Source organism: Protopterus annectens, chromosome 2.part0 (genome assembly GCF_019279795.1).
Source record: "Protopterus annectens isolate FY-2018-M chromosome 2.part0, PAN1.0, whole genome shotgun sequence".
NCBI lineage: Eukaryota > Metazoa > Chordata > Ceratodontiformes > Protopteridae > Protopterus > Protopterus annectens.
The window spans coordinates 755,167,291-755,239,379 of NC_056728.1; positions in this window are offsets into that span (position 1 = coordinate 755,167,291).

Here is a 72,089-nt window from a genome sequence, read left to right on the forward strand (position 1 = left end):
GTCAGGCATTAATGGTGACAGACAGTTGTATAATGGCAACTTATGTGATTGCCTGAGTGTGCACAGAATCAAAGATAATAAATAAATTAGTTAATAAACCATGTTTCTAAAATTCGTTGAATGCCATGTCCATTTTTTTCCATTCAGTGAAACGTGATATAGTAGTTTTCAGGGAATTGTCAAGGAATCCTGCAATAATAGTCTCTTCCAAATTTTCAGAAAACAACTGGACAACAAGAACTAGGACTTATGTTTTTATATATTATTTTACTCATTTTGTCTATATAAACAAAGGAGATATATTTGCATGTTTTTTTATTATCCACTCCTTTTATTTATTTAATTTACAAAGGTGTTAAATATGTGAGAATGTAACATTTTCCCATGGGGACTGATTATCTGTTTAGGAGGAAAGACTGTATTTTGAGATGAACTGATGAATTACTTTTCAACTGGCTTGTGCTCATTTTATGGCTGTCTTGCTTATCATGGCTCAGTACATGTAGTATTTATGAAGACTGAGAACACTGTTATTATGTTGGCAAAAGTCTGAGGTTGAATTTTGTGTGTAACCAAAGAAACACAAAGCCTAACTAGGTACCAAGAACTGCGCAACCATGCAAAAAAATGCATTAAGCTGGACAAAAAATCCTACTACACGACATTACAAACTAAATTCCAACACAACGCCCCAGAATTTTGGAAAAATGTAAACCAGCTACTAAAACCCACCCAAAAGGCTACCCCCAAACCAACCACCACTGACACTAAAGTTCCCATCGAAACACAATTCAACTCCCACTTTGTGAACTCAATTCTTTCCTTAGTATCACAGGACAGTTCCAACCTCACTATCCCCCCCAACACAAATAATGCTAATAGAAGCTTTACCCTTAAAACTGTTTTCCACCACCTCAATCAAAAGCATGCTCTCCAAACTAAAAACCTTGTTAACAGCAGCCGAACTACTCCCAGCTATTACTTGAAACTCACAGCAGATGAGCAGATGCTATTATCCCAATCTCCACTCATAAACAGATTGATTGTTGAAAAGTATGTGCCCAAACTCTGGAAAATATCCTATGTTACACCCATACATAAAGGTGGGACCTCCACTGAACTTAATAACTATATACCCATTGCTATACTCTCCCCCTGGCCAAAATCCTAGAAAAATGCATCCATACCCAGGTGCTAAAATATCTCCTAGACAACAACATCCTGTCACATACTCAACATGGTTTCAGACCTGCCCATAGTACCACTACAGCCCTCCTCTGCTTCACAGACACAATAAACCGTCTCAAAAATGAAGACCTGCAGGTGTCAACACTTCTTTTGGATATGTCCAAAGCATTTGACACAGTCTCACACCAAATCCTGCTAAACAAACTAAACCAATATCACCTATCAAAGTCCCACTCTTACTTGGTTCCAAAGCTACTTAACTGACAGGTACCAGGTTGTGAAATGGGAAAATTCTCTCTCTCTTCAGCTGCCCATAACTATAGGAGTCCCACAAGGTTTTATTTTAGGACCACTACTATTCACAATTTTCACAAATGACCTCCATACCTCCACACAGCATGCATATATCATTCAGTATACAGATGATACTACCTTAATCTGTGCTGCACAAAATATTCCCACCCTTCTGCAAACAACTCAACTAGCATTCTCTGACATTGAAAACTATCTTACCAAAGCCTAACTTATCTTTAATCCAAAGAAAACTCAGCTTATGATTATAACCAGTTCTAACAAAAACACTGATAACAGTCAATTCACTATCTACTCTGCAAATGCTACTCCAGTCGCTCCAGTGGCACAGGCTAAGCTATTGGGAATAACCATAGACTCCCACCTAAAATTTGATAGTCATCTCAACTTAACTATTAAAAAAGTACATGCCAAACTGGGATCACTCTACTGTATCAAACCATTTCTTACCAACAACACAAGATTAGCCATTGCTCGCTCCCAGCTTCTATCCACCCTACTCTATGCATCTCCCATTTCGACTAATCTCAACAAAACTGAACTAAGCAAAATGGAAGCCTGCTATAACAGAATTGCCTGCTTTACTACAAATTGCTCATATAGAACTAATCACTGTACTGCTTTGAGCCAGCTCCATTGGCTTGAACTGCCCAACCTCCTAACCTACAATCAGCTCTGCCTCTGTCACTCAATCTATTACCTCCCCAATAAGTGTCCTGCCCTCAAAAACCTAGTACAACATCATTCAGCCAAAAGACCTCTTAGATTATTAAGCAAACTACTACTAGAAGTCACCAACAGCTACAATAGCTTTGGAGACACACTATATAGTAGTTCAGTGGCTAAAAAATGGAACTCTCTCCCCACTCTCTCCCCACTAGCATACAAAACACATCGTCCATAGCCTCCTTTAAAAACCTCATTAGGCAACATCTCAAGCAAAGTTGGCAGTGCAATGACTGCTCCCCAGGCTAGTGAAAGTGGATAAGGTACACATACTAAGTCTAGAGTACTTGATAACAGTTCTCACTTTTACTCACAAACTCTGGCTAATGTACAATGTATGTACTGTACCTATGTAATATGTATGTATTCTACCTATGTTCCAAATTTCCTTAAATTAATGTTTTCTTGTTTCTTCTCTCCACTATAACTGTTGATGTGCTGCATACCACTGTAAAAACACGTCTATTGTAATCTTTGTGTATACTGATCATGTCTAAATATCTAAAGGTATCTGTAATTATTTTTCTGTGTGGAGCTTTTCTCCTCGGGGCTCTGCTGAAAAAGGGCTATTTCTGCTCAGACTCCCCCGGTTATCAAATGTAAAATAAATAAATAAATGTGTGTTTTTACTTATATCTGTGCTGCACAATTCACAATAATGCTGTAAGCTGCTAGACCCCTTCTGTCTAAAACTGAAGCAATGAAAACAGTATTACCAACAAGTTAAGTCAGATGGAGCCCTGAAGAAGTCAGTGACCTTTGTTTTGGTAATGAGAAGTTTTCTGGACAGGGATCCGATTACTAACCTATTCATAGCAGAGCAATAGCAAATGATCTTAGAGCTAAGTTTAGATATACATCATTTAGATATGTCTCTGCAGTGGTGTTTAATACACACCTGTAGTAACTTTAAGAGAAAAAAAAACTGAAGCCTCTAGGCAGGTTTCCAGTGTAAGGTGTACACTACACAAGCAGGTAAAAGTTGGTATAGGTTCTGTTTATGCACTCTAAGGGTTGGCTAATGGAAACTGAACAGAGCCATAACCAACTGCAGTGGGTAGCAACTGGCAGCCCAGAGAGAATTTAAAGTAAGGCCAGGTAGCATAACCATTAGTGGAATGGTAATCTTTGGAAGGTGATGGGTGCACTATTGGAGCATATAGAGGTTAAGAGGTTAATGATCTAATATTGTAGTAAAACACAGTCTTACACACAGATACACAGATCCTGGTAAACCCATACCCATATGCACTGCATATCTATTCCCAAAGACCAACAGGGATATTAGTGGCATTATTATCACAAATAAGGACATTTTCCCAATGTTGTTTCAGACCACGATGCCAGTATTTGTAGCATATAAAGTTGCATCACTCTTAAGTAGAAGTATTCATAAGGCTAACATGATTCCTGGGCATCACAGGGTTTTTTCTTCTTCAGACATTGCTACCATAAACAAGTAGTAGAAATGTATCCAGACTGGCTGCATTGTGTCTTTACTGCAATGCCTGTTGTGTTGCGTTGGCTAGCACTGAAGGAACCAAGATATTATGGTGTCAGAGCAGGATTAAGTAACACTTGTGGATACAATGTTTACCAGAAAGGAAAACAGAGCTGAAAAACTGCTTCAGTAAAACATCAGTAAGGCACATCCATACTACCCCCAGTGGTTAAACAAATGAACAAATGGCATAGACAAAGATACAGCTACCACTGGACAAAGAGATGAAATTCATATGTTTAAACAAGAAGACCCCCTTGGTGAAGTGAGCAAAAAACTACTAAATAAAGTGAAAATGGCAAAACAAACAGAAAATAGCACCAAATCACAGAGAAGCACAAAATGAACAATAAAAAGTACAACACAAAGGTGCACCACAATAAAATGACCAAAAACAAACCTTCTTAGGTGATGTAGCCATTTGCCGTTCAAAGTCAGTGGCACGTTTTGGGATTTTATAACTAATATGCTTCAACCAAAATTATTATTTCTGCTACAGTGATATTTTTCACCATGGCATTCATTCATCCATTTATCTTTGGTTTTACAGGGTAATTTGGCCAAGACCTGGAAGCAGTGGGATAAAAAGAAATGATTGGATATCAGAAAAAAGTAGAAAGTGTATATTGCAATATTTCTTCACCTTGTTGCAGATTATATCATAAAGATATTTAATAAGCAACCGTCCATCTTATCTGTTTCTAGGGATTTGGTTTAAGCAGTATTGTGACCCTAAAAGAATTTGCCTTGATATTTAGTTTTCATTAGAAATCAAGAAGCGCAAGATTCCACTGATGGCTATGTTATTGAGCTGAGATATTTCAACTATTTATTGACTGGGTTAGTCTCACTAGGCCAGTGGCCTTCTGTTATAGGAGACCTGAGTTGGTATTGTTATTGACTATGGGAAATGTGGCCAGAACACTAGAGAAATGTCCCTACTGCTTTTGATACATGCTGTGGGGTATTTCACTACCACATGAGCTACCACCAACTCAGGAAGATGAGACCTCTGTTTAACATCTTATCTGAAGGATGGCATACTCAGGAGTGGAGTACCTCATGCTTATCTGCAGTGGCAGTGATGAAAAAGTAATTCAAGCATCTGGGATGGGCAAAGAATTCACCCCGGGATTCATGAAGCTTGTGCCAGGCACAGGCATAGCATAGGCGGCATAACTCCAAATATGGCCGCCGAGTAATTCAGGTGCGATCCAATTCCACGTGCACTACTGGCGTACGCCAGATCTGCGCAGCCCTCGGCTTAGGTATGCTAATCACCCCATGCGCAATGCCGCACCATGCAAATGAAGGTACATAGCGATTCATGAAGTGGTGCAGGCGTAGCGTAAGCCCACAGAAATGTAAACCAAAAAAACACGGTTTACATTTTTCCAAACAGAACATCGGAGCTATGAAAGCAGACCAGACTCATGTATTACAAAGTTAACATATGTCAATGGCTAAATATACAGCCAATGGCATAAGAAAAGATGCACAACACCTAAAAAAACAACATTTAATGTCATGTCCACAGTAACGCAAAGTACAACCGTAGGGCATGTGTGCGCACATGGGAACACAAAGAAAATATATACAAATGTCATAAAATTGCAATGTAATACAAATCATGATTTCACCATAATACGCAATGGTATGCATGGTACACCACAACCAAGCTGCAAGGGTTGCTAAGGGTCTGTGACAGTGTTCAGCGTGGTAACTAGGAATTAGTAGTCAATGCCATGCAAATGAGGCAGGTAATAGTGAATCGCAAACGTCCCGCCGGACTAAGGATGTACCATACGGTGCAGTGCTATAACACCGAGGAGTGGTTTAGAGGTATATATGACATCAGCAGTGGGGTGTGCCACTGTAGCTGTAAGCACACTGGAGCAATGCAAATCCGGCCTGGCCATTGCTAAGCAAAGCTGCAGGACAGGGGTGGGGAGGTAGGTATAGCATCGTTTAGCTGAGAGCACATATGGTGCCCAAAAATGCATGTGTACGGGGATGAAAACGTGCCCGAAACCTGGTAAGCGGCCGCACGCGCCACACACCATAGCTCAAACAGGAAGGTCAGGGGAAGAAAATAAGGAAATGCCGCAGTAGGGTAATTGGAGTACAACTGAGCAATTAACACCTATTAACTCACAGCGGGCAATCGACGGCAGCTGACAAGTCTGCTCGCAGAAACCTGCAAAACAGGATAGGGGAGGTGACAGATTGCAAAGAAAAGAGAACTGCCATAGCAGAGCAAAGCAAACCTGCAGTAGACCGGCCATAGAACACATTATGCAAGATAAGCCAGGTTTAGGAAAGTACAAATGAAAGCAGGCTGCTGGATGCATGCCAGAAAATGGGAGGTGAAACGTGAAGAAATGTAAAGGGAAGGGCAAGAGGTAATCCACAGCAGCCAAATGTAATTCAACACCAAAGGCACCACAATAGTAGTTCCTGTGGTAAAACACATAAGATACCCTCTAGCTACGATCGTACATACACACCATATGACATCATCAGTGTTCACAGCACAATAGTATAAAGTGTGAAAGCACATCACACACCTGTGTATTCCCAAACACTGCACCATAGGTGTAAACATACGGGAAACTTTTACAATGTACATGTTGGGAGCTGCCATAGCTGTGATTCATCACCATGTGTTAGTGACTGAAGGTGTTGTGGTGGATGATGCTGACAACCACCACAGGCCCCGGAGGAGGAGAAGAGTGTTCAGACCAAGGGTAACCTACCAGGGGCTACATGATCTGGAGATAGTAGAGCATTACAGGGGGGACAGGGACATCTTACAGCAAATCGTTGAGCTGTGCCGGCCATGCCTGAGATCCAGAAACAACAGAGGGGAACTCATCCCAGTGGACACGAAGGTATGTGTACGCTTGCGAATACTAGCCACAGGTACCTTTCAAAGGCCAACTGAAGATATAATGGGGATCTCGCAGGTATCAGCATCCAGGGTACTACACCAGTTCCTGGATGCCATGTTACCACATGCCAGTGAGCATATATACTTCCCCCGAACTTAGGAGGAGTTGGACAGCAATATGCGTCCCTTCCACCATGTGGCACACTACACGGAGGTACTGGGTGCGATAGACTGCACACACATACATATCAAGTCAACACCCGGTGAGCATGGTAGGCACTACATAAACCGCAAGGGATACCACTCCATCAACTGCCAGGTCATGTGCAATGCCCAGGGCATTATCATGGATGTGTGTGCTGGCAGCCCTGGAAGCTACCATGACTCCCACATCTGGCATGCCTCACAGCTGTATCAGGTATTTGTCAGGGGGGACATCCCACATGGCTACCTTGTGGGGGATGCTGGCTATGCACTGGAGCCATGGATGATGACTCCCATCAGAAATGCACACACACCCATGCAAGAACGCCATAATGAGGCAAACGCACAAACCAGAATCATCATAGAGCGTGTGTTCGGGATGCTGAAATCATGGTTCCGTTGCTTGGACATATCTGGTGGAGCCTTGCAGTACTCTCCAGGCACGTGTGCCCACATCTTCATAGTATGTGCCATGCTACATAATATATGATCCTGCGGAAACAGCTGCAGCAGGGACATAATGGTGAAGGCCCTCACAGCCCACTGCAATTGCCAAGGCCATCACAGACACAGAGGGATTCAGTCCAGGAACACCCTGTGCCAGCCCCAGTAGGCAGACGGAGGCGTGCCCAATATGCCTATGCCTTGGCAAAGAGGGAACGTATAGCACATACTCTGACAGTGTAGGCCCCTACGGACTGACACACCTCTCCACCTCACACACAGTAAAATGGATGGCACACACACACACGACCACCTGTAAATTGTAATTTATAGGTGGCCTACTGTGTGAATCCTACATAGGCAGCCCTCAACCATTGCACACACAACAGCTATTGGAACAAGGAATGTCAACACCTGAACAGTACATGCACCTATCAGCATATGTTGGTACTGTATGTTTAGGTTCCTAGGTGCATCGGTAGGTACACGCCCGATTGTCAGAAGCCATTCATCAATCGAGGCAAACAGTGTCTGCTGTTGCCCCCACATCGAGTAACCAACTGACCCTCAGTGGAGCAGAGCCAATTGCGGGATCCATGTGTGTAATCACTGTTCCCCACACACTCTGCATGGATTCCCTGGTGTGTAAATGAGGGGCCCCATACAATGTAATCATGGATGTAGTGGCAAAGCATGGGGTGTACCCATGACAGGTATCTGTCACCCCAGCATGCTCCACCTATGGTTGTGTGAAGGTGTAGCACATTATAGTGTGTGGCTCACTGTGACATACATTCCCAATGCTGGGGCACATCCATTAAACATCACTTGGACATACCATTAATAGGTCCCATCCATATGTAAACTAACTGAGTTACCCATTTGATTGCAGTATGGAGTAACAGCCATAGTACAGTCCACATACTAAACACCATAACACGTGTACAAATCCCAGATGCCCAAGTGGTAAATGCACTGACTGTCGTGCATGTTCCCAGTACCAAGTCCTGCAAGGGACGTTACGTAATCCCGAAGGCACGAATAATGGATGGTGGATGCAGGTCATCAGATCAGGTTTAGCACATGTTAGCAGGAATATGCATTGCCCAGTGCTGGTAAGCGTTGTTTAAACATGACCATACGGATATGTGCGAAACAGGGCTAAGCTTCTCTGAATATCGTGCAGATCACGGTCAGTGATGTCCAGAACAGGTGAAACTAGCATTATTCACCCCTGTACTAATAGTGCCTGCTCTGAAGGGTAAAACTACCACTGCCAGGAGCAGAACATGCAATCATGTACAGAATCACCTAACACTAAGCTACCCAAGATGTACCAATGGCAGGTGTGTAATGTAACAGGTTCAAACATAAACGTGCGGAGTCCAGGAAACAGTATACACTGACATGTACACAATGAAAGTTGTATTCTCCCTCTCACTCTCTTATATATATATATATATATATATATATACATGCATATATATATAATAGAGATAGAAAGGAAGCTAGAGAGATATATGTTGATATATACGGATTCACCTATATCTGCAAATATATAGATAGGTCAATGACATGTACACAACCATGCAGGTAGAAATAAATAGGATACTGCCAACTATGGAATGTGTCACATACCGACACGCGTAATCACGAGGCTTAAAAACCGAAAGAACACAGTACCGGAACACTGGAACTGCGTGTAATATTATCATGATATTAAGGGACATTTAGTTATCGCTGCCGGTGTTGCGGTCCACGTAGGTACTGTGTTCAACTGTGTTTGTGATTGCTGTAGTCTGTGTATGTGTGTGTTGAGGGTGCCGTGTGCGTTTCCATGGGACTGTAATGTGTGTGTGTGTGTGTGTGTGTGTGTGTGTGTGTGTGTGTGTGTGTGTGTGTGTGTGTGTGTGTGTTTGCATCGTGTGTCTGTTAGTGCTAACTCAGAGGTAGAGCAGTACGGGTGGTGTGGTCATAGTTGGCCGTAGGCATACAGTACCACCTGTCCCACTTTAAGAGGGACAGCCCCTCCCTGGGCAGTTGTGTCCTGACAAAAAATATTAAAAAGGGCAAATGTCCGAGATTGTAGGACATAATTATGTCCCATATATTATGTAACAGTTGCATTAAATAGTTATGCCTTGTAAATGTTACATGAAACATGATAAGTAGCTAAAGTGCTACAAGAATAAGTATGTATTCAGGATAAAAGTATGTTCTATCCTGTGTACTGACCGTGGGTATGTGTCGGCCTGTAAACACCGATGTGTGTCCTGCAAATGTCTCACTATGGCCATTTGAAAAGGTGGCAACCCATGCCAAAGAGACTCAGTCACCAACACAACTGCAATGAGTGCAAATATCTGTGACAGAAATATATGAGACAGTTGTCATTTAGTAACATTCCTTTACATATCGCTGTATTTCCAGAGGTATGGAAGTATCAACCTCATCTGCATACTATATAGAAAGCAATTAACAATGGCTCAATGTATAAGCCCGTAACAACCATAGTTCAGTCTACTAAGTGATAGGTCTTCAATTAGGGAAGGAGCCCACACACATATATGGAATATGTAGGAATGCAGTCCCCACAAACCTGTATGTGCTATGTACACCCACCTACAATTGCAATACAGACTGTAATAACATCAGAAATATCCACTCACTCAATTACATCTGCAGAACCGTTAACATACCTTGTGAGAGACATATTTGTAAAGGCGCCATGTGAAATCGTAGCTGTTGTATAATGGAACAGACGGCGATGTTACAGGATTTGTTTGCAATAGTCCCTTATCAGATGGTTGAGATGACAGGTACACTCACATGTAGAACCACATACTCTAGCCATCACACACAATCCACGGGGGACATGAATTCAAAATATCCGTGTCTCTACAAATATCAGTTGCAATTCCTCACAACATACAGGCCGTCTCCCCGAAGGTAGGGCAAAAGGGCATCACCCAAGTGGAGAATTAAATTATACCCCACTGTTGCCATGTAATTGGCAAATGGAGTAGCTGCACAGCTGATGTGCATGTAGTAATTTACTCAGGAACACCAATTGGCGGCAGGCAACCACATGTTACAGGTATCGACGTATATAAGGATGACTTGCCATACATTCAAACTGTATGCTCATACCATAGAACCGTTTAAACAGTAAAGGTATAAGAGAGATATTTACGAAGATTCGGAACGCTAACAAGGTATGTAGAACACTCAGTATGTTAGTGTACGTACAGCCTGTTTTGTATTAATTAAAAGAGTATGCAATGCATAAAGTGGGAAAAGATATTCTGTAGTGATGTCTTGTTGAGCATAGCAACGCTTGTAGAAATTGTGTGTCCTGCTGTGGGCCACAAGGTAAACATCAAATACACCACAAGGGATGTTACATGAGGGCTTTAAACAGAACAATTCCACACCACCCACCGTCAGTGGTAGGGTATGTCCAACAATTACGTGCCATAGCAGGGGATAGTATATGTTGATATACCGTCACACTAGGCATGTGTATGGGCATATAATGACAATAACATGCCTAAGGTGGTCCAGCTGTGCAAGTATGCTTTGCATTATGGGATAATGTGTAAAATATGTGTAATGTACAGTATTGTAGGTAGATATGTCAGATATTCTACACAGCACAACTGTTATATCATGCAAACAAAAGGTATTGTCAATTGGCATGTACGATACACAATAACAGGATACATATGGCTTGTAGTCACGGGACACTGTAACAGCATGATAGCTAATCGAAATGGAAGAGCAACTCAATTAACCATGCACAAAGGACATGTAATAGCTTCACAGGTACATAGTGAGGTACTATGCTGTCTGGCAAGTCTATGTGTAAGCCCAACTACAGTGTTTACACCGGCAGAACCTCTCTAGGGTAGTGTCCTGTCTTTGAACAGCAGAGCCATGTGTTACCTGCACCTGTGTACAGTACAGCCACTGCAGTGATCCCTGGTGTATCAGTGTGACCGCCTACAGAGTCACCTATGACCAGTGTGTTGGGTATGTTATAACACCCTATTGGCTGTAGTTGATGGGCACACATGAGTCTGTGGGCTATAAGTAATTGTTGTTGTGTTTGGTAATGGGGACTGCCTCTTGTGCCTACACAGAGTATGGAGAGGTTCTGCAAATGTCGTATTCATACTATGTGTGGCCTATGGTGGTGGAGATCTAGTGAAACTATGTGATGAGTGGGGTGTGTTGCAAATGTTAAATGTCCCCACATGAATGTCAGGTCCAGTCTGGGTTGGTAAGAGCATTACCCCCAGCATGGCCACATATGTGCATCTCCCACAGGATGTAGTGTCGTATGTTGGGAGGTGAGCGTTGACTGTGTACATGAGACAATTGCTCTATTGCCATATTCATCATATAGACAGGCAGTAGCACTGGTACGTGACACTTGGACATGCCTGTATATTCAACCATGTCTCACAAGATATGTGAGTTACGTGTGTACAACAGCTGTTGTACTGTAAGCAAGTTGGAAATGTAAGGACAGACAGTGTATTTGTAAGACATGAGTTGGAATGGGTGCTATAGTAATCAGTAGCTCATGAAGTGCTCACATGTTCTGAACAAGTGCTGAGCATGAATATGTAATACAGATAGGGTGTTGGATAATATCAACCCACTGCAACCCACAGTCATAATTGGAGGCACTGCACTATTATCCGTCTGAGTATGGTCTGCAAGTCTATGAACCTTTATCAACGTAGATGTTAGCAGTACAGAAGTAGATGACAGTACGGATGATTTCACACTGCACAGCATACCTGTGACAGGTCATCGGACATCATCACCCATACCGTGTTCCAGCTACACTGAGTATACTAGATGTACCTTCGTATGTCACAGGAGTGTTCTAAAAGTGGCCTGTTGACAGAAGCAACACTACAAAAGGTGTCTGAGTGACATGTGCATATCACACCAGTGGCAGCTACGTAAAACAGGGTTAATGTTGTGTACTCCCCCCTCAGTGTAGTCCATACCACACAGACAAATGGGAGGCATCTGTGTATGTAAGGATGTAAATGTCCATGACCTAGGAGCAATAGCTGTCTCAGTGTTGTGGACAACATACAGAATGGGCTTTGTGGGTGAGGTGTGTGACATATGTGGACAATCTGACAGCTGATAATAGCATTGTTACCACTAGGTGAATAACCCTGTACCCATTAACTACCAACTAGGCAGCAGTCAACATTATGGACACTGTGTAAGGGATGCTGCTGTGCAGTTCACCTCCCTGAGTTGGTGATGTCTCCAGGCCTATTAGGTAGTCATACGAGGCACCCATGTCATGACAGGGTGCCATCCATGAGCATTGAGATCATTGCACAGGCATACTCAGCACTCGGGTGACCAATATCGGATCACATATCACCTTTAAGGGGTATTGGCCATGCGTGGATGGGCGATACCAGCCTTCACAATCCTCACCTCCACTATGCAGCATGCTGGCTACCTTGCATAAAGACATGTGCTACACTGTGATGTTGGACATGCTACACATACATATCCTGATCTGAAAGACATACGTCATGGACAGCCACCATTCTACTACAAGGATTGCCACATACTGGACAGATCCCTGTGCCATACATGTTACATACTCCTGCCATACCATGCAACCCTGTCCATCAAAGCTGCACATGTCATCTCTGTCATACATGGTGCGATGACCGCATGGTAGATGTATTATTAACTGTCTGGATCAGTAATGTGGCACTGATGCACCTCGCAGTGGCAAAATGGCTGTTGGATACAGCTAGAAAACCTTGCCCATACATGCCATAGTTAATAACCATCCCTGCGAATGACGTCCGGCTAGCCATTGTCCCATGTCTATCACATGTGCAACACAGGTGATACGTGGCAGGATGTTGAACTGCTGTACAGTGCTGTGTAGATGTATATGGCAAAACACATGCATGTAAAGGTTTCCGTGTGTATGTGTGCATTGTCACTGCTCATGTCCATTAAGGCAGTGTATGTGTTGATATCTGACATATACACAGCATCAAGGTCAACAACATTACTGTGGACACATCCAGGCATGTGCTGATAGGTAAGAACACCAGTACAGACAAGCCCATATCAAGACAGCATTCACAGGGAGTATGAACAATGTAATGAGGTGACACACATATATGGTGATGATATCCAATGCATAACGGGTGTTACATGTGTGTGACACAAACATGGCAGTCATGTCAGTGTCATGACGATTTGCAAAGATAACTGTTCAGATGTATTAGATTTAATACAAATGTATGTGTAGCTGTATCTCTGTACATCTCTGTGATACTGTGACCTGTCTCCATCATTATGTCTTCCAGATAATGCCTCGTTCATGCCTTCCAGCGTATAGCCGCCAGGAGGATGATGCCCTCATCCCATACCTCCATGAGAACTACGAGGTGTTGTTCAGCCATGTGCCACAGCTTGCCCAGCAGCGTGATGACCTGTGGCAGGACCTTCGCAGGAGGGTTAATGATGTGGGTGGCCATAACCACACCTACCAGCAGGTGCGCAGACACTGCATGGACCTGATACGACATGCGAAACAGTGTGCCAATGCAATCGCCAGGGAACAAGGTGGAACAGGTGGTGGCCCACCAACCCAGCCCCCACTCACACACACCGAGGAGCTACTGGCCAGCCTGGGGACACCCTCAGAACAGCATCCACAAACACTGGCTGCCATCGTGGAGGTGGGTGTCTCCCAACCAATGAGCCTGGAGTTGCCTGGTAAGTCACTACTGCACATATAACTATTATATCCCATTTAGTTGCATGTGTCACTGTACAATATGTAATGTAACATCATATGCAAGGTATGTTTACACACATGCCGCATACTACAGTATGCTATCCTGTGTATGCACACATGTGCATACTATATGCTATTGTACAAGCGAATGTGTTAACATGCACAGTGCACCCTGTGGCTGTCATACAGTCATGGACAATGTTCAAACTGCTGTGTCACCCCTATACAGGTACCTCTGGCATGCCGCACAGACATCAGTCTGTTGCAGGTGAGACAGTTATCAGTATCAGGCATGTTAATGCATATATCTTTATGCCATGTGGCCAGTTAACACATGTACACATAATGTATGGTCCAGTCATGATATACAGGTCGCATCTGTCATCATTCACACTGGCTACCCATGTGCAATATATACAAACTAAATGAAACACCGACATGAAACCACAGTACCTGTTATTGCTAGATGTGTGGACAGCTGTGCATACAACGGTGGAGGTGTTCAATGTAGGCATATGTACTACACATTGGAACAACACATGTGTGGTACACAAACAGTACCACACAGTGAGCTGGGATATGGGCAGCCCACAGGAGTCACCATTGTATAATATGCCCCTGCAATGGGTGCACACATTGTGATGTGCATCTGACATGTCCCAGACATGTAGTGTTCTGGCGGCAATATTGTCTCACTATCCCATAGTACATACCCCACATACCAAACATACAACCCATTGTCTGCATAGCCCTGTGGACAGTGACATATCTGACATCTATGGGTGTATGTCATATGGGCCAACACAGACATGTGAGATAGACGGCCATCACAAACATTTGGCCAACACATGTTCACACATGGCCATGGAGGATGGCCAGAGACATGTAACCACACAGTAGTTGTGATGTGTATACATCCTGTTGCACATTGTCCACACATGGTCCAACTATAGCCTTAGTTGACTGATTATATAGTTGATGTGGAACACTAGACATCCATAAAACGCCTGTGCACAGCTAGTGGAGGTGTCACTTAATTCGACCATATAAGATGTGTTGAACATCATGACTGTGTCATAGCATGACAGTAGCCACCTGTGCAGCTTCCACAGACATTAACACCACATCAGGCCACAGATACCGTACATTTCACTTGCTACTGTAGGACATCACCGTCAGCTGTGCACCTCGTGTGTGTGGTACATTAATGTCATGTGGGACATGGTGTATTGACAAGTCTGACATGTGTGGACATGGTTGCCAGGCAGCTAAGACTTTGTAGTAGTTGTGCAGGGGTGTCATCCATAGGTCTTCCAGTGACCTGTCATATGACACAGCATGGTTTGGTGTGTATACACCTCAGCGACGTGGGTCACAATCCACAGTTATGTAATGTGTATGCACGCAGTTATGGCTATGCACTGTGTGCATATTACACACTATATAGCACTATAGATGCCTCATGACACCATGCAATGGCACAGTGTCTGTACTTCACACTGTATAGCAATGTAGATGCCTCACACTACCCTTCAATGCTCATGCACATTTGCTAAAAGTGTATTCTATCTGTAGGGCATACAGACAACACTGCAATGTGATACCCATTACAATGCTGTACATGTGTCAGGACACCATTGTGTCAGACATGTATGCATGTCAATGCACACATCATCAGATTACATGTCAAGGTCACTTCAGCCATGTGTACTGTTAACCTGTGCTGGTCCACATGGTATATCACAGGGATGCATGCTTACTACCATGATTGTGTGAACTGCATGGCTACTGATATGTCACCTGCTTGCTGTTGTGTGCAACCCAGGGAGGTATGTTAACTACCACTATTAATGTCTGAGCTGCATGCCGTCTGCTGTATCACATGCATGCTGCATGCCATCTGCTACAGATATGACACCTGCTTGCTGTTGTGTGCAACCCAGGGGCCGTCTGCTGTATCACATGCATGCTGCATGCCGTCTGTCAAATCACATGCATGGTGTGTCTGTGTGTCTGTTGTAATGTAGAGTCTTTCTTTGCATTCACAGGTGATGTAGGTGTGTTACCCTCCTGCGGTCCATCTGATGTTAGTGTCCCCACAGATACTAGCAGTGATGAACATATGCATGAGGTACAGGCAGGGTTGTCAGGGGCTGAATCTGTGCCAATGGTTGCCATCCCAGCTATGTCCCCCTCTTCCCCGCACACAGTTCTCATGCCAACACATACCCCATCACCAGTGGCCATAGAGGAAGGACAGTCAGCGTATGTTAGCTCGGAACAGGAACATGTGGTGGCTACTGAAGGTGTGTCTCCACACCATGGTGTCAGTGTAATGACTGCAGATGTGCCACACAGGCATGTGGCCAGTGCTGCTCATAGGAGGACATCTGGCAGACATGCACCTCCAGGACAGAGCACAGCAGCTGGTGTCACCAGACGCATGTTCCAGACTGTAATGGCGGCACAGGCACGTGCTGAATGGCAGAACAGTGAAGGGCAGAGGCTTCAGAGGGCTGCTATCTGTACTCTAAATGACAACATCCAGGCATTGACAAATGCTCAACAGCAGATTGCTGATATTCTGGACAGGCGATTGGGTGATATGGTTGGAATCCTTGACCATGGCATGGCAATCTGCAAGCGTGAGCTGTCTGTGCTGGAACATCTGGTAGGAGTGAGGCGTAGGCCACGTGGACGTAGGCCAGCTACACCACTTAGTGCAGGTCAACGTGAACAAGCCACCTCACATGCCCGCTCTCATAGTGCCGGTAGCAGTAGCAGTGCAGCTGGTGCTGCGCTGTCCACACCAGGACACAGCAGGCCATGGGGACGTGGCCCTGGACATTCCCAGCGGGGACACGGTTCCAGTGGACAAGTGTCATTGGACAGTAGTAATTCTGTACCTCTGCCTGGTAGTGCCCGTGCAACCCCTGGCAGGCACAGGTCACGTGGCCATGGCTGGACACAGTGAGCTGTACATCCTGGTCTGTAGAATCTGGAGCTGTCAATAATACTCCTGTGTAGGCCTGACAAAAGGCAGAAATGTGTGCACACATACACGCACACAGCAGAAACATCTGTAGGGCACCGCAACACCCACATGCATATCGACCACACATGTCCAATCAGATCACTGGACCTTACCCACACACATGATGTCATCCACTGGTGCAGCCTATGCTCCTGGCAAACATTATCACCCTGTGCATATGATGATGCCTGTGCCGCATCCCTGTCATCCACACCATTGGTGCAGGGACATGCTCATATGGTCTGATGCACAGGGTGAACAGAATAGTGAGATAAGTGTATATGACGTGTACTGTTGACACGCACCAGACATACAATGTAGTAAGGTTTGTAATGCATTGTTATATGTTCACATTATGTGTCTTGGTAACAATGGTAACAGCATGTTGGTAATTATGCCCTGCTTCCCTCCTTAAGGTCCAATTGCATGTGCCATTACATTACAGTGTTTGCAGTTGGAGTGCATTGTTGTATGTTCACAGTATGTGTCTTGGTAACAACAGTAACAGCATGTTGGTAATGATGCTCTGCTTCCCCCCTTAAGGTCTACTTGCATGTGCCAATAAGTAGCAGTGTTTGCAGTTTCACATGTGTAAATGTGGAGCACTCACAGGCATGTATGGCAGTACCAGCATGCTATACGTCGCCTCAACCTCACTGTTAGAAAGGCTACCATTCCACAGATGTCCACACATCTACTGATCCAGAAGCATGTGGGCTGTTTAATAGGCTACAGTGGCTAGAGACGTGACATCCATACCAGGTCACATCACAGGTATGTTGACATGGTGCAGGGGTTTACACAGCAGTCTGGCCGATGATAACGTTAGAGGCCACTTGATAGCATGATGCCTCACTGTGTATCAGTAATACCCTGTCACATTACAGGATGAAGACACACACACAGACATACAAAGAAACACACAGTAACATGCCCACACTCACGAGGTCAACAACACTATAACGCACACTCGATAGTGTTGAGGTGAGGACCCCTGCCTATGTGGTAATCAACCTCACAGTACTGTGCACCCACACAATGCGACACAGAGAATGAACATGTACAGGTAGCCAGTAAGGCTGAGACCGACGGCATCAACAGGGTAGTAGACTGCATCACCATGAGGGGTTAGGGATCCTGTCTGTTCTGTATGGTAGCATACACCCTCACTCCATGCACCAGACAGCCATACACACACACACACACACACACACACACACACACACACACACACACACACACACACACACACACACTGTGGAGTCCACAAATGTCATTCACATACAGATAGCTGACATGTGTGTGATACACACACCACCCCTGCCTACGTCATGCTTTCCACATTGCAGTATGTACAGATCTTTACAACAGTGTACAGGGGTGTGTAACAATTGGGATGTATTCCCCACCATATGTGGCATATATGGTCACACAAGAAAACACACATGGCAGTACTATGAATGATACACCTGCTATATGATGATACGTCTGACAGACATGCAGCAGTATTGGCTGCATTATGTATACCAACACTACCATCGGCAATTGTGCTGCTATATGCACACGGGAGGATGTAAGTGTTACAGGTGTCAAGTGACTTAAAGTCAGTAACACCCTGACCGCTGTGTAGGTTGTATGTCTTCACCATCAAGTAACAGTAACACAGCGTACTGTTTGCATATGTAATGGTAGGATGGCTTGTGACATATCTGTGAGCTGTCTTTGGCAAACATCCATCTGCAAAGGTGGATCACCACTTTATGTACACGCATCCATCCATACCCGATGTACATCCTACCGTACTGTCAGTATTTCACCATATACAGGTGTCAATGATGGGGCTGCATTGTAACTGCATGTTGTAGTTAAGCACAGATGAATGACATACATCAGCTACTGCACATGCATGGTAGCTGCATGCACACCACTACATGTACATGTGTGTTGGTCCTACATGCCTGTCATGTAGCCATGTTTGTATGCATTGCAATTGGTGGACATGTGTGATGACATACATAACACATGGACTGTTGTATGATATGATGGCTGTCATGGGTAACCTAGTACAGAGGGAATGTTACCTTGGTCAGCATTGCTACCTTATGTACTGTTAGCATTCAACAGTCATGGACCTACCTTCCATGTGCAAGCGTGTGATTGCTGTAGCCACTTGTCTGCACGGAGGACAGCAAAAGCTATGCTATGTACATATGTGTTGTGTGTGTGTGTGTGTGTGTGTGTGTGTGTGTGTGTGTGTGTGTGTGTGGTCCATGTACATATCCACTGCAATTACATGTATGTCGTATCCAAACATGTGTGTTCTTTGGTGTACAGCGACGGTCATCTGTTACAGCTGTGTAAGACACAGGGCCCCGTTTATGTGTAGAGCCAACCTGGTTATGAACAGTGGTATCATTGCATTGCATAACACATGATGGAACCCTGTCAGTACATGTGTAGTCTGCACAGTTGCTGTAGACCTATGTACAGTCCACTGGTCATGAGTCACATGGTGTTGTGGTAATGTATGGATGTGTGTTGCTGGTCCAAGGACATTGTGATGTCTGAGGGCTAAATAGTAGAATGCGGCATTTACTTCTGTGATCTGTACCTGAGACATCTGTGATGGCTCTTGAGTGTGTACTGGTCAGTACATGTGAGTGGCCTTCATGTACGTGGGGACAGTAACACCATACTGTGCCCTTCCATGTTTAGAATCCGTGTGCATGCAAGACAGCCCTTTGCTTCTACTAAGTGTGTGAGCATGCCCAGTACGCCGTTGTATAGATGGACACACAGTAAATTCCAAACTGTGCCCGTCCGTGTTTAGAATCCATGTGCATGCAAGACAGCCCTTTGCTTCTACTAAGTGTGTGAGCATGCCCAGTACGCCATTGTATAGATGGACACACAGTAAATTCCAAACGGAAGTGTGATACTGTGTGAGCATACCCAGTGACATCTTGTGTTGGTGATGTGCCTGTGTGTATGGGCATGGCCATTGACATCCTGTATAGCGATGGTGGTCATCCAGTCAACAGATGTCCATACCCCATGTCAGGATGGATTCCTACATTGAACACACTGGTTGACTGTCTTGAAGGGTGTACTGTCTGTGGCGCATCTCGTATCTATGTAGTGCTGTAATAGTGCTCCATAGATAGGCAGTTGTCCAGCTCACACCACTGCCGTGTGTTTGTCTACGTCTACCTTGGGACAGTAATATGCTTTTAGACTGCTCACTCTCTATACATTCCCTATCTGCGTCTTTGCCTTTGCAGATGATGTCATCCACCTAGAAGTATGCCTCTGGGAGTGCTGTGTTCCAGTAATCTCGGTAGCGTGTTCTGTAACTGCATAATGCTGTAGTGTGATAAGTTAGTTAGGTATATGTTCGACTCCCAGCCCTGCCATGTGTGTGTCTGTGTGTGTGTGTTTCCAGCTGCCTGGGGACAAAGGAATGCTTTTAGACAGCTCACTCCCCATACATTCCCTATCGGCGTCTTTGCTTTTGCGGATGATGTCATCCACCTAGAAGTATGCCTCTGGGAGTGCTGTGTTCCAGTAATCTCGGTAGCGCGTTCTGTAACTGCGTAATGCTGTAGTGTGATAAGGTAGTTAGGTGTATGTTCGACTCCCAGCCCTGCCAAGTGTGTGTGTGTGTGTGTGTGTGTGTGTGTGTGTGTGTGTGTGTTTCTAGCTGCCTGGGGACAGAGTGATGCTTTTAGATGGCTCACTCCCCATACATTCCCTATCGGCGTCTTTGCCTTTGCGGATGATGTCATTCACCTAGAAGTATGCCTCTGGGAGTGCTGTGTTCCAGTAATCTCGATAGCGGGTTCTGTAACTGTGTAATGCTGTAGTGTGATAAGGTAGTTAGGTGTATGTTCGACTCCCAGCCCTGCCAAGTGTGTGTGTGTGTGTGTGTGTGTGTGTGTGTGTGTGTGTGTGTGTATGTGTGTGTGTGTTTTCAGCTGCCTGGGGACAGAGTGATGCTTTTAGACGGCTCACTCCCCATACATTCCCTATCGGCATCTTTGCCTTTGCGGATGATGTCATCCACCTAGAAGTATGCCTCTGGGAGTGCTGTGTTCCAGTAATCTCGGTAGCGCGTTCTGTAACTGTGTAATGCTGTAGTCTGATAAGGTATTTAGGTGTATGTTGCAGCTGCCTGGGGACAGAGTAATGCATTTAGACGGCTCACTCCCTATACCTTCCCTTTTGGTGTCTTTGCCTTTGCGGATGATGTCATACACCTAGATGTCTGCCTGTGGGAGTGCGGTGATGCTGGAACTCGGTAGCGCATTCTGTTACTGCATAATGCTGTAGTGTGGTAGGCTAGACAGGTGGGTGCTCGATTCCAAGGCATGGCAGGTGTGTGTGTTTGGCAGGTATACCGTATGTGTTGGTATCTGTGGGTGGCTAGCTGCGGGATGTGTTCAGTGTGTTTTGTTGCTGACCTATATAGTGTCCACAGCCTGCATATTCTGCCAAGACACTGAGTTGTCAACACATACATTCGCCAATAGGTCTGGTGAGTAACTGTCAGCAGCCCTACTCTTACCCTTGATACGGACTGACCCATGTGACGCAACAAAACACACATGCCTTGATAGTAACAACACTACATGATGCAGGTGGCACGTGTAGTTTCCTTTTCATTCCTATCTAATGCATTGCTGTCATGTGGTCCACTGTTGTGATATAAATGTCATATCTACATATGTGTGTACATGTATATGTGTGTGTGTATATATATATATATATATATATATATATATATATATATATATATATATATATTTATATATATGTCCATGTATATATGTGTACAAATAATATATATGATATATGTAGATATAGAGGTGGACATAGATGTGAACATATATGTCTGGGGACATTAGCACTATTGAATGTTTGTGCTGGATGATCTGTATGTGATAACCTGGGATCTATGTATATCTGCCATGGCGTGGTGGTAATGCACATCATCTGTAGTGTGCAGGGTCACGGGTTGTAGTCGTGTAGACACCGGATATTTTGTTGCTGGGAAGACCATGGGACATCAAATATGGTGATAGTAAGGCACCTGTTGCCAGTTGTGTATGGATCTGAGCGACACTGAGCAGTGGTTATTAATTTGGAGGTTCGGTATGGGTCATATAACTATTCATTAGAAGACTATACTATGCAGATGAGGTTGACAATAGTGTATCCCATTTATCACCAGGGTGTGATGCTGGTCCCTGGAGTGTATGTGTGTAGTCAGCCGGGTGCAGGTCTCGAATATAGTTGACAGCATGGGAGGGGGGTCAGGCATACTGTAAGTACATTGCAGAACTGTGCCTCGGGAGTGCTCCTGCCCTAGCACACCTATGCTAGGGGTGTGTCTATACCTGCCTGGTGACATTGGGAGGGATGACAGCAGTGGTGGGGTAGTCAGGGTGTACAGGCTGCACAAACAGGTGTTGAGCAGCACAATCAGCAGATGACATGGCCAGCCCGCACCTGAACAGTATGGTAATGCGAGCAAGCAGCATTCACACAGGTTTTGTTGGCACTCTACACCACCGGTGTATACCTGCAGGGACATTTCATGACACAGTCCAACCAAATGAGACGGGCTGCAGCAGGCAACATATACCAACATATGCAGGAGGCTGGGGCAGTGAGGATGTGTATGCTGCTGAACAACCCTTACTGGGGTGACATAAGACTTCATAGACCCAGGGTGACTTACCAGGGGCTACATGGGCTGGGGATGGTGGAGCACTATGGGGTGGACAGCAGCTTGTTGACCTGTGCCTGCCATACCTGACACATCAAACAGGCCGAGGGAAACACATCACAGTGGATACCACTGTATGTGTTGGCCTAGGTGTACTAGCCACAGGTACCTCACACAGCACAACTGGGGATATCATGGGTATCTCACAGGCATCTGCATCCAGAGTATTGCACCAGTTCACAGATGCCATGTCAACACATGCTAGTGAGCACGTACATGTCCTCAACACATTTGATTAGTAGACCAGCAATATGCATCTGTTCAACCACATGGATGACTACCCTGGGGAACTGGGTGCTATAGCCCACACACACATACACATCGTAGCACCACCCGGTGAGCAGGGTAGGGCCTACAATCACTGCAGGGGCATACCCTCTAACAGCTAGGCCATATGCGATGGCCAGGGCATGAGATTGCATGTGTGTGCTCTCTGCCCTGGAAGCTATGATGATTCCGATATATGGCTTCTGACACAGCTGTAGCACACCAGTGCCAATATGGACATCCCCTACAGTCTCCTAGTGGGGGATGCTGGGTAAACACTGATGTCGTGGCTGATGACACCCATCAGCAATGCACACACACATGAACACTCACACCATACTGAGGTGGATGCACAGGCAAGACATATACTTGTGCATGTGTTTGGGATGCTCAGTTCACAGTTCTGGTATCTGGACACATCCATTGGAGCTCTGCAGTATTCACAAGCTACATGCATACAAGTTGTTATGGTATTTGCTATGCTACACAATCTTATCCTGCAGTAACAGTTGCAGCAGGAACAGCATGGGGCAGGGCCACACAGCCCAACACCACTGCCAAAGCCTGTACAGGCACAGTGTGACTTAGTGAAGGAACTACCTGAGCAGGGCACAGTCGGCGAAAGCCTGTGCACAGTATGACCTGCCCTTGGCAAAGAGGCAACACAAGGCATAAGCACTAACACAGTAGGTACCCACGGATTTCCCCTCTCTGACCCGCACACAGTACAATGGATGCCAAAAATGACACTACATGTGCTCGGCCATGTATAGGAGGTGCACTGTGTGCATCCGACATAGGCAGCCCTCCAGCACCGTCCTCAAGTCCAGAACACACCCAGGGTATGTCTATTGACCTAACAAGTGGCAGTTGTATTAGAATGTGTATTTACCCAATGCTATAGTATGTATGTGAGCATACAAGTGACTGTGGTGGACAAATGTTAGGGCAGCAGACAGTACACATCCATAATGGCACCATGACCTCTGTAGCACATACGGGGGTCACAATGGTAGCCTGTAGTCCACAGGGTGTCCTAACCCACTGCAGATTATGGGCTGACCATCATGTGTGTCCATACAGCCCACACACGTTCCATGCAGCTGAACAGATGTAGACCAATACAGACAAATGATATATGATGGCCTATGGATATGCCCAATGAATGACCCCAACCCCCTAAGACACACACAGACTACAGCAGGCCAGGCAGTTTGATGTAGGTTGTGTAAGCTAGGATGTCCAACACCACTGTGCTGGTATTTAAAGCTGGGAACGGACGTACACTGGTATCCCTCCAACCAGCAATTTCGGTAGGTCCACACACTGACATGGAGTACCCGGCATACCAGTACAGTAGCAGCAGATGTGTACAACTGTTGGCTGTGCCCCCCGTCAAACCTACACATGTGAGAGTCATGTGCGCCACCCACGATGCTGTGTAGGACTGTGGTTGTGGTTGGATGTCCCCCCACATTATGCTGACATGTAGCAACTGTCAATGCCACATGACCATTAGCTACCCTGCAGACACTGCATGACACCTGTCTGTGTAGAACGGAGGGGTCAGCAACACAGTACTAACTATCTGGACATGTGACACATACGATACAGTTGACCATACTTGGCATGCTCACACACATGACGGTAAGACGGTAATGTCGGTTGACAACATGTGTAACAGTCATACTGGGCATGCTCACACACTGAAACACAGGACGGCCAGGCATGCATACACCAGTGGTCCGGACATATCTGCCAGTACATTGCTATACTGTTGGATGACTGCGCTGTATGTTGTGTGCGTGGTCAATTGTCTGTACATATGCCATGGTCTATTGTTAATTCACATGAGCTATGTGCATAGGGTACTGCTACCAACACGGTTCTTTGTTTGCAGTCAGACCGACGTCTTTGGATACGGACTGGGTAAGGCACATTCCAGCAGGTGGGAGCAGTTGTGCGTGGGTTTGCACAGTGTTAAGCACTGCTGACCTCTGGTCACAGCACCTTATACACGTTTAGACTCCACATTTCTTTGACAGTGCACTACTGGCATACTGGTAGACAAACACGCTTACAGCTACATGCTCACCGACATTTCCGCTTACATTTGTCACTCACGCTGGGTGTGTGCGATCCCTTGTGATGTGTATTACATCGGACTACATGACTACAGTATCGGTTATGTGTAACCATTTCACAACGGCAGGCGTTTGACTGTACGGACTCGGCGGCCTGTCCAGTGAAGTAATCATATTATATGCATGTTCCTCGTACGATCTGCTCCCATCTGCCTGATACATGGGAACCGATACTCTGCAATGCTGACATGTGACTTGAGTTTGTTAACGCAGCTATCCGCCGAGTCATGCTACCGCATACCTACTGCACGTTGTCCACCTTTCAGATTGCACAACGGGAGACTGTAGGAGTGACACCTTTCCCACTTTGCATGGGACAGTCCCTCATTAGGTATATCTCATGTGACAATACCAGACCTCTCCACCAATCGGGGACACATTTCTACAAAATCAGGGACAGGTCAAGAAAACATCAGGGACACTTTTACAAAAGTAGTGCTATTAACTTGAAACATTGACAGAATCAGAGCATATGACTCAATACACATATTCTGAAGTAAAAGTAGGTTATAACTCTTACTTATTGTCATTAATCAGTAAGTGTGATTCACCACCTTTCCTTTAACAGTCACTAATTTTAGGAGGGATTAAGAGGGACAGAGTTAAACTTTCAGTCAAACTCAGGGATGTACCAGAAATGCAGGGACAGTTGAGAGGTATGGACAATACTCTAGCCATTGCAACTGTCCTGATTAGGGAACATTCTCATGTTGTACATGTCTGTACTGGTTGCTTGTTACAGGTCTTGTATACCTGACACATCGATATGTCATATGTAGTAGCATAAGCAACTTTACTGCTGCTAGACTACGCTTTGATTTGTGCCGATATGTATATTTCTGTACTATGCATGGCTGTAGGTATATTCTGCCCTGGTACGTCTGACATTTCTACAGAGCAGGTTCCACTTTGGCCATTCAGAATGGTGGCGGCCCTATAGACCCTATATGTAGAGCTATCACATGTGTCAAGGCAACACATACCCACAGCCAGCAGTAAACAGACGACTTCCACGGTTTGCATATGTTAAGGTTATTCATGTAGCACTATAATTGATAATACTGTTTCCTATTACATGTAGCTGTTTCTGATACAACAAATGAATGACTGACACCACTACACACACTATATAGCCTCCATTCCTGAACTCTCAGGCCATGTGCCATAACTGTCATTTTGCAGGACACAACTGCCCAGACGAGTGTGTCCCTCGCAGGTGTACGGGTGTTGAACCACTTCTATTATGCTATCATCTACCTAAGGTGGTCAGCAAATTATGCACTTTCCGTCATTAGCAGAACTCACATACCAATGGGTGTGAATGAACACTGTATCAGGAACAATGCATAACACCCTGTGAGACACACTTAGATGATTGGTTCTATTAACCAGACACATTTACAGTCACAGAGCATATGTATTCATTCACGTTTGTCGAGGTACATGCTGTTTCTGACTCATACATGTTGTCATCTGTCATTACCTGTATTCCGCCACCTGTTCACCTGATATTACTAGTTCTGGAAGTATTTAGTTGGACTTTGTTACATTCTGATACATAACTATGGACGTCCATGCTAATCGGGTACACGGCACTGATTTGGTCTCTATGTATTCCCCCGATGGTTTACAGACTATCCGGTAGATGTGCTCTTCAGGTTTGGGAGGTGTAGGCATATGCTATGCTCACATAGGAATATTAATGAATTCCACTGGGCGGGCCTACTACATCTCTGCCAACCAGCACCTGCACACTTAAGCCCATTATTGCATATCCATGGTCCACCTACCTGGCACTCCTCTACAGAAGTCGTGACAAATACTTACTGCGAGCGCAGCTGGGGTATGAGCACACCCCTACACATTGCCCACTCTTCCCGTCTCAGGACACATGTCGTACGTTTTGTCAACCCATGTATTATCACACTTGCACAACCTACTGTTCCATGTACACCTACATCCTGCTCGTATCAGTGTCAGCAGATTCAAATCTACCCTGAATTTTTGGGGTCCCGCAAGGGACACCGTTATCCATGTTTAAAGTGTAGACCTTGCAGATCTCTCCCACTGGTACTTTCCCACCGGTGTTTTGGACAGCGGCAGTGTATTGATCTGTATTGCCTGTCTGTATGTCTGTCCGGCCTAGCTGGGCGATGTGGGGGGTACAACGTTTATTTATTGGACCTCCCAGTCACATATGCCCGGGCTGTAAATATGTTACCCCTAATTGCTGTGAAGTAACCTATTTATGTACATGTGTATATCTACACTGACATATATATTTTGTTTTGTGTGTATGTGTATATATCAATACCTGTTGTTTGTGTATATATATCTATCTATATATATCCGTAGTATATCCTTGTATGTGTATATATATATATATATATATATATATCTGTATGAATATATATGTGTATGTAAATTAATATAGATATATGTATATATACATTTTTATCTATATATACATCTGTGTGTCCGTTAACCTATACATTTCCCGGACATGGACACTTACACATGCGTATTGGGTTTTATCTCTGCTTCAACAGCATACTATTGCCTGAGTCATTATGACACCCGACACTTCACTCTGGTGAACTTGTGATCAGTATATTGCATGTTACACAGCGGACAGATGTCGCACATTTTTCATGTCTGGGGTGCCGCTGCTAACTGGGATGTGATACAGTGTCATTCGACCTATTACTCATATGCGCAGCCTATTATTCCTGCTACTGTGTTTGTTTCTGTGCACATTCATATTATTACTGTTGATAGGATGAGTGTTTGTGTTACTGTGACTGTACGTCAACATATTGTTGTCTTCATGTAGTTGTGTCTTTCTGCTTTTCCCAGTTTGGGGTTGTCACAGCAGAACTCCGTTCACCTCATGGGTGGCGTATAGGTTTTACGTGCCAGGCTGCCAGCCCTGATGCAGAACATCCGACAACGATGCACCCATTCACACATATCTCCACACAAACGACACTCAATCTGGGAATCGCACCTACATACTAGCTGACCTCCACGGGCCGCTCTCCATTGCACCTGGCGCAACATACCCTAGCACTCCTGTGTCCATAATCACATATCCATAGTTTCTCCTGCACACCCGTGTTGAGTCTCCATGCATAAAAGCCATTATACACCTGATATCACAGCCATAACACACCTTTACACATTGCCCTCTCATGAGCATTGGGGCCCTACACACATTTTGTACCACCTCGTGTATTCACAGGCTCACCATCCATTCATATTTGCACATACGTGCCTTTCCTGGTGTTATGGATTATGAATGATTTGTGAGTTGCAAGTGTAGGTGGTCGCAACATGTACTACATTCCGTCTGTTTACATTGTTGACGTAGCACTTCAATGATGTTATAGCCACTGGAATAACCCTGCCTCTGGTGTGAAGAGTGGTGCTCTACTCACACTTGTGCAGCTTTATGTGACATACACTGCAAGCACTTTATAATTCCTTACTTGCTCTGGATTCTGTTCACAACCCTTATGTTTGCTTTCGTCTTTCGGCGTTCCTTACACATATATATATATATATATATATATATATGTATATATATATATATATGTATGTGTATATATATATATATATATATATATATATATATATATATGTATATATGTATATATATATATATATATATATGTATATATATATATATATATATATATATATATATATATATATATATATATATATATATATATATATATATATATATATATATATATATATATATGTGTGTGTGTATATAGATTTTATATATATATATATATATATATATATATATATATATATATATATATATATATATATGTATATATAAATATATATGTAGATATATAATTGCATATTTCTGTTATGTCTGTGGATATTTAGCTATACACACATCTTTCTATCTATATATATAAAAGTTACAGCTGTACAAGACAACATACATTTGCTATGCTAATAGCTGTGTACACCAGCGCAGGCGCACTTGCATCTCCTTATTCTGAGTTACATATGTTTACAGGCACTTCTTTGGGATTACATGTGCCTTATTCCTTATGAAAGTACCACTTTGATGGAATCCGGTTAATGGACCCATGTGAACGCGGTCACCTTTACATGTATAAATGTTGGCTTTACAGCACAGAGGCATTCATTACACAATTAATATGTGCTATGGTCGTATTTGAACTGGGAATGCCTTTACGTTGGGCGGATGCTGTAACCATTACACTATTGTTATTCTGGCTCATTTATATGTATACCCATGCTTCATAGCTACTCTGACATATGCCTCACCACTTCCCTTACACAGCAGGCATCCATTCTCCTGCTGGGAAAACCACAGTACTACACTTAGGACATCCCCTGTTTCCTACTGCTCTGGACCTGTGCTACATGTCTACTCACTCCAAGGATATTCAGAACTCCTACGCTTATAGTCCTCGCACATACGCGTGTTTGATTGTCAGGATGTTCTTGTGCTGGTCTGGGTTTAGGCTCGGCTGACTGGTGACTAGAACTGCCCTGGTGCTGTTCAAAGATCAGATGTAGCACATGGACAGAGTTAGTCCAGATTTTAACATTCTACCTGTGTTTACAGACGCAGGTGTTTGGGCACCTCTGACAACATTATTAGGTCAGCGCTACATAATTTAGGGTGGGGAGTGGTTCCACTACATAATGCAGGGTGGGGGGTTTCCACGTGTTTCCCTTCATATTTGACTATTTCATTCATTTATAGATACAATGAATATTATTCTGGACATCAGTTATAAATTCACTACAGGTATGCAATAGTCCTGTCAACAGATGTGACAGTTGTTTGGTGTACTTATGTGTATGGACCTCTGTGATACTCGGGGACTCATTTCTACAGTGACAGGGACAAGGCTATGACAACTCAGGGACAATCATGGACACTTCTACCATATTAGCACTATTAACTTGGAACGTGTTTACAGATTCGTAATACTACTAATTTTCTGCAGTTAAATGAGTCTATTACTCTTCATTGTTGTAAGTAGTCATTCTCATTCAACACCTTTCCTCCAAAGGTCACTGGCTTTGTGAGTGGTTAAGAGGCTGGCCAGTTATTGTGTGAATGCTCTGACCATTGGTAGCATTGACATTGTCATATGTACAGGTTGGGATGTATTCTGGGGACTAGGGTTGCCACCTTTTCAAATGGCCAAGATGGGACATTTTCGGAATACACATCAGATTTTTAAGTCCGACACATACCCACAAAGGATAGAACTTATTTACCTACATAAAAGCCTATTGTTGTAGCAGTTTAGTTGCTTATTCTGTTTCTTGTAACATTTAGGTATTTTAGATACAGAAATAATTATTTTATGCAACTATTACATAACATATGGGACATAATTATGTCCTACAATCTCAGGACATTTGTCATTTTTAATATATTTTGTCAGGACACAACTGTCCAAAGAGGGACTGTCCCTCGCAATGTGGGACAGATGGTAACCCTACTGGGGACACCAGATTGTTAGGGCCAACACATAGCCACGGTCAGTGCAGGTTTAGAACAGTCATTTGTTTCCTAGCTGTGAGCCTATACCTTTGGCACTTTTATTGCTTGCCTGTTTCTTGTACAGATTACGTTTATTCTATCCTGACATGACCGCTTTAGGCAACTGTTACATGCAGTATGGTACATAGTTATTTCCTACAATCACAGGACATTTGGCATTCTATCATTGTTGGTCAGGTCACACCTACACACACATTACTTGTCCCTCACACAGTGGATCAGGGGGTATCCTGTTTACGTCAGTGCCTTCATCACCCATATACCATGTACCACTATGTGAATGTGTGCAATATATTCTCTCGCTTATTCGTGTCGGGACACGTGCGTCACGGGCAGGTGTTTGATCCTGGGTAGTAGGTTCTGCATGGCCATCTAGGGCTGGACAGTCTCGTGCACCACTACTGCACATTCCAACTTGTATCCAGATATCTACAGGACTGGACATCATGTCTTCATACCCATTCTAATGTTTACACAGGTTACTTATCCCATGAGGGATATCCCAAAAATGTAACAAGACCAATAACGAAAATTCTTCTGGCGTTACAAAAATGTGCTGGGGGTTTTACATGCAAGGGATACATAGTTTGCAATCCTGAAATTGCCTAGGGTGACACTACCTACTACATATGCATAGTGGTCACTATGTGTAGATGTGGCTGCATCAAACTAGTAGGCCAAGTATGGCTGGATTTGGTGGACATTCAGGTATGAGGGCAGGTTGTGTGCTGTGGAGGGGATGCTGGGTAGCCCATCATGCATCCAGGTGTGTTGCATTTGATATGGCCAGTTCCATCAAGACCAATCTGTGGGTATGTGCCTGTGACATGTCTGTACATTTGTATTGCACATTTTAATATTCATATGTTTGTGGGATTGTGTTCTACAGTATGGCCTGTCTGGTTGTATTGCAGATGTATATACATGTTTTTGTGTTTCTTTCTGCTTCACCTGCTGCTCCCTCATTCACCTCTGGTTCACCTGTTCTGCATACGACACAGTGTCGCCTTGGAGGATTATACCATTACCCATCCCCCCCACACACATATTCCTGACACTCCATCCATCACTGCTTTGGTTGATGGCCCATGACACGGTCAAGGTAACACATTGCATACCCTACATATGTCAGGTACCTGTATGGTTGTGTGGACTACCCTGCCATGTTTGACTTTCCACATGCTATACCTCACGCACATAGGTACACGCCCATACTTAACTTTCATGACATGGTTGGTATACCCGGGTAATACCCGTTCAACTGTGACACATCCTGACAAGTTCGGCTTGGACCGCTGATGTGCGGATTTTGGCCGACTGTTCTAATCATTGGTAGGATGCCACCTTTTCCTATGTCCAGGATGGGATATATTCCAGACACATATCTGATTGTACTGGACAACACGTACCCACAGTCAACGCTACGGATAATACTGTTCCTTTCAGCCTACATGTTGCCTTATTGTTGTAGCAGTTTATATGCTCCTTCTGTTTCGTTTACATGCTTATTCTATTTCCTGTCACATTTGGTATGTGAAATACAGACATACCTATTGTATGTGACTATTACATGCGTTGTGGGATATAATTCGGTCATACGGTCACTAGATATTTACATTTATCGTGTTTTTTGTTATGGACACTTCTGCCCAGCTGTGTACCCTCCCTCACAATATGGGTCAGCTGGTGACCCTGACCATTGGGTTGGACGTACCTATTGGCGACGCGCTAACATATGATGCGTTTCACTTACACTTGGTATAACTATCTATGCTGCGTTGGACTACGGGCACATGGTTTTCAATGTCATTTGTTCGTGGGATAGGGACCCGTTATTCCCTACCGTGCATTTGTGTTTGCTTCTTCATTTTGTGTTCACAGGAACTGTCTTGCATGCTTTGCATACGTTTCAGTATCCACGGAAACTGACAGATGTGATTACTATTGCTTGCAAATTGTTATATGCAAGCATTTTAGGTTTCACATCGACAGCTGACATTTCCACGCCTCCGTGCGGCACTTTGACATGCCCTATGCACTTGTGCTCCTTTCCTATGCACGTGGCTGTGGCGGCAGCACGCCTTCATTAATATGCATTTGGCACTACTGCGCCATCTTCACGCCGCACGGTCGGTGCAAGCCTAATGCCAGCCTTGCGCCGAGCTTCATGAATCCCGGGGTCAGTCTTTACATTCATGATTTCATCTGGGAATGGCAAAAAAATTCATGGCCTTCTGATCTTCCAGCATCAAAAGTGTATGGACTACCTGTTGAACCACTGACACTTCTCTGCTGTTTTCCTGAGTTAAAGACTGTGAGTTTGGAAAACTGATTCATTTGATGGGACATAGAAGTATCTCTGACATAAAGAACAATGATGTGTAAAGCAAATTTTTGTTAGCTTCTAAGTTAACACTTAAGGTGTGAATGTGTGTAAGAGAGCATTAATTAACATTCAGATGAAAGAGTTTGCAGAGAAAATAGCTACAAGTAAAACTAAAATAAAAAATATGCTAAAATGAGCATATGGTATTTTATTTAAAGTAAAAGCAAAGTCAGTAGGAGCTATTTTGCTGTTATTAGAGTGTGATTATGCACACCATAATGTGAGACAGACTACAACTTGCATTAATGGGGCCTAGTAAAAGGCATGGTCATGACGGTGCAGTCAAAAATAAGAGGAATTTGAACTTTCTATTTGGCAGGACACTGGTAAGACACAAGGTTTACTCTGCCCAGTACAATTTTAAATAAAATGCTATAGAATACCCCATTTTCTAAAAAAAAGGAAGCTCCTTTATATATTCCCAAAGTAACATCTCATGTGTGGAATAAAGTCATAAACAGACACAGAAAAGAAAGGTTTATGCAGGAGAACCAAAATTGTAACTCCTGACGTGGATTTAGAAATTGAGAAAAGGGTGTAAGATAAAGTGAACAATACTGCTATTAAGATCAGTCCTACACTAGAATAGAAAATAGGCAAGATATGGGCAGATGCCTTTAAGATAATCAGCTCTGAATGGTTACTTAAAAAAACCAAGAAGAAAGTAGTGGAGCTCAAGGAAATGATTAATAGCCATGACGATGAGATCCAAAGGAAGGAGAGAATGGCAGAGTCAAACTACAGCAAGAAGAAGCAAAATAACAATGTAATAAAGTTGAATGATTAATCCCAAAAGGAGAATGTAAGGTTTACAGGGATCACTGTAAAATGGAAGGCTCCAACTGTATAGACTTGATGAAGAAACAACTGGGTGAATGGACTAGAGTGGTAGTGTAAGAAATAATAGAAAGGGCACATAGAATTTATCTGCAAGAAGCACTCTTAAAGAAGATGCCACTTTGTCAATGTTATTAAAAAGTCAGTCATTTCAACAGAAAGAATGGCTACTGGAAGAGCTCTGGAGGAAGGGAAAATATCAGAAGACTGCCATGATGAAGGTATATGTGAACAATGACTATTCACAGCTAATGTGGTAGAAAAGGAATAAATATATTCTTGTCATTAGAATGTAAAAGCAGTTAGGGATCTCAGTTTCCCTTTGGCACAACCAGCTATTTTGAAGGTTTTCTACAATTCAGGAATGAAAGCGTGTGGCACCAAATGTTGTCTTAGAAGACATAGGGGCATATCAGAACAGGTCTGAAGCAGAAGACCAAGAAAACGGGGAGAGAAATAGAACTGAGAATGGAAAAGTGAAGTCAGTAGGTGCTCCTAGAACAAGGATGCCAGTGAAGCCATTCCTCATGTTTAGACAGAAAACGACGAACAAACAGAAATGGCAAATGAACAAACTGCAGATGAAATCTCAGAACGCTCTAGTCATCAAGACTAGACAACTGATAGAAACTATGAATATGGAGAGGCAAAGACAGTCTCACTTGTATTTATGAACTAAAAACTGCCTTTTGGGTAACATAAACTTTAAAAACTTGTATTTGCTGTACATCTTTTAGTGCTTTTTCCTAGGAGTAAGGGTAGATATGGTATGCAAAATTAAATGATTAGGAAATAACACATAGTGGGGTGAAGTGTCTGGGACATAACTAAAAGCTTGTTAGTACTTTATCAAAGAAATATCCCTTGAGGATTTGAAATAAATGTATTCATATGTAAGTACAAGATTAATAGCTGAGCAGTGTGAAGTTTTAGTTTCTGTTAATTATTAATATGACTGTAGTAGTTGAGCCTCCATGAATGAGAGAGGCAAGTAGATGAGGCAACTGAAGTATTTGTGTGGGTGGAAGGTTACATAAAGTGTTCTGCATTTCATAATACAGCAGCTACTTCCTAGTGAGGCTGCTGTGTTTTCTTTTATGTGACGATCTCTTGCAGCTCAAGTATAACAACTAATATAGTATCCACTGGATTGCAAAAAACTTGGTACCTTTAACATTTAATTTTTTTATCTAAGTAACTGGGACAAACGTTTTGAGATTATACCAATTTTTCCTTCTTATTTTAACCCTTAAGCCCCATTGTCTAACAAGAAATAACTTGTAAGACAGAAATTCATTTGGGAGTCTGTAAATATATTTAGTGGGCAGTATGCACAAAGAAATGGCAGGGAGTGTTGGTATATTGAAGGGAAAAGGCCTGCAATTGATTACAAGAGAAAGAGGATTTATTTCAATGATCCTTGAGTTGTATTGACTTTACAGAATGCATTAATAGGCAGATAGAAAACTGAGTAGAAATTGGGGGGAGAGATTTCAAGTAAAGGATCAAAATTTTGCAGGGACCAAATGGAATTAAAGCATGAATGGAAAGAACAATAGAAAATGCACAGAAGGTATTTCTGTATTATCATGCAGGAGGGGGGTGAAATAGGTGACAACAAACACTATAAAAGGAGGATTGATTCAGAGTAATCAAAGACAGGGGACAGTGGTGGCTTTATACATAATTCTACAGTTTTTGGGTATACTTAATACAGTGGGTGGAATTGTTGGAAGAAGGCTAGACAAAATAGAAATAATTCCACTAGGAAAACACTCCAAGGATGAAATCAGAAGGCCTTTTGGAAAATAGTGTATAAATCATTACAACAAGGAGTAAAATGACAGGCATTAAAATGTCAGTGGTCTGCTTAGTATCCAGAAACAAGAAAATGTCCCTGTCTTAGGTATGGACACAGGTCTGTTGCAAGAGCCCCTTTTAGGTCTCCTCAAAAATCAGCATTTTACTAAAAAAAAAAAAAGAGTGGGATGCTAAGCTACAGTGTGCATAAAGAAGTGGAGAAAAAGAAGAGAGTTTGGAATCTGGTGACCAAAAAGATGTAGGCTACATGGGAGCACAATGTGATAGACAAACCGGGGAGATATATAATCCTGAAAGACTGGTGGAGTGTTCAGTTGCTGACTTTGTCAAAGGGCTATATCCCCCCAAAAAAATTGAACAGAAACACTTGAAAGAAATTATGGGAGATATAATGGAAAATACTCCAGTAATAATAGCAGGGGTCTGCAATCTTATATATCACTCACACAATGTATCAGGAAGCTTAAGGGCATTGAAAAGAAGGGGAGAAACCAGATTATTGGCTAGATAATATGAAGACTTTGGGCTTTAAGGATGTAATAGATGATGGAAGACACCCCAGAGAATTTATACATTATTCTAGGCAATATAATTTGTGGACTGGGCTGGACAAAATTTACAATACTAAAGAACTTTTGCAGAATATTCTCATGGCAGAGTCACACACAATAGTTTTATGAGACCATGCACCAGTAGAAATCAAGGTTTGTAGAGAAGGTTAGCCCAAAATTTGCCCAGAATGATACATTTTGATCAGTTTGGTTTGATAAAAGACAGACAAATATTCAGCAACATTACTTGGACTGTGATGATTCAGAAAACATACACAGGATCATGATGGAATATTGTTATTAATGGAACTGAATGCTGAAAAAGCCTTCTGATGGGGTTAACTGGTCATTTATTTGGAAAGTGTTAAAAATGACTGTATGACTTATGGATGCAGTTAATACAGAATATAAAAAGAGGCATGGATGCCCAATTCAAAATTATGGGTAGACAGAAAATCTCACACTTGGCAGAGACACTAGACAAGGATGTCCCCTTCCCCTTTACTATTTGTAATTTACATAGAACCCTTAGCTCAGACAGTTAACATGCCCAGTATGGAGGGTTATGACAGGACTGGAATACAACAGAAAATTGCTTTCTTTGCAGATGGTGATGTTATAGTATATATAACAGACCCCGAGAAAGATATTCCTGAGCTATATCTTTTTTTTTTTTAAACACCTTTTTGAATCATCACTTGTGACATAGCCACATTTACATTTATACAAAAGTAATCAAATTGTATTAAATTAACATTAACAAACATTAAACTTTACATATATTGCTATATATCACATAACCTAAGCAACATTATATAAATTATTCAGTTCCTGCTCCACTTTCTAAACAAGAAACATCTTTATTAAACCATCACTTATGACATAAGCAAACAAACATTTATATAAATGAAAACAAACCACAGTGACACAATCCTAGTTGCAAGCATTTTACATCACAAACCATACTGACACACTCCCAGTTGCAAACATTATACATCACTTATAATCTACCCAATCATTTTCAGTCAAACATTACATGGCTCATTTAAGTCCTACCGTCTTTTAAACCTCATTCCTCCCCTGTATGAATTGTTCCCACAGTTCCCATTTTACATAGTAGTTTGCTCCTACCCTTTTCTAAAGATCTCAAGTCCAGTTGTTTTACCTCTGTTACTATAGTCACTACTTCTAATATAGTTGGTTTGATTTTGATTTCCATTTTCTAGCAACTGCTTTTTTGGCAGCCACCATAATTAAACACAGCAAGGCCTTAGCACGTCTAGGCAATTCTGAATCTGTATCATAACTCCCTCGTCACACCAATCTGCACACCCAACATCTCTGACAGTGCATCCCACAAGAATCCTTAAAGTCCACCAACCCACCGCACTCCTAGAAAATATGTTTCCAAGTACCTGTTTCTTCCCTGTCACATCTCCAAAATTTGCTGTCTACCTGAGGAAAAGTTCTCTGGAGTCTACTTGGGGTATAAAAATATCTATGTAAACATTTCCAAGCAAAAATCCTAAATCTTGTAGATTTTTTTGCATATTTGGGAGACATACATATATCCTCCCAATGTTTCTTTGTGAATTGCTTATCCAGTCTCTTTTCCCAATCCTTTCTAATTTCCTCTGATTGATTCTTATATTTATCATAGAATATTTTATATGCTCTAGTAATTATTCCTGTTTTAACAGCAGCTTCTGTTCTAGATTCTACTAAAAACTCTGCCAGTGCTAGTCTTTCATTTAGGATCTCCCTATTTCTTTCTCTTTGCCTTTACTCTGATATCAATCCATGATAGGGAAGGCAATCTCTAACCTGCAGTCCAAATAAATTATTGGTCTCTTCCCATTCGATTACCTTTCCCTCTCTAGTTTTTTGTTCCCAATACCTTGGTTCCTTTGCCAGTCTTCTCCAATAAATTCCAGCCCCCTCTTGCCTATTGTCTATATCCCTGATTACAGTCATCCCTTTCAGCAGCATCTCCTTTCTGCATTCCCTTGTTGGCTTAGTTCTTAGAATACTTTCTGCTACTTTACGGATATAATATTCTCTATGATTATTGTTATTCTCATTAAAAGCCTGCATCCAAAATGCCAGTCTCTCCTTGTTTCTTGAGCTGCCCCCATTTCATCATCATTCCTTTCTACTCTGAATTATAGTTTTCTACTTGTGATATTTATAAGAGCCTTAATTGTATAGCTCTGAAATACCCCTTCAAACTGGGTAATCCCTATCTGCCCTGTTCTACTGGAAGAAGCTTATCCCACTTGACTCTTACCATCTTCCTCTCCCAGATAAAGTCCTTCAGGCCTTTATTAATTGCTATCCACAACTTCTCCTCTGGTTGATAAAAATATGCCTGACCTGTGTATAAGACTAAAGGGACTAAAAACATTTTGACTGCTTTTATCTTACTATACATATCCATATAACAAAGTCTGAATGTTCTCAGTTTTTGCATTATCTTTTGTTTAGTCTCTTCTCACATATCTTTACCTGCCACACCAGAATCATGTTTAAGCCATACTCCTAAATACTTCATTTTATCATGTCCCCATAAATATGGATATTGCTGAACCAATTCATGTATGGGTACATAATTTATTGCTTCATTAATTTTGTATCCCAAAAAGATTTGAACCTGTCTCAGAAAGTTCCACAATACCGTAATGTCTCTTTTTGGTTTTGTCAGGTATAAAATAATATCATCTGCAAATAGAGCCAGCTTTTCATGACTACCATACCAATTATATCCTTGAATTTCTGAGTCCCTTATTTTCTTTGCCAGTGGTTCAAAATATAACACAAATAACAAAAGAGAAAGAAGACACCCCTGCCTGGTTCCTCTAATCAAGCAGAAACTATCAGAGATAACCCCACCCACTTTAATTTTCACCTCCAATCCCTCATATATTATCCTAATTAACATTATATTTTTTTCTGGAAATGCAAATGCTTCCATTGCCCTGCTCAAAAAGTCTCAGCTTACTCTGTCAAATGCTTTCTCTGTATCAAGACCCACCAACAACAATGGTATTTTCTTACATTCTGCTTTCTTCTATATCATCAATGTTCTGTTATGTTGTCAAATGTTTGCTTCCTCTCCACAAAACCACACTGATCCATATCTATCAATTTTGTCATTACTTTTGTCATTCTTTTAGCTATTCTAGACATGAAAACGTTATAATCATGGTTTAGTATTGAAATGGGCCTGTATGAAGCTGGATCTGATGGATATTTACCCTCTTTAGGTATTATAGCTACCACTACTTTCTTCCAAAATGTTGGTACTTCTCCTCCTCCTCTTAAAATACTGTTAAATAAAGCCTTTCAGATCTTTAGCGTTTTTCCCTCCTAGCTTCCAAATCTCCACAGGAATACCATATATTTATAAGGACTTTCCAATAGATTGGTTATACATTGCAATTTTTATCTCATCTCCTTCTATCCTAACTGTTAGTAATTGAGCCTCATCTACCTCTAACCTTGGAATATTTAATTCTTCCATAAACATTTCCATTTGTATCTTTTCTTGATTTCCATATTTTTGTGCTTTATACAGCCTTTCATAGAATTTCTGAAATATTTCTAAAACCTCTGCAGGATCTCTTGTTACCTTCCTTGTTATAGGCTCCCTAATCTTGGTGACAGCCCTTTCTACTTTCTGTTGCTTCAGTCGTTGTGCTAAAAGTTTTTGTGCTCTAGTGTTATTATCAAAAAATAGTTGCTTAACAGCAATCTTTCTAAACTCGTGTATATTATCGATGTAATCCCTCATTTTCTGCTTAGCATTCTGCAGTTACTCCTCTTCTTGTTCTGTGAGATTCCCCCTATTCTGGAATACTTTAACATTTGTCAATCTCTCTAAATAATTCTTGTTGCTTCTTAACCATAGCTCCCTTTCTTTTATTTCCACCCTATTTTTAAACTCCACCTTCATTTTGTCCCACTCCCTAGCTATATTTTCAGAAGAAATTTCTATCTTTTCTAATAGCTCCTGAATAATTTATACTACCCATTCCATAAATTCCTCTCTTTTTAACAGATACGTGGGAAAGTGCAAGTGTCTTATTTTTATTTAATTACCCTGTGTTTTTATTTTATTATTATTGATGCATGATCTAAAATAGTTATTGGGTGCTTATCAAGACCTTCAATTAAATGCACATGTTACTGTCAAATGTAAATTCTCTCTAGCTTTAACCAGTTTTTATATCTTGTGGAATAATATGTAAATTCACTCCGAACTCCTATTACTGAATTCACATCTTCCATGTCAAATATTTTCATAGATTTCTTCAAAAATCTACCCTCCTTTGTTATATTTTTCCTTCTGGGCCCTATTCCTGAGCTGAGCTATTTAATGTGATTTCACAATTTGGTAAGATAGCGGGATTTAAGATTAATATCCATAAAACAATCCATAGTGCTGAGGTATATACCCTGTTTTAACTTATGACAGATTTACCCTCAAATTTGTGGACAAACCCAGATGACATATCTAGGGGTAAGAATGGAACTGAGAAACTAAAAGTGCAGGGGAGAACATGTGGGAAGAGACCAAAAACAAGGTATTGAAACATCTGAGAGTATGAAAGATAATGTATATAGACTTGGACAGTAAAATTATGGTTTGGAAAATGTATTGTGTACCTTTGGTGTTGTATGTAGTGCCAGCCTATTTTACGGAAACCTGAAAAGAGTTTTAGGAAAAGTATAGGAAGGGAAATAAAGTCATTTGTATGGGAGGGGAAGCAGAAGTGGGATGGAACACACTTATTCTTCCTCATGAGAAGGGAGGCATGGGTTTGTCTGACTTAGAGGAATACATTGAGGTAGCACAGGTTAGGCTGAGCTTTCTGCTTTAAAAGACAGACAGCATGGTTCCCAGTGGAAGAGAATGGTTGAATTGCAAGGGGAGTGGGACCATAGCTAGACAAATATAAGTATTTAGGTGCAAGATATACACATAAATAAGGATAAAGTGGAATGCTATGCTTATGAGAGAATAAGCAATATACTAAGGAAACAAGGATTGATAAATAGATGGTGGGACCTGCAGCCAGTAGGTTTCCAGATCTGAGACTGTAAAGAAATATAGCAACTCTTGAATAAAATGACAAGAAAAAGGAGTCCAGATATTGGGAAGAGTTGCAAATGCAGGGGAATCACTTAATGTGGGAACAAATTGAGGACATTTTTTAAACATCTTTAATAAATTATCACTTAAGACATAGGCAAACATACATTAATATTAAAGAAAATATACTATATTAATGATTTCTTTCATTTACATACCTTATATATCAGATATCTTCATCAGCCAGACATTACATAAATTGCTAAATTCCTGCCTTCCCTTAAACCTCACTCCTCCTCCTGAACATTAATTTCCATTTATTTCTATGTAGTTTCCTCCTTCCCTTTTCTAAAGATCCCACTTCCATTTATTTTATCTCCTTTATAATATTCAGTTCTTCAAATACAATTAGTTTAGACTTTGATATCCATTTTCGAATAATTGCTTTTTGGCAGGCAACACAATTAAACATAATAAGGTATTACTACTGTATGTCTAGGCAATTCAGAGACTCAAGACGTAGGCAATTCATATCCTGTGTACTAGCTCAAAAGAATCTTTTCTTTAGTTACAGCCATTCACTTACCCAATATTTCTGACAGAGTACTCTGCGGGGAATTTTTAAAATCTGCCAACTCATTATACTTTCAAAACATATACACACAGTTTCCTATTTCTTCCCCACCACACCTCCAGCACTTGCTGTCTATCTGAGAAACAATTATTTGCAGTCTGCTTGGGTTCTGAAAACAATTATTCAAACACATCCCAGCAAAGATCCTAAACTTTCTGGAACTGTTGCATACTTGGGAACCAGACATATGTCTTTCCATTGTTCTCTCTAAATTCCTTTTACAGTTTCTCTTCCCAATCTTTCTTAACCTCCTCTGATTTATTTTTGTAGTTATCATGCACTATATTCTATGCCCTACTAATTATCCCTTTTTAACAGCAGTATTTGTTTTAGATTCAATGAAAAACTCCACTAGAGCAGGTCTTTCACTTAAGATCCCCATCCTGTTCTGTTTGTCTATATTGTCATATCAATCCCTGGTAGTGAATGCAGTCTATAGCCTACAGTCTAAAGGTCTTCTTGGCTTCATCCCACTGTATTACCTTTCCCTCTCTACTTGTTTGCTCCAAATACCTTGGTTCCTTTACCAGTTTCACAACACTAAGATATCCTTTTCTGGATTTATCAGCTACAACATAATATCATCTGCAAATAAAGCCCACTTTTCTTGATTGCCATACTAATTATATTCTTCCATTTCTGAGTCTCTTATTTTCTTTGCCAATGACTCTAAATATAAAATAAGCAACAAGGGGGAATGAGGATACCCTTGCCTTGTTCCCCAGTTCAAGTACAACTTATCAGAGTGGAACCTTATCAGTTAATTATTGCCTCTGATTCTTCATATCTCCTCTTATTTGGCCTTATTATTGTGTAAGGGAATAAGAATTCTTCCATTGCCCTACTCATAAAATTCCATCTTACTCTGTCAAATGCATTGTCTGCATCAAGTCCCAACAACAACAGTGGTATTTTCTTTCATTTTGCTTCCCTCTGGATGATCATTGTTGTATTAATGTTGTCAAATGTTTGCCTCCCCTCCGGAAAACTACACTGATCCATATCTTTCAGTTTTGACAAAACCATTGCCGGTCTTTACACATCATGGTTTAAAACTGAAATGGGTTTGTATGAATCTTGATCTGATGGGATGGGTCTGTACCATCTTTAGGTAATATAGCCACTTTAGCTTTCTTCCAAGATGTTGGTGCTTCCCTCTCCTTTTAAAATACTGTTGAACAAAATCTTGCAGATCTTTGTCTTCCCTCCTAACTTCCAAACATCCACAGGAATACCATCTGTTCCTGGAGACTTTCCTGAAGATTGATTACGCATCACCATTTTTATCTCATCTTCTCCTGTCTTAACTGTTAGTTGTTGAACCTCATCTGTCTGTAAGCTTGGCATAATTAAGTTTTCCATAAATATTTCCATGTGTGCTCTTTCTTGATTTCCACATTTGTCTGCATTATAGAATTTTTCTCAAAATTTCCAAAATATCTCTAATACTTCTGCAGGATCTCTGGCTTTTTTCTTGTTATATGCTCCTTAACTTTGGTGACAAACCTTTCTGCTTTCTTTTGACTAAGTCATTTTGCTAAAAGTTTTTGTGCTCTGGATTTATTATCAAAAAATAGTTTCTGACAGAGTACTGTGCAGGGAATTTTTTAAATCTGCCAACTCATTACACTTTCAAAAGATATACTCACAGTTATCTATTTCTTTTCCACCACACCTCCAACACTTGCTGTCTACCTGAGAAAAAAATATTTGAAGTTTGCTTGGGGTATGAAAACAACTATGCAAAAACATCCAAGCAAAGATCCTAAACTTTCTGGAATTGTTGCATACTTGGGAACCAGACATATGTCTTCCCACTGTTCTCTCTAAACTCCTTTTATGGTCTCTCTTTCCAATATTTCCTAACCTTCTCTGATTTATTTTTGTAGTTATCATGCACTATATTATATGCCCTACTAATTATCCCTTTTTAACAGCAGCATTAGTTTTAGATTCAATGGAAAACTCCACCAGAGCAGGTATTTCACTTAAGATCTCCATCCCTTTCTGTTTGCCTATATTGTCATATCAATCCCTGGTAGTGAAGGCAGTCTCTAGCCTACCGTCTAAAGGTCTTCTTGGCCTCATCCCACTGTATTACCTTTCCCTTTCTACTTATTTGCTCCCAATACCTTGGTTCCTTTATCAGTTTCACAATACAAAGATATCCTTTTCTGGATTTATCAGATACAACATAATATCATCTGCAAATAAAGCCCACTTTTCTTCATTGCCATACTAATTATATTTTTCAATTTCTGAGTCTCTTATTTTCTTTGCCAATGACTTTAAATATAAAACAAATAACAAAGGGGAAAGAGGATACCCTTGCCTGCTTCCCCTGTTCAAGTACAACATATCAGAGTGGACCCTCCCACTTAATTATTGCCTCTGATCCTTCATATCTCCTCTTATTTGGCCTTATTATTGTGTAAGGGAATAAATATTCTTCCATCTCCCTACTCATAAAATTCCATCTTACTCTGTCAAATGATTTGTCTGCAGCAAGTCCCACCAACAAATTGATATTTTCTTTCAGTCTGCTTCCCTCTGGATGATCATTGTTGTGTTAATGTTGTCAAATGTTTGCCTCCCCTCCAGAAAACCACACTGATCCATATCTTTCAATTTTGGCAAAACCATTGCCATTCTTTGCACATCATGGTTTAAAACTGAAATGGGTTTATATGAATCTTGATCTGATGGGTCTGTACCATCTTTAGGTAATATAGCCACTTCAGCTTTCTTCCAAGATGTTGTTGCTTCCCCCCTCCTTTTAAAATACTGTTGAACAAACTCTTGCAGATCTTTGCCTTCCCTCCTAAATTCCAAACATCCACAGGAATACCATCTGTTCCTGGAGACTTTCCTGAAGATTGATTATACATCACCATTTTATCTCATCTTCTCCTGTCTTAACTGTTAGTTGTTGAACCTCATCTGTCTGTAAGCTTGGCATAATTAAGTCTTCCATAAATATTTCCATTTGTGCTCTTTCTTGATTTCCACATTTTTTCTGCATTATAAAAATTTTATCAAAATTTCCAAAATATCTCTAATACTTCTACAGGATCTCTGGCTTTTTTTCTTGTTATATGTTCCATAAGTGTGGTGACAACCCTTTTTTCTTTCTTTTGCCTAAGTCATTTGGCTAAAAGTTTTTGTGTTCTGGAGTTATTAACAAAAAATAATTTCTTAACTGCAAGCTTTCTAAATGCATGCACTTTATCCAGATACTCCCTTATTTTCTCTTTAGCATTCAGCTTTTCTGCCTCTTCTTGTTCCATAAGATTCCCCTTATTCTGCAATACTTTAACCCTTGTCAGCCTCTCTAAGTAAATTCTTATTACTTCTTAACCATATATCTTTGTCTGTTATTTTTACCTTATTGTTAAACTCCATTTTCATTTTATCCCACTCACTACCTCTAACTTCTTTTTTAAACATAGACAAACTTACATTTATATAAAAGTAATCAAACCATTTCAAAAATTTAACATTTGCATACTTTATACATCACATATATTGTTATGTAATCTAAGCAACATTACATAAATTGTTCAATTCCTGCCTTCTATTAAACCTCATTCCTCTTACAGAACATTTTCTGTATGTATTGTTCCCACAATTTCCATTTTTTCTATGTAATTTGCTCCTACCTTTTTCTAAACATCTTACTTCCTGTTCTTTTATCTCTGTTACACTATTCATTACTTGAAGTATAGTTGGTTTACTTTTGGATTTTCATTTTCTAGTAATTGCTTTTTTGACAGCTGCCAGAATTAAACTTAACAAGGCATTACTATGTCTAGGCAATTCTGATCCTGGATCCCAGCTCAAAAAATAATTTCTTTAGTTACACTCATATGCTTGCTGAGTATTTATGACAGTGTACTCTGTAGGGAATTTTAAAGTCTGTTAAATCATGCTCCACAAACATGTTCCCAGTTACCTCTCTGTCTCTCTTCCCCATTGCACCTCTAACATTTGCCATCTACCTGAGGAAAAATGTTTGGAGACTTTTTGGGTTATAAAAGTATCCGTGCAAACACTTCCAGTCAAAAATCCTAAATCTTCTGGAGTTTGTTGCATATTTGAGAGTAATACATATGTCTTCCCATTGTTTCTATGTAAATTGCATAGCTAATCTCTCTCTTCTCAATCTTTTTTTACCTCTTCTGATTGATTCCTATGGTTACTGTGCAATATCCTACTAATTATCATTTTTAACAGCAGCTTCTGATCTAGATTTAGTTAAACATTTAACCAGTGCATATCTTTCATTTAGGATTCCTCTATCCCTTTGTCTTTGTCTGTACACTGATGTCAGTCCCTGATAGGGAAGGCAATCACTAGCCTGCAATCCAAATGTCTTATTTTACCTTTCCCACTCTAATTATTTGTTCCTAGTATCTTGGTGCCAGGTTCCTCCAGTAAATTCTAGCCCCCTCTTGTGTATCCTCTGTACCCCTAATTGCAGTCATCCCTATCAGCAGAATCTCCTTTCTCCATTCCTGTGTTGGCTTAGTTCTTAGTATACTCTCTGTTTCTTTGTGAATATAATATTTTCGGTCTTTTTTAATTTCTCCAAGTCTTTTGTATGACTGTTGTTATTCTCCTTAAGAATCGGCATCCAAAATCCCATTCTCTCCTTATTTCTTGAATTACCCCCCTAGTTCATCATCATCCCTCTCCACTTTGAACTGAAGCTTTCTGCCTATGTTATGTATAAGAGACTTAACTGTGTAGCTCTAAAATATCCATTCAGATCAGGTAATCCTGAACCTCCTTGTTCTATTGGGAAGATCAACTGACCCCACTTGACCCTTACCTTCTTCCCCTCCCAGATAAAAACCTTCATCTCTTTAATTACTGTCCACAACTTCTCCTCTGGTAGATAAAAACATGCCTGGCCTGTATGTAAAACTAAAGGGGCTAAAAACATTTTCGCTGCTTGTATTTTATTGGTCATGTCCATAAACAAGAGCTTCCAGTTTCTCAGTTTTTGTATTTTCTTTTTGGTCTCTTCCAACATATCCTTAGCTGCCATAACAGAATCCTTTTTAATCCTTACTCCTAAATACTTCATTTTATCACGTCCTCATAAATATGGGTATTGCTGAATCAATTCATGTGTGGGTACATGGTTTATAGCTATAACCTTTGTTTTAGCATCATTAATTTTATATCTCGAAAAAAAAATAGAACTGTCTCAGAATGTTCCTCAACACTGAGATGTCCTTTTCTTGCTCCACCAGGTACAAAATAATGTCATCTGCATTAATTACTGAACTAGTTTGTGTGTGTGTACATACTTTCTGGCTATAGTCTTTGTTTTATCTTCATTAATTTTATATCCTGGAAAGACTTTAAACTGCCTTAAAATGTTCCACAAAACTAAAAAGTCCTTTTCTGGGTTTATCAGGTACAACATAATACCATCTGCAAATAAAGCCAACTTTTCTTGAACACCATACCAATTATATCTATGAATTTCTGAGTCCATTATCTTTTTGCCAATGGTTCTAAATATAACGCAAACAACAAAGTAGAAAAAGGACTCCCCTGCCTGTTTCCTCTGTTCAGACAAAACTTATCAGAGAGAACCCACCCAGTTTTATTTTTTTGCCTCCAATCACTCATATATCCTTCTAATTAACCTTATTATTGTATCAGGAAATGCAAATGTTTCTGTTGTCCTACTCATAAAATCTGGATTTTCTTACATTCTGCTTTTTTCTGGATCATCTTTGTTCTATGAATGTTGTTAAATGTTTGCCTCAACTCCACAAAAACAAACTGGTCCATATCTATCAGTTTTGGCATCACCTTTGCCATTCTTTTAGCCATTGTAGTTATAAACACTTTATAATCATGGTTTAAAATTGAAATGGGCATATATGAAGCTGGATCAGGTGGGTCTTTACCATTTGTAGGTACTATAGTCACCACAACTTTTTTTTCCAGGATGTTGGTGCCTCCCCTCTTTTGAAAACACTGTTAAACAAGATCACTTTCTTCCCTCCTAGGTTCCAAACTTTCACTGGAATATCATCTATTACTGGAGACTTTTCTGCAGATTGGTTATACATCACCAATTTTATCTTATCTTCTCCTATCTGAACTATTGTTGATTCTCATCTACTTCTAACCTTGGCATATTTAAGTCTTCCATAAGTATATCCATTTTAGCTTTTTCTTGATTTCCGACTTCTCTGCTTTATGCAAATGTTCATAAAATTTCCAAAATATCTCTAATACATCTACAGGATCTATGGTTATTTTTCTTTCTATAAGTTCCCCAAGTTTGGCAGCAGCCCTTTCTACTTTATGTTGCCTAAGCCATTGTGCCAAAAGCTTTTGTGCTCTGTAGTTGTTATAAAAAAATTGTTTAACAGCAGTCTTTCTAAAGTCATGCATATTATCCAGATAGTGCCTTATTTTCTCTTTATTACTCTGCAATTGAACCTCTTATTGTCCCTTATTTTCTAATGCTTAAACCTTTGGCAGTCTCACTAAATAATTCTTATTATTTCATAACCAGATCTCTTTTTTTTATTTCTACCTTAGTTTCAAACTCTACTTTCATTTTATCCCACTCACTAGCTATAACTTCTAGAGTACTTTCTATTTTCATAAGAAAAAGCTGACTCAAGTCTGCAGGTAAGGAGAAAAGATATGAATACTGAGTAAAGCTTTGATCAATAAATATGCACACAAGCTTTTTTAAAATAGCTTCATCAGGTGTAAGTAGCAATAAAAATTTTGTACCATTTTAAAATTATTTAAAATCACATTTTCAAATTCTAAGCTATTCATTGGTTCTCAGTCAACAAGTCAATAGCATAAACGATGCTTTTGAATGATCACAAATAGGTTTCTTTAATTTACGGTCCATCCTACCCACATAAAAAGATGTACAGGTCTGACATTGAGCTATGTGTATCAGACATTTTGAGCCACAGTCTGCATATATTTACAAAAATTACATGTTTAACATGGAAAAGTACCAGATGTAGAGGTATGTCTATTGTTTCAATGTTATAAAGAGCAAAATCTTTAAGTTGCGAACTCCTCTATAAGTAAAAGTAGGTTTATCTAAATTAAGTTGTTCACAGATTCTGATGTATTTAATATGTGCCTATGTTTGCAAATAATTTTCTTGACAGCTATAGAATACCTGTTGTACGTCATCATGATTCTAACATTACTGGAGTCACACAGATGATGAACCTTTAGTGGGTTGTGACCAGAGTCATTGAAAATGGGGAGTACTGTGTATGTTGTCCATTTCATAATTTCTCCCTCTGCTGCCATATTTGCAATCATCCTTCAGAAATTAGAAGAACTATTTCAACAAATGCACTTTTTTAAACACATTTCTGGTAATGGCCTCACACACTGGTTTAAATGTATGGTTCTACAAATAATTGAACAGTATATTGGGGTAGAGATGTTGTTATGCAAATGGAGAATGTGGAGTATAAAAGGATTAATGCACCCAGTATGAATGTCACTGTTGGTTTAAATGGTTTGTATGCTTTAAAGCCAGTGTTAAAAAAGCATAATTTATGTTATTGACTTGTTGATTGCGAATCAATGAATGGCTTAGAATTTGAATAAGTGATTTTAAATAATTTTTAAATGGCACATTTGTCATTGTTTATACCTAATGAAGCTATTTGCAAAGGTTTTGTATGCTTGTGCATATATTTACTGACAAAAGTTTTACTCAATATTGTTACATTTTCTCTATTTTCTCTTAACCTGGTGACTTGAGTCAGCTTTTCCTTGTGCTGGTTTATTTTTGCTTACTTGTCTTAATTCACTGAGCATTCCTGTTTTTGCTAATACTTTCTATGTTCCCTAATAACTCCCAAGAAAATCCTAGCTAAGCTAGAGTTTTAACTGTGTGACTCCTTAAAACCTCTTGTAAAAGAGGATAATGGGATATATGCAAAACAATCCCTTAAGGACATCAGGTGTTTCAGCTATATGACAGTTCTGAATGCCCATGACTTTTTTTCTTTTTAAGTCTGTTAATGGACAAATTCAGGCCAATAAACCCAACCCCCGTCAGCACAGCATAAGTGGACTGTTTGGCTATCCTTTAGAAACACAGGGGTTTTGTACCCGGCTGATGTCCATAACCATCCTTAAAACCTCTTATAAAAGAGGATAAAGGAATCACACAGTGAAAACTCTAGCTTAGCTAGGATTTTCTTGTAATTTTTTACTAAATGGTTTGGCTGTGTATCCTGTTTACTCCCTAATAATGTCTGGATAATTTCCACTACCCCCTCCTTAAATTCCTCTCTTTTTAACAGGTAGATTTGGAAGGACCGGTGCCTAATCTTTACTTAATTACCCAGCATTTGTATTTAAGTAATTATTGGCCCATGATCTGAAATAGTTATTGGGTCTGTATCTCAAATTAAATGTGTATCTTCCTGTGAAATATAATTTCTGTCTAAAAAATATAAATCCAAAAAATATTACTGAGGTATGGCTCCAGATTCAAAACAGAATGTTCAATAAAAAATCTCTTATCAGTACTGCCTTTATTTAAGCACAAGTGCTTTCACAACTTAGCTTCATCAGGTGCATGTAAAACAGTAAATGACACACCTTTTATATAACATTCAAATAAAACACACGATCTAATTCTATCAAATCTTAAAGACATATCACTCAATACCAAATTTAAAATAGAATGAAAATACACTTAAAAATACATGTGTATAAAAAATAAAAACACATAAAAACAAGCATATCACTCTGCATATAATAATCTAATATCATCTAATAAAACCTCTCTTTGAAAGTATTGGTTTCATGGGAACACTTTCATTAAGCCCATGACCAAAGTTGGCCCTCAACATCACTATCCACCTGGCCTCTGCTTCTTCGGTCCTAGCTCTAATATCACCTCCCCTAACACTTTCATAAACCTTAGACAAAACTTTAAAGCAAAAATAATGTTCCTTCCCCATACTACTAACATGTTTGGCTAGGGCATTACAGTTAGTCTCTTTTTTAATATGATACATATGTTCTCTGATCCTTTCTTTCAGCATACGATCTGTCTTCCCTACATAAAAATGATTACAAATTGCACAATTAGCTAAAAAAACAATGTGTGAACTCTCACATGTTGCTTGTACTCTAATATCAAACACCTTACCTGTATCCGGGTGTTTGAAAAATAAACTATCATCAATGCATATACATTGCGCACATTTGCCACAGGACCTGGTCCCATTAATAACTTCTTCACCAGAAATCTCTCTATCCCTACATAATCTTCTTTTTAAATTATTTTTGTTCCTATAAGTAAACTGGGGCCTCGAACCCACAATCCCAGAAATAAGGGGATCAGAAGTTAAAATTTCCCAGTGACTATTAATAATATCTGTATAAACCTTCACATCTCTGGAATATTTTTATTTATTTTTATTTATTTATTTATTTATTTATTTAAATTTGTTGACCGGGAGTGTCCGACTGGACGTGGGTCCATTTTCAGTGGAGGCCCGGGGAGAAAAGCTCCACAGTAAAATAAACAGACAGTAGTTACATTGGATTACATAGCGATTAACAATTTAACATAGAAATTACTTACAACATATTTACAGATGAAGAACATAGTACATCAGTAGACAACTAGAATCTTTATCTGTGAAGTACATAACAGGCATTAACAAATGTAACAATGAGAAGTTCCTGCTGTATAATAAGTACTAGGCTTATGAGCATCTGAGCTTGCTATCATTAAGGTAGTTAGTGGAGGTAAAAGAAAGGTAGTAGTTGGATGGGGTGGATGATATTAGAGTGGGAGTTGCAAGGGCATAGCCAGCATGTTTTTAGGTGCACTTTTAATAAAGTTTTGAAGTTGGTGCATGATGGTATGGAGGTAATTGTGGGTGGGAGTGAGTTCCATAATTTGGCTATGGCGCAAGAGAATTGTGCTTCACCAGCAAAGTTATTGGCTTTAGTGATCTGCAAATGATTTTTGTTGCTGGATCTTAGTGGTCTGGTGGTGCGATAGGGTTGGAGTAGATTCTGGAGGGATGGGACATTTAGTGGATGGTTTACTAGTTTGTGGGCGAGTGAGAGTTGATACCACTGAAGGAGGTGAGGGAGTTCAAGCCAGCCCAGTTCAGCAAGTGAGAGACAGTGGTGACTACGGTAGGATGCCCCTGTGGTGAATTTGGTGATTTTGTTGTAGCAGGTCTCTAGCTTGTTTAGATCACATTGCCTTAGGTTGGTATATACTGGAGAGGCATAAAGTATCATCACTTCTCCTGGGTAACTTATCTATAGTTGCAGAGAAATATGGTCTAGCTCTAGTAGATCTCAAATGCCTGACCTTAGTTTTATGGTATGGTATACATACTTTTAATCTATCATCACTTCTCCTGGGTAACTTAACTATAGTTGCAGAAAAATATGGTCTAGCTCTAGTAGATCTCAAATGCCTGACCTTAGTTTCATTCTTTATAACCATGGTACTATCATAGCCCCTTTGAAGTAATTCTACACCTGTCATAGTCATCCTCCTTTCATATTTATCATCATTGGCACTTAACCTGGATGCTCTATAAAACTGATTCTGTGCCACATTGTTAAAAACATAGTGGGGATGCATGCTGTCCCTAGATAGCAAGTTGTTAACCCTACATTCCTTCCTGTACATTAATAATACGTATCACGTAAAATCACGTTAGATTATTCAGATTCAGGTGTCAGCTTTCTAGACGTGTTTGTTGAAAGAGATATTACTGGAAGAACCTCCACTAAGATGTACAGGAAGGAATGTAGGGTTAACAACTTGCTATCTAGGGACAGCATGCATCCCCACTATGTATTTAACAATGTGGCACAGAATCAGTTTTATAGAGCATCCAGGTTAAGTGCCAATGATGATGAATATGAAAGGAGGATGACTATGACAGGTGTAGAATTACTTCAAAGGGGCTATGATAGTACCATGGTTATAAAGAATGAAACTAAGGTCAGGCATTTGAGATCTACTAGAGCTAGACCATATTTCTCTGCAACTATAGATAAGTTAACCAGGATATTAGAGTACAAGCAACATGTGAGAGTTCACACATTGTTTGTTTAACTAATTGTGCAATTTGTAATCATTTTTATGTAGGGAAGAATGTATGCTGAAAGAAAGGATCAGAGAACATATGTATCATATTAAAAAAGAGACTAAGTGTAATGCCCTAGCCAAACATGTTACTAGTATGGGGAAGGAACATTATTTTTGCTTTAAAGTTTTGTCTAAGGTTTATGAAAGTGTTAGGGGAGGTGATATTAGAGCTAGGACCGAAGAAGCAGAGGCCAGGTGGATAGTGATGTTGAGGGCCAACTTTGGTCATGGGCTTAATGAAAGTGTTCCCATGAAACCAATATTTTCAAAGAGAGGTTTTATTAGATGATATTAGATTATTATATGCAAAGTGATATGCTTGTTTTTATGTGTTTTTATTTTTTATACACATGTATTTTTAAGTGTATTTTCATTCTATTTTAAATTTGGTATTGAGTGATATGTCTTTAAGATTTGATAGAATTAGATCATGTGTTTTATTTGAATGCTATATAAAAGGTGTGTTATTTACTGTTTTAGATGCACCTGATGAAGCTAAGTTGTGAAAGCGCTTGCGCTTAAATAAAGGCAGTACTGATAAGAGATTTTTTATTGAACATTCTGTTTTGAATCTGGAGCCATACCTCAGTAATATTTTTTGGATTTGTGTTTCATTTGCTTGTTTCTGCTGGGGTGCCTGCTGTTTTCTGGGCTTTGTTACAGAGTGTGTTATAATTTCTGTCTAGTTTAGCCCAGTTATTGTACCTTGAGGAACAATATGCAAATTCTGTCGGAGTTCCTACTACTGAATTCATGTCTCTCATACCAAATGTTTTCACACATTTCTTCAGAAATCTACATTCATTTGTTATATTTTCCCTTCTAGATTCCCCAGATACATCACCTTTTTTGCAAATCAAATTCCAGTCCCCACCTATAGATAATATTACCTGCTAAATGCTGACTGTTTCTCCCAAAATCTTTTAAAGCTCCATAATAGCAGTTTTAGGTGGCATATAAATAAATGCCAGTATAATTCTCATCTCTTTCCAGTAGTACAACCACAAATCTACCATTATTATCTTTTTTCCTCTTCTATCACTACTGGAGATCCTCTAGTAATTAATATAAGTACTCCTCTTTTCCTTTGTCCCTGATATTTTGCAGAATTTCCATCCTGAATTCCTTTCCTTATTAAATTCAGATGATTAATTCTTTCCAAATATGTGTCTCCTGTAGCATTGCTATTTGCAGTCTGCATTTCTTAATATAATTTATTCTTTCCCTTTTGTTTATACCTGTGAGACCATTCACATTCCAAGATAATATAGAAATTGTTGCCATTATGGTAAAAAGTCATTATTCCTAATATATATATATATATATATATATATATGCGTGTGTGTGTGTGTGTGTGTGTGTGTGTGTGTGTGTGTGTGTGTGTGTGTATGCAAACACATGCCCTAATTAACCTGAAATTGAGGTTATCCATGCTAAAATGCATTATTGCCTGTGCTTCTACTTATACTAATTAATGTCTGTTCTTTTTTTAATCTTTATTCCTCCCCAGATGTGAAAAAGACTTGATGCTTTCAGAAATCATTAACTTTTAGCCTTGAAGAAATCAGTGTTCTGGCTTTTATTGCCCTGTTGTCAGCATGTCTCCATGGAAACATAAGGAAAAAAAAAGAAAAATGTAGTCCTCTGCTATAAACTGAAAGACAAACTGAAACATGTATTGCTAAAGAAAAACTTTTCATTCTATTCAGTATTCTCATATTGTATATTTCCATTTAAATTTGTTATTAGATTAAGCCAAGAATCTTAATCCAATTTCTTATGCAAAAGTAAGAGAAAACATGTCAGCTGTTCCTATATTATGATCTATATAGTTTTACATGGCATCCCCTACCTCAACAACTCAAAATTGTAGTCTATTAGCTTAAAAATAATTTTGCCTAGCTTTTCTTCTGTATTTACAGTGTTGTTATTTGGCTTTTGGCTTTTTCCCGGTAAGGGGTTGCCACAGCAGAACTCCGGTCCGCTAATGATTGGCAGTAGATTTTTTTTTTTATGAAACGCCGAGGTGCCAGCTTGATGCCCAACCTTCAATGAAGGCACACCCATTTACGCACGCATGTCTTTCGAATGCTACCCAACCACGGGGAGGACATGCAGACTACAAACAGAAGGCACTCCCAACCAAGCCGAGAATCAAACAGGAGAACCTCTTGCTGTGAGGTAACAATGCCACCGCTGTACCACTGCGGCATCTCTATTTAGAGTGTAATGCCTATATTTCTTTTTACCAAAAAAGAAGAAAGGAAGAGAAGAGGAATAAACAAGGCATCTGTTTACTTTAATAATTTTATCACATAGAAGAACAATTAAAATACTTTACTATAAAATATGCAATTTATATTGTGAAAAGTTTCATAGAAATACTTTTAAGAACAGTTGCTTTACTTGGCTATCTTTTTCCTTCTTCTTCCCCTCCCCTCAGAGTCCTTCCAAACATTAATGATGTGAAGTGAGGCAAATGTTTTTCAGTTCCTCATATGTTTAACAAAGTCCACTCTTTCACTTATACTTACACAGCCGTATTTCACATATGTCAATGATGCTTTGCAGTGTCATATTTATTCCCTAATTTCCATGTTGCTGGTCTTTTTCCTGTTCATCTCCATCTTCCAACTTCAGATGTTGGTTCAATTCCAAGGTACTCCTGATTTTTCTGGTCATCGCTTGTATTTTTCTCTGTCACACAAACATTTTCCTTTAGAACGGTGGTAATGGTTTACTGGCAAAGACTCTCTATGTGATTTATTATCAGAAGAATGAGAAGCAAGGTCCCCTTTTGTTTGACAGCTCATTTTTTGTTGCACAACCTTTGCATTTCCTCCTTAGCTTGTTCTGCATCAAAAATTACATTGTCCCTCTGGGAAAAACTGTTCTGAAGATAGCTGGATACATCAGCTTGAATCTCACACCTGTCTCTCAACATTGCCTGATTAATGGAATAAATGTATTTCTCTTTTGTCTGTTGTAAAGTTAATAATCATTTCCCACAAACACTCTACTATCCCCAACTTTTAATGCTTTTTTGTTTTGCCACAATTTTGTCAGGATCAATTCTTTTTGTGGGTATGTTTTCATCTTTACTAATAATGATCTTGGCTGCTTTCTTATGGCCAGATTTGGAGCATACACATGATGTGCCCTTTCAATTAACAGTTCCTGTTGTGGAATACCAGTCCAGTTGCTTATTTGTGCCTTCATAAAATTAATATACTCTGCTCCTTCTAGTTTCTCTAGTACAGCAGAAAATCTCATATTTTTCCTGCATACTCTGCCCTCTAATTCTATCATTTTTGAAGCATCTCTTCTTGAGCAGTGTCATACTCAGCCAAGCATTTCTTCATTTTCACCTTTGGTTTATGCAGTTTTATCAGCTCATCTGAATATCTGTTTAAAGCTTCTTCCATTTCCCAGCCTTTTGCTATTTGAATTTATATACTCTTTCAGTGTTTCATTTATTCTGTTAAATTTATTAAGTTAAACTTAACTTTTTCTGTCATATTATGCCATGTATCATATTTGGAGCATTTCTCCTTGGGCCTTCACTGAAAAAGGGCAGCTGTCCAGTCGGATTAATGCAGTCAACAAATGTCAAATAAATAAAACAATTAAATACATTTTAATTAGCTCTGAGCACATTTGACTTATTTTTCCTCTAGATTACTAAAAGACATGTCTTCCACCAAAGCTGTAGCGTGAACTGCTTTTTGCTGAGCAGATGCAGGATTCTTCCCAGTCAGTGTTTTCTCTTCACTGTTTTAGTTGATTTTCTTTCAGGCTCTGTTATTTTCTTCTTTGGAGGCATCCAGCTAATGTACTTAATATCCAGTAACTGAATTTTACTCAAGCTGAAGATAGCACTGGCTATTGTTTCTCAGTTTCTGTTTTCACACTAGGAGAGTTGAAGTTAAGCTGTTAATCAGTACGCAGCTACCGTGGAAGTCCCACTACTTATTCTGAAGATATTTATATCTTCCAAAATAACTATTGAATAATCTCCACTATCCAGTCCTTAAATTCCTTTGTTTTATCAGGTGGGTTGGAAAGTGCCAGTGTCTCATTTTTCCTTCATTATCCTGGATTTTTATCTTGGTTTTAATGATGCATGATGTGAAACAGTTATTGTTTGTGTGTTGCAACTTTCAATTAAATGCACATGTTCCTGTGAAATATAATTTCTATCTTGTCTAATCCAGTTACTTTGGAGATGAATATGTAAATTTTGTCCAAGATCCTACTATGGAATTCATGTGTTCCACACCAAATATTAGCATAGCTTTCTTCAGAAATCTACCCACTATTGCAAATCAGGTTCCAGTTCCCATCTATAACTATTTCTTGCTAAAACAGATTATTTATCTCCAAAATTTCTTAAGCTCCATAATAGCAGTTTTTGATGGAATATATATATATATTTGCCATTGGAGTCCTTATCCCTTGCCAATAGCCCCTTACTTCCATAAATCTACCATTATTGTCTTTTTCCTGTTCTTTTACTGTTGGATTCTCTCTAGCAATTAGTATGACTACTCCTCTTTCCTTTGTCACTAATAATCTGCTGAATATCCATTCTGAAATTCTTTCTTTGTCAAATTCACATGTTCATTTCTTTCCAAATGTGTCTTCTGCAACATTATTATTTGCTCTTTGCATTTCTTAATATAATTCAGTAGTTTTTACTTTTCGTCTATACCTGCAAGGCCATTTATTTTCCAAGATACTATAGATAGTGCACCCATTATGATAAAAAACTATTGTTCCTACTTATTGTACATAACATTTTTTGAATGTGTATTTCCAACTTTTATGTTACATGTACACACTAATGTTTAGCATGCTGATCTTTTATACCGTTATTTCTTCTCATCTCCATTTAAACCAATATTACATTTTCAAGACTTTTTATTTTAATGAAAACCCTCAAATAATACATTTTCAGCACACCCCCATTCTTTATTAACTTAGAACAGATACACAAAACTATATACATTTTCAATAAATTAAGTTTTACAGTCAGAAGGAATAATTGCCCTACAATTGACAGCTGCACCCACAGGCATTACCTTTCATAAAATTAAGGTTACCCATGATAAAGAACATGTTACAGCCTGTGTTCCCACTTATACCGATTGCTCTCTGTTCTTATTTTATCAATATCTCCCTCCCAGATGTGAAATGCAGCTTGTATGTTTTCAGAAAACATTAGCTTTTAGCCTAAGAAAAACTGCACTTAAATAAAACTAAATGGTATACTTTTCTATTAAATGCATTAAAGTATTAAGGCTGCTAACTCTTATTCACTTTCCATAATTTCAAACTTTATTTTGCTATGAACTGATTGCCATTCTACATTTAAACTGTACATTTCCCTTAGCAAGGAATGCCTGGAGCTCTTAAGATTAGTTAAGATTAATGTAAAAGTTGTCAGCAATGAATCTTTGTAAATTACACACACAAAACAAAAGTACAACTGCCTTCAGCTGCAGACTTCTTGACTCCCACTAAACATTTGTTAATGGAAAAGAAACAAGTTAACATCTTTGCAAATGTAAGAAACTTAGAATTTTCCATGCTTTCACCATTTTGTCTTATTTTTCAAGCCTACTTGCTTACAAAAAAACACTTGTTTATAGCTTAAGACAAGGTCATTAATCTAGACATTCACCCTTGTAAAAATAGAGAGGAAATATATTAATTGTACATATAATCAGTGCACTTTAACATCCCACCCCTATTCCTCCAGCCCAGGATCACAGCATAATAACATTAAACTTACTTTTACAGATGTTATTCTGTAAAGCCTCTATTTATTACAAATAAATAATATTTTTTACTTTAATATCTTTACCACATCCAACAATCACTGAAAATACTCCCTTGTGTTTAAATTTTCCCTGCCTCTTGTTTCTCAGTTTCTTTTTTCACTGATAGAACAGAAACTAATTTATTGATCAATGTGCAGCCATGTTGGAAGACAGATTAAAGACAAATTTGGTTAAAACATAATGATACATTTTTGAGAGAAGGGTTGCAAGCTTTCTTGAAGAAAAAATTTGAACATAGAAATGTGGGAAGTACAGGAACTGATGAAGTGGACTTCATTTTGGATGCCAGATCCATACTGGCAATTCAAATAGGATTTTGGGTAGACCTCATAAGATTCTACTTAATAACTTAAGGATGCAAGTATGGACTTTACAAAAAAGTAGCATAAGATACTAGGGGGTAAATATGTTAGAGAAGTAATGTGAACAAGTTTAGCACCTAAAGAAGCCATAAAAGGAAGACAATTCTGTATTCTTGGATTTAAATGTCTCCATAAATATTTTATTCACTGTCAGTTGCATAGCATGTATGAGTATGCATTCTCTATATGGAGATGTTGCAAAGGGGTAAGAGGGGCATGAATGCATATTTTTGGGAAGGTGACATACTGGCAACATTTAGAGAAGATCTAACAAACATTGTTAAGAAATGTATGGAGGAAGCAGATAAAGAGATAAAACAGCTTTTTTTTATTGAACTGAGATCCAAATTCAAAAATAAGGGGTAGTGCAAAACAACTAACTGACCCCCTTGTTAATGATAGTTGCTAAATAAAGGTATTACAAGAAAGTGGAACACAAGGGATGAACATGCCATTATGGAGGTTATGGAAAAGATAAAGGGGATAAGGAAGAAACAAAAAGTCAGACAGGAGGATCTTGAAATGGGGAATGTGGACTTGGGTTGTGGAATGGGGGAATCCTGCTAAAATTCTAGGAAACCAGAGCTGACATTTCACCGGGCTACATCATGAGGGGAAGTACAAACAAATTTGTTGGAAAGAGATTAAGGACCTGCACAGAGAAGAATTAAAGGCTAGAATAAAAGTTATTTTTATAAGGAATTTGAATAGGCATTCTAATGCTATTGAAAGTGAATTGATGTGGTAAGGGAGATATAACTAATTTTCTGTCAGGGTAATATCTTTGTTTAGAGTTATTTGTTTATTGATAAAGGTTTCTAGAACTCAATTATGAAGTTTCTTAAGAACTAGTTTAATTATGGATTGTTGGACACTCTGGAATGGTATGAACTATATGACTGATGATATAACTTTTAGTAGAAATGGTAAAGTATTTTTGGAATGTGTTGTGTACCATGCATGATTATTGCACATTTTTATAACTGTTAAATGATGGAATAAGGATTGATTCTAAAAGAAAAAAACAAAAACAAATGAGATGCTTAATTGAAGAAATACCATGCTGCTCAAGGTGTGATTACCAGTAATCAAAAAATGAAGAAACCATGGCCTGTCAATTTATCTAATATGCACAATAGTAAAAGGTAGAAATATAGGCAGAGTAAAGTTTGGTGACTGATGGAAAAATATGTTTGTCTATTCATCTGTTGACTCATATAAATCTGAACCAAAGAACTGTTCATAAATGTAACTGATGTATCTGACGTGAAACTGGACTAAAATAAGTCAGTATTATCACCAAAAGAATAATTGCACTTTCAAACCTATATTATTGGCAAATGTATTCATTTTAAATGTGACATTCTTATAAACCGTAATATCACAAGTCTACATTCAGAAACTTGCACCTGAAAGGCCATAGAAAAGGATTTAAAGCAGCATATGAGACTGATGCTAGCCTTAAATTATTACCACTGGATCAAAAGAAAAGCAGTGTTGTATTTAACAATTACTTAATCTTTTATTGCAAATTGTGTCCCTGCAAAAATTAAATGTTTTGGCCTGAAGACCTTGTGAGCATTTGAGTATGATTAAATTAATTCACAATGTGCAACTGTTTCCTGCACATTAGCAAGCAGCATGTAATCAATCATTCAGGATTATAACTTGTCAAGACAAATTGTCAAAGGTTCAAGCAGTGCATATTTCACATATTCATGAAGGAGCCAGCTTGCTCTTTTCTGCAAGAAGTGAATTGCAGTTTGTGATGACAGTAATATTCATGTTTGTGAAGCAGATAATTTGTCCATTTGTACAACAAAGTCAAATTATGTACAAAAGAAACTTCAGTATGCAGGGACGAGTTAAAGAAAATACAAGTATTATATGTTTGAACAGTATACTGATTTTGAATGTATATACTGATTTATTCTCAGATTTTTGTTGTGTTGCAAGTAAATGCAGTATAAAAATCCAGAAATTTCACCAGGTATTAATGTGCCAAAATGATTATTCTTGTGTTGAGTCAGAAAACAGAAAAATGTTAAAATGAATGAAATAGATGGGAATGAATGTAAAGCAAAGAGTCAACTCCATGGATAAATAGTATCATGACAGTAGTTAAATCAGACAAGAATGTGAATTGATTCATAAGACTTGAACAGTAACAGGTCTGCAGTTATATCTGTCAATACAAGAACTATATGCAGTACTGAGGGAACACTTTCTTCTAAAGACAGCTGAATATGCCATTTCCATGATGCTTCAATTTAAGTGCATTTTCATTGTTTGATGTTAATTAGGGCTTTTCACAAATCAGCTTTGACTCATACAGTTTAAGGCTGTGTGTATTTAAATGTCCACTGGTGAGAATCTAATTCCTGAGAATGTCATCTGCAATTTCTTCAGGACATGGGGTTTTTCAAAGAGTTGTTTCAAATTATTTAAAATATAGAAGCCAGTTTCATCGGTGTAGAAGGATAAATCCCCAACTATAAACAAGGTGAATTGAGTTCTTTTAATGGCTCAGGCACTAGAAGATAGAGGCGAGATGAATGATTAGGCTATATCTTTTCATTTATGTCTTGGGGGGATGTGTCTGGCCACACTGTCTCTTCTTGAATTCCTGATGGTGATGATGTATCCCTCAATGTGAGATCTGATTGAGGCAGTGTCAGTTAAATATGTCACTAACACACAGTAGTGTATATACTTCACAAAGGTCCATTGCACACTTACAGATGTACAAGGAGTTTACGGCTTAAAGGTGAAAAGCCTTATCCTTAATCTGGATGCTGGCATTACTTCTGACTCATTCAGCTTTTGTATATGGGAATGAATGGGCTCAAGGATCTTTTCTTGCAGGAACAAATGAGACTGTGGGGTTACTTGATGAAGGAGTTGAAGGTCAGCAGAGGGTTGTCAGAAAAAAATGGAAGAAAAAAATAATTGATTCTGAATGGTGTTGTAAACATTAGTATGTGAATTCTGGGAATTTTTGACATGAGACTGATGCAAAATAGCCTTAGATTAAATGTGAAAAATGTCAGTTGTGTGTTGATGCTAAAAAGGTGAAATCAACTCATATGGGAGACTATTGGACAAACAAGACATTTTGAGGCTTTTAGATATACTGCAATAATTTTACAAGTTTATATGTAATTTCTTAAAAGTATCTATGCCATCAAGAAAATTACTTGGGAAGGACATTGCACTGAGAGCGTGCACATGTAAAAAGGTTTCTCAGCCTTTAAAAAGAAAATTTGAATGTGAGTTCCTTGAACTTTTCTACTATAAAGCCAGTTATAGTGCAGGTTGATGCCATTCTGATAATGGAGAAGGGCTATTGCAAGAAGGTCATCCTATTGCTTATGGTGCCATAGCACTGGTTAATTCGCAGGCAATATGTAATTGACAGAGAGGGAGGAAACTTTTGGCTATTGTTTATGGATGTGACAAAATCTATGAATGATTCTGTGGTAGAAAAGTTGATGTGAACCTGACCACAAACAGCTAGAAGACATTTTTTTATTTCATAAAACTCTAAATAAAGTACTATTGCATTTACAGAGAATGTTGTCATTGCAGAGATTTGATTTAACAAATGTGTATAACCCTGGAGAAGAATGTACGTTGCTGATGTATAGTGTTCCTAAAAAACACTATTAGTTTGTGACTTGGAAGTGATGTCTGTTGCCCAGTACCTACATGTGTCTGAAGACAAGTTACAATATTTTTTTTAGTGTATACTAGACTGGACAGTGAGGGGCGGCCACGGTGGTGCAGTGGTTAGCATTGCCACCTCACAGCAAGAGGTTCTCTGGTTTGATCCTCGGCTGGGGTACCTTCTGTGCAGAGTCTGCATGTCCTCCCTGTGGTCATGTGGGTTTCCTCTGGGTGCTCTGGTTTCCTCCCACATCCTAAAGACATGCTGTAGGTGGATTGGACACTCTAAATTGGCCCTAGGTGTGAGTGCGTGCATGTGTGTGCCTTCTGTGGAAGGTTGGGCACCGGGCTGGCAACACGACACTGTAAAACTCCACTGCCAATCATGAGCAGACAGGTGATCCACTGTGGCGACCCCTAACTGAGAAAAGCCAAAAGAAGAAGAAGAAGAAGACTGGACAGTGACATGTAAATGTGAGAAATGCTATGCATTCATGATGATAAACTGAGAATTACTATCCATATGCTTTGTTGATGAACACAGTTTTTCACCAGATTTATTTCCAGAAAAATAATAGTACCCAAGCAGTTGCATAATAAACTATTAGAATACACTAGGCACATCCTGGAGTAGTGACGTACAAAGAGAGATCATGAGATATGTTTTGGCTTGGCATGTCTCATCAAATTGCAGTGATGGTGATAAACTGTCAGCTTTACAATATCCTTTATAAAAATAATGGAAAAGGTTAAATGTTTCCACATAAAATACTTGACGGGTAATGAAGAAACTTAGTTATTGATTTGTTTTATATTAAGTAATCTCATTCCCTAATGTAGATCATAAAGATGTGTGATGCATCATCAAGTTCTACCAATGTGCTTCTTACAGCAGTTTTGCTTTCATGACATGGAATTCCAGATATTCAATGGTCCACAGTTTCAAGGTCAGGAATTTTATAACTTTCATGACAAAGTGTACTACTTAGTAATGCTGCATCCAGAGTATATACCAAATGTCAGATTAGCTAGGCAAACAGCTCAAGAGAAGTAAAAGTGTTACTGTGGTGACACAGCGATAATACTGTTTTCACTTACATGGGTAAGAAAGTGCAAAATCCAATGACAGGCACTCAGAACAGCAAAAAAACTATCATTAAATCAGAACTGTAACTAATGTGGGGCAAAGTGGGCAGCTGACCTTCAAGCTGTAGGGGCTGTGATTGACAGGTGCTGATGATGTGCAAGTGGAGTATTAGAATTCATTTATGAAATCACAATGATATATACTGCATTTGCATAACTGTAGCAACCTGCTTGTTATAGTTATAGCAAGCAACTTGCTACAGTAGAGAATTTTTTTTTTTTGGTCCTGACATCCTGTACTGTTTTTTTTTTCTCGGTTCTGGATTCTGAGTTGATGGGGTGTCACACTAAGGAACCCTCCAGGGTGCCAGATGACCTCATAACCTAGCTGCAGCTGCGCATCAAGCCAGCAGATACCCCAAAAGTCTACATAGTTAAGGCCAAGGAGTGGCATTTACTGAGGTACAAAAGATACTTGAATGAAACAGGCCTCTCTTCATTTCAGAACTGTAATATGCCATTGAGACTACCTGACAGGGTGATGCTATACCAGGAGATGACACAAGTGTGTCATGGAGAGACTGTGCCTGATCTGCAAGATTATTTTGAATGTGGCATTATACTTATTTATAACAGTTGTTACCCTCTTGGCAGCAGCATTGCATTACCTGACATGACTACATAACTGACTGAAACCACTCCTACCAGCTTTGATTTGAGAACTACTAGATTTGAACAATAAGTGAAGGTACCTAGAAGTCAGAAAAAAATCTTATTAGCTGTTATGATGGTTGCAGTCTATTTGCTTGAAAATTTGTTTTACTGAACTGTGAACTGTGAGAATATGTGGCAATGGGTATTAGGGAGTTTTTCCTTTACTCCACTGTTGCATGTCCTTTGAGTTAGTATAATTAAGTAGAAAGGAATGGGGGAGGGGTTAGATGTCTGCCTGCAGTGATCTACTCTGTGAATCTGAATAAGTTACTTAACCAGACAGTGCTCCCTGTACAAGTGTTGAAGCAGAATGAAGACTGGAACACCTTAGACCACGAATCTCAACTGCCAGAGCAGGAAAAATACATAGTCCATTCTGAAAAATACATATCTGAAAAGACATGTGTGCCTAGTGGATAACAAATTAATAGAATAAAAATAGAAACATATTGTTTCATAACTTAATCACATAAAACCTGACTGCAGGGTTTCAACAGACCCAGGTATATCAAGATGATACAGCGCTGAATTTTATAGTACATGGAAGGAAAAGAGGACCTGTGGAAAAGGATGAAGGCTGCTATAAGACAAGCAATGCAACACTGCATCAAGCTTGTTAGCAAGCAAAAAAAAAATTATATATATATATATATTTATATATATATATTTAATGGTTCACCACAGAAGTGGCTGAGAAAAAGACTGGTCTGTAGAAAGTATAAGGAAGCTGAAAAAAATGGGGATTGTATTGACTAAAGTAGAAGGACTCATCTTAGAGAACCAGAAGTATAAATGCTCAGACCAAGGAAAGTATGCCATGTATTATTAAAGACTAGAATAAACATTTCACGGATAAGAAAAAGAAATTCACAGATAAAATAAGGACAGCTGGAAAATAATAGCGATACTGATGGAAAAGGATGAAGGAGAAAAGGCAAAGGTGCCAAATAGATATTCCGGATTAATGGTTAATCTAGGCTCTTTGACAGAGGAAAAGGTTACAGAAGAACTTTTAAAATGGAGGGTGGATAAATCATTAGGACTAGATGAGATTTACCTCAGAATTCTAAAGGAACTATGAATGAAACAAGTGAAATCCCTTGGACAACTGTTGTAGGACACCACGGGAAGATGGAATCATTCTTGTAGTTTGGAAGAAGGATACATGATTTTGGTTTACAGTGCTGGAGCAGAACAGACACAAGAAAACTTTATACCAGACATTTTAACTGCCAGAGAAAGAAAATTCCTTCTGAAAAAATATACCTGAAGGGCACTGTTCTTAGAGCTAACAGGCTTATATTTCTCCAGTTTTTTTGCACTGTATTGCTCCACCAGCATTTCCAACTTATCTATCCCTTACTAATATTTTGTGCTTCTATTGCAGACTTTTGTCTTTCTTTCTAGAACTTTTATACAACAGATTTAATTATCAACATTAACTTGCATACAATGTAAAAGTTTTCATGCCTTTGACTGGTTTATAGGTGAAAAGGTTCCTTGTTCAGTCCGCCAACATGGTTAACAAACGGATAAATAAACTACTATACATTAATTATAGGTTCTGGCCTTTACTATTGCCACACTGTCTTCATGGAGTGGCAATTTCATCCTCTGTGACCTCGCATTAAGTAGGATAAATAAACTACTATACATTAATTATAGGTTCTGGCCTTTACCATTTCTGCACTGTCTTCATGGAGTGGCATTTTCATCCTCTGTGACCTCGCATTAAGTAGTTCACCATTCCCTCCATCTTTCACTTCTATGTCTTTCCTACACAGTCTGCTCCCTGGCCTCCTCTTGTCCCTACTTGTCTTGTCACTGACCGGTAGTTCTTTACCAACAACATCAACTATCTCCCACTGCATTACCAGTTGCAACTTCTCATTCTTTCTCTACAGACAGACTCCTTGTATTGCATATTAATACTACTTAGCCAGATTCCTAGACACTGTTATTTGTTACAAAACCTTTTTGAGTCCCTTTCCTCCTCTTTCATGTGTCTGAGTACATTTCTTGTTTCTAATCACATTTGGACCCTGCATGTTCCACTAAAAGTGTTTCCATGCATACACAACCAACCAAGGATAACATGAGTATTTATTTTATTAATCAGGTACAGGTCTCTGAGCCTAAGAGCATTTTAATAAAACCTGAAATAGTTATTTATACTGGTGAAAAATCTAGCCAAGACACTGGTAAACTACTTTGCTTTTGCTGGTTGGTGGAGCTGATGGACTCTTTGGCAAAAAGGTGCACTCATATAATGAAAAACAGTGCAAGCCAATTGCAGGTGAAGTACTTTGTAAATGTCAGTGTAGAACAAGCAGCAGAAGACACAGTTAACCTTGGTGAACTGTGTAACTGAATAAAAGACTGAAACAAACAAAAGAGGTTTTATTCATAGCAGTAGTGATGGAAACACTAATTCCAAGGTCCAAAAAACTACATAAAGCAGAAACTGATGTAGAGGGAAGTCTGGGGTAGACAAAGATGAGCTGGAGCTGGGAAAAGGATATGTAAGGCAATAAAGAACAGATATAAGATTCAGAGTTAAATGAATTTAAAATGACATTAAGAACAGAATATAGACATTTGATGCAGCCACTACATATGCAAAGAGGTTAGTAATTTTTTTTTTAATATGCAACAGTTAAATTAACACATTTTCTGACGGGGTGATAAATTAAAAATTTTGGTGGAAAAATGTGTAGGAATGGATTTCTTTGTGGGGTTAAATAGTAACAGACCCTGGTGGGAGGGCAGTTTTATACTGCAGGACATAGCAGAACGTGACTGGGTGATGGTTTTGTACTGCAAGAAATCAGAAGAATGGTACTAGTCATAAATATATGTGTACATCTGACACTAAAATGGTAGAGCTGATAAAAAAGATACAGGATTTTTTATGCAACAACATCAACATAATGTTGTAACCCAGACACTAAACTATATCTGATCATATTTTGGAATACTTTGGCTGCAGGACATCTAGCTTTAGACTTGTACCTCTCAGGTAGTAGGACCAGTCTACTAAAGATTTTTTTTCAAGCATGTCTCATAGCTGCCCTCTCTAGCCATCCAGATGTCCTTCCTTATCACTGTTGCAGTATTCATTACAGTTGGGATGTCCTGCCAAGGATAGCCGAATGTCTGGCAAGCATACCTGTTCCAGGCATTGTACATCTGATATATGTCCTGTGCACAAGGGGTAAGGTAGCTATGTGACATGCAGAAGCCTAACCCTCAGAACTTCTTTTCTGCCAGTCTGAATGCTGCCTTTGAATTCAGTCTATACACCGTTCACTGAGTCAGTTCACCTTCTGAGCCTTTTAAAGGTAAAGGTCACACTAGGGTTCCTTCCTTCCTTTCTTTTTTCCTTCTTGAAGTTTGTTTTCATGTCATCCAGGAAGTGAAAATGTTTGTGTGAAAGACAGATTCCCCATAAAGATAGACATGAGAAATGCCTATTTTGTTTGGATGTTACACATGACCATACACATTGTGAGATTTGTCAGGCATTTGTCCCTAAGACACTCCACAGTCATCTGTTGTCCCTATCTATTTATTTGGAAAACCAACATCTGAATATTTTGACTCAGGGTATCATGGCTGAATCCAACCACCCTAATATTCAACTGCCACTTAAGAAAAAAGTCCAAAAAAGCATGTACTGATCCTGCTGATGTCCAGCCTCCACTGGACGTCTCATCAGATAGGATGAAGAACCCAAGGACTGTCCATTGCCAATGTCAGTTCCCTCTGCCCTAACCCAGTTGGAGGCTGACATGGAGCTGTCTACCTGGTGCAGATGTAGAGAGGGGAACCATGGCTGATTATATCTGAGGGGCCTAGGAGGATTTCCCAAATATTAGTTAAGGAAGAAGTGCCTGGTACCTTCATCAAATCTAGACAAAGGTCTGAACCTCCTAGATTTGTTAAAGCAGATATTCCTTTAAAAAAGAAAAAAAAAAACATGTGACTTCTGTGGCTAAGGATCCTCACAAAATTGTGGCAGGACTTTACTCAGAGGCATTTCAATGCCATTATGGCCCTGAAACCCCCACAAGATTTGTCTGTTCCTGCTTTTGCCCCCTGGTCTTTCACCCCTCCTAAAATGCATAGGGATTCTGATTCTTCTGATGAAGTCATATTCTGGTGAAGAGCCTTTGGCATATTTCTCCCATATCCACTATCCTCTAGTCTCAGGATCTTCCTAGTCCCTTACTTCTTATTTTGAAGAATTGTCTTTTGGGGATGCACTGGTCCCCATGATGGAATACTTTAAGTGGCATGTTTCCAGGTTTCTGATGTTCAAAAAAGATGCTATGAACTTTTGCAAATTCCCACCCATACCTTCTGCATTCCCTCCTGTTTTAGATGCCCTTTTGGATACCTTTCCTGCAGCTTCTCAGGCTTCTGACTCTCAACCTCCAGCCCTTAAGAAGCCAGACAGATTTTATAAAGTCCCCAAGGATCACAAGTGTTTCTATAACAACTCCTTCTTCTGATCCAGCTGTTGTTTCCATGTCCACAGATAAGCCATCCGGACATCCATGCTATGGAGAGGTATGGGAAAAAGTGTATAGTACTGCTATTTTGGCCTTCAGGGTCATTAATTACAAGACCCACATGACTTGGTTTGTCCTGGCTCTTCTCCCCCAACTTAGGGAGATTTTGACTGAGATGACTGATTCAGACTGTAAGAATTATGACCTTTCTCATTTGAATTCTGCATCTCAGGTGGCAAACCATTCAAGTAAATGCAGTTATGATGATGCTGATGCATCTTCTAGGGCAGGGGTCTGCAACCTTCACTATCAAAAGAGCCATTTTGGCCCCTCTCCCACCAAATAAAATTCATCTGGAGCCACAAAACCTATGTGACTCCTAAAATGAAGGTAACACAGCATATAAAGTTGTATATATAATTATTATCCTAAAATAAAATAACTAAGTTTATAAGAGCAATATTTAAAATCTGTCCTTATTTTTGTTCCTTTGTTGGGATTACTTGATCGCTCTGTGCGTGTGTGTGTGTGTGTGTGTGTGTGTGTGTGTGTGTGTGTGTGTGTGTGTGTGTGTGTGTATGTCATATCTCTCAACCTTTTAGAGCAAGAAATCTGGACAAAGCCATAAATAGTGGGGCACAAAGGCCCAAAAATAGGGACACTTTTTAAATATTGCTCTTTCAAACTTAGAAAGTTGATAGAATAACATATTTTGCATTAGCATGAATTTTCTGAAGGGTATGAAGTCTGAAACTCAAATGTCTATTTTTTCTGACTTCAGCCCTCAATGATTTGCCTGAAAACCACAATTTTATAAGAAACACACCAAAAATATGAGACAAAAGGCTGGACATTCTGCGAAAATCTGCACAGTTAAGAGGTAACTGTGTGTGTGTGTGTGTGTGTGTGTGTGTGTGTGTGTGTGTGTGTGTGTGTGTGTGTGTGTGTGTGTGTGTGTGTGTGTGTGTGTGTGTGTGTGTGTGTGTGTGTGTGTGTGTGTGTGGAAAATGCAAGTTAACAGAAACCATGTTATTCTAGCAAGTTTCTAAGTTCATAAGAGCAATATTTAAAGTCCATCCCTAATTTTGTTCCTTTGTTCCCCTTTATTTGTGGCTCTGTCCAGATTTCTTGTGGTAAGACTTTGAGAGGCATGGAAACCTTTCAGGAGATGCTGCTGCTGCTGCCAGCGGATTGCTTGATTGCTCTGTGTGTGTGGAATGCGTGGCAACAGAAATCACGTCATTCTAGCAAGTTTCTAAGTTTATAACAGCAATATTTAAAGTCCATCACTCAATCCCTCTCAGTGTGTGTGTGTTGTGCAGTAGAGTGGCCATTATTTTTCAAAGCTACAGGGAGCCACTGCCGAGGGGTGGAAGAGCCACATGCAGCTCCAGAGTCACAGGTTGCAGACCCCTGTTCTAGGGCAGCTGCATCTGGTTCTGTCATGAGTAGATATATTTGGTTGTGCCTCCAGGTTTTACCTGAAGACATTAAGGCTTAACTGTTGGATTGCTCCTTAAACAACCAGAATCTATTTGGCACTGCTGCTAAAGAATAATTTAAAACTCTTCAGGATAAAGGTAAAAGTATGCAGGACTTGAAGCAAATCTCTGTTTCTCCTGTCCCTATATTCTAGAAAAAAATTCCATCTAAATCTTCCTTTGTCCATAGGCAGCCTAGACAGCCAACCGGGAACATGAGGGTTGCTAAGCATATTTTCCATGACAAACTGCTGTCAGAGTTATAGGGGTCAAAAACCTTCTTTTCCTGGAAATAAAATGCCTTCATCTGACATCCAGACTCCCCTTCCCCCTTGAGTAGATTCCTCTAACTCTTTCTTTTCCTATTTGCAACAGAAAAACCACAGATGCCTGGGTTGTATCCATTATCCAAAATGGTTACTTTATGGCTTGGAAGTCCCTTCCTCCATTCTCTGGCCTTCCTCAGCCTCCTCCTTGACAGTTTCCTCATTTTCATTTGGTTCTGCAGGATCTGATGGATGAGGGAACAATCCAAGCTGTCTCATTGTATCAGCAAAAAACAGATTTTTATGCCAGAATGTTTCTGGTTCTCAGGAAGGAAGGGTTGTGGAGGCCCATTCTAGATCTATCTTTTCTCAATACCTTTCTCAAGGTCACTTATTTCAGGATGTCTCTTCAGACTGTTTTCCCTCTGTTGCTTCCTCAATCCTTTCTGGAATCTCTGGATTTGAAGTACACTTACCTCCATATTCCTCTCATTATCAGTTCTCTGCTTTGCCTTTTTGTCATTCTACATCTCTCTAAGAGTCATTATCAAATGTAGCCTTCTGCAGACTTCAGGGAATTCAGATATTCCTTTATTTGGATGATTTTTTTATTCAAGCTCCCTCTCAGCAGTTCCTGTTTTAGAATCTACACTTCACTATGTTTCTTTTATGCATAGGGGTTCACCCTCAATCTCAAAAAGTCTGTGTTGACTTCCTCTCAGGAACAAGTGTTTCTAGGTTGCTGGATTCAGACTATTCCAATGCTAGTTTCTTTCCCACCTCCTAAGGTCCTC